At 36.5% G+C, this 62889-nt stretch overlaps 1 protein-coding gene across 1 annotated transcript; it reads left to right on the top strand.

The window, feature by feature from the left end:
* The first annotated feature begins 2950 nt into the window (after positions 1-2950).
* Positions 2951-49705, top strand: LOC126820954 (uncharacterized). The gene is made up of 3 exons (XM_050549177.2): positions 2951-3953; positions 47179-47361; positions 48537-49705. Exons 1-3 carry the CDS (start codon positions 3704-3706, stop codon positions 49103-49105), a joined length of 1002 nt encoding a protein of 333 aa, XP_050405134.1. The 5' UTR covers positions 2951-3703; the 3' UTR covers positions 49106-49705.
* The last annotated feature ends 13184 nt before the right edge of the window (positions 49706-62889 follow it).

Raw genomic sequence — 62889 nt, 5'->3', positions numbered from 1 at the left:
CGGTCATACACACAGTGTGCTATGAGAGAAATATTGTATTGATAGCAGCACTACGGCCATTTCTTATTTCGATTTCCAACTATCAAGGGATCTTTAACAATGGTATATACGAGTTTTTGGACCATCTGTAATTATACGTTTACCTTGTCATGCATTCACCACTGGCAAGGAGGAACCGAGCTGGAAAAAAACGAGTAAAGTTCTTGGTTAAGAAGAAGCCACTCATTTAAAGATCTTAGCTATTCAAACCGATCGATCTCTGTACATTTTTTCAGCATATTACGATCTTCGACCAATGTTCAGTTATTAGCCACCCTCCTGTTTATTTTAATAATGGGACAAGCGAACAAATGAAATGGGGATTAAGGTCCTATACTTTTCTGCTCCAGCCGGGATAATGAAGACGGGGCGAGCGCACAACACAGATACAAATTTGATTTTAGTTAATCAAATTGCCTACCAGGCCCGTAACTAGGGGGGCGCCCCCCCCCTGCAAAAAATCCCCCCCCCCTCGTAAAAACATTGTCGGCCATAAAAACAATAGATACAATGTCCGTCAATTTTACAGCACCCCTGAGAACACTTCCCGACCCCTTCTCTCAAATTTATTGGAGAGCCGCGGTGGCTCCTTGTGTAAGACGTTGGCTCGCTAATCTGGAGGTCCAATCTGATTAAAACACAGATCATATTTCGTTTCGTTTTTATAGTTCAAAATTTCGTTTAACTTGTCTTTACTACACTGGGATCTGGAAGAGTTGTTATCATTGACGTGTTCTGAATGGTGTGCGGGCTTAGCCAAAAGTCCCAAAATGGCGTCTTTTGTCGAGTGTATATAACTAAACGAGCAGCGATATTGTCTCAAGGCTGCTGGTTTGATATAATTCCCTGGTAATTCCCCAAACCCAATGCCAAACTTGACGTTTGTTGATATAATACACTCTCCACAGAAATCTCCATGGGCGCAGCCATTTTTCATCCGGGATCTTTAAAATAGTTCCAATATGGCGGAATTCGTCATACAGCCGAGATTAGATGCGTAGAATCTGTCGAGGGTAATCCACTAGTAACATCAATGCTGATTGGTTAATCAATTGCCTGACGTCGTTGGGTCAAAATCCGCTCGTATGACCTCTGACGCGACCTATCGCCACAGAGTAAAACATTGTTTACTCTGTGCTATCGCTACAACCGGTCAGATCTTCATGTAGTGTAGGCTATCGAAAGTATAAAAAAACGAAATGAAATATAGATCTGTATTTTAATCAGATTGCTGGAGGTCCCGTGTTCGACCCCGCTGTTGGCCTGGCAAGGCACGACGTATAGGTGTTAGGATGGGACGAAAACCCGAGGCAGTTGGAATTCGATATAAGAAGAGAAGGTTGCAGCGCCGATGTCGGGGCAAAATTACCCTCATATAGGACATTGTATAGCGTATGCCCGTCTTCATTAGCCCAGTCGAAGCTGAACAGTATAGAACGTTAAGTCTCAGTCCATTTTATTATTCTAAAATGTATAACGATCTTGGGTTAGTTAGTCTTCCTTTTTTAAAAAAACAATACAAAACTGAATGACTATATTATGGATCTTTCGTGATTCGATATTTTGCTTGTTTCTTTAAATTTTATCCGATTGTTAAGAATCGATCAATATTCTGAAGAAAAAACAACTCTTTTCAAAGTCTTCGTTCAACACAAACTTATCAGAAATCGACGGATTAGAGCTGTTTTGTATAACAATCAATAGGTATTTTAAACATTAAGCCCAGTAATATAAAGAATGAAATTCAGTTTCGTGTTTTTGATTATGTAAATCTATATAACAATATGAATATACATTATAAGTATATTAAATACAAGTTCAATATGGATACCTGATTTACGGGTCACGGGTAAGGACCAGCAGGGCAAAAAAGGAAAAGATATAAGGTTTAACGTCTCTTCAACAAAATACTTGGGTGATTATGAGATTAAAATGTGGCAATTTATATTTATATTGTTACGTTCAGCATAGTAAGTGGGGGGGGGGCAAGTTAGTGGTTTTCCGCCTACTCTCCTTGGAATTCCAACTGCCAAAGGATCTTTTATGTGCACTATAATTTGTACACGTGATCTTGGGTTTTAGTACCACCCGAACGACCAGAGACACTTGATAGGACTCACGAGGAAATCAATTCTAGTTCTATGCTTAGGGGCGCGGTTGTCAGACCTTTGGGATTTTTGAAGTCCAGCGTTTAAGGCTGACAAGGAAAATATGTCTTGATTCTTGGATGGAATGAAACACTGGCATGTACATAAAAGAAGAGTTTGTCGAAATTATCTTTGTCTCGAAATAAATTTTTTCGACAAATTCCATTCTTTTCAATTATTTGTAGAGGCAGGCCCCTGTGGTCATGACGTTAGTGAATTTGAATCTAGTCTAGTCCGAAATGAAATGAAATGGGGCTTGACGTCCTACCGTGGCTTCGTCTCCCTGACGAAATTAACAAGAAAGAGTATCGCCATCGACAGGTCACCCCCCCCCCCCCTCCCTCAGAGCACACTGCATGAGGCACCTCTTCTCTTTTAATCCCCTTAAATTGGTGCAGAAATTAAGACATTAAACCCCAGATTACGTACTGACTGTGTGTATACATTTAGACTGAAATGAAAGACTGAGAAATGAAATGAAATTGGGGAACGTCCTGAACGACAGATAGAAAATCGTTTAGTATATGGTGCTAAATTCGTCTTTTAAGATAGTCTGTCACAATATCGGTGTACAATCTAATTAGGGTATTATTTTACTTGTCGTTAGTATTATTAGTTTGTCAGTTTAAGTAACTACAATAATTGACTAACGGTAGATTTCGCGAGGTACTTTCGCGAATACCAAAACAGCTGTTACCTCTATATATCCGCACGTTCCCGCTCGTGTCTTGCACGCGCTATTTAGAAATGAAGCCAGTGTAGCGCAAAGCCACTGATAGATCGATGGAACTATACAGACGGTCGTTGCACAATGCGGCCTTATATACCAGTTTTAAATAATTTTATTTTATTGTCTAATCATTATATAGATCTATATGGATAGATGAAAATATGACAAGATATATTAGAGGTAGACCATACATATTTTATTGAAGCTTATAGATAATTATTAGAATAGGTAAAGCGAACACATGCAGACTACCTGTGATGCCGTTACAAAGCCATGTTGTGTGTTCTGGTGCCGTTAACTATGAAACTAGTGACAGACTTCAGCTTGCTTTAAAGCAAATAGCAGCACTTATGTGTCATCAGTGAAGATTAAGTTAATAGAGAGCGTCATATTTAACGTTAATCTTTGAGGAGACAGTCTATTATTATATGTCTGTGGTTCGAGTATATTCACTGAATAAATACCACTTGCTTTATTTAAAATATACAGAAACCAATATACATAGGATTTTACACACTGTCTGCGAATTAAAGTAAAAGACTTTGAAATCGACCAGATTGTCTTGAAGAAAATGTCTACTGAGATTCGTGCAAATATGCGTATAATGATTCAACAGCTTGTGACATAAGATCGGGAAATTAATGATATTTTATTTTTGGAAACAGATAACAGACGTTCTGCCATATTTTTAATAATAGACGTTTATAGATTTCATAATTAACCAAGAACAGAGTTTTTTGTTTCGATATCGGGAATAGGAATCATTGTCATTCACATTTAATTGAAGATGCAGGTCGTCTACAGTGGTGGATCGACAACCCCCTCTCCCTCCCCACGCCTTCAGAGGAAAACATTCCAAGGATATGGAAGACCAGTATTACCAGGGTACCTGACGTCTCCCTATCCAAATTCATCTCATAACAGATCGAAAGAGAAAGTGAATGAAGGAGATAAAAGTTTACGTGATTCTATACCAGCGATGAGTAAACCTGTTGCTGTCATGTGTCTTGTTTGCAACATTATTTTACCTGGTCTAGGTAAGTCTTTTGATTACTTACACAAGTTCTTATCCTTCCAGGTACTTATTGAATTGTGGTTTTGGTAAAGAGAAAGAATGCTTCAACACTGAACTCTATTTTTACCAACTTTGACATTTTATTGACACCTTGATTGACACCTTTTAGGTGTGTGTGTGTGTGTTTGATGAGGGGGGGGGGGGTAAAAAAATAAAATAGGTACTTATTAAATATCACTGTCTCATATTTTTGAAAAAGAGAAAAAGGGTTTGAAAACTAGAATTCAACAAATTTTACCAATTGAGACATTAGAGTGACGCCTTAGGTTTGTCTAAATATATACTTTTTTTCTATTTTTTTTAAAGGTTCAGGGTTTTTAATACTACCAAAAACAAAAATAAATAAAATAACAAAATGTATAAAACTACAATTTAATTCAATTCCAAAAGTAGTCTTTTCAAAAAAAGAGCTTATATAGCAATATACTTGATAATCTTTTATTTAATACATTTCGGTGTGGTTTCTTTTTGGCAATAATGACAACATTTTAGAAATTACTGTGAACAAAGGAGGGGGGGGGGTGATTTTGTTTTTTGGAGTAGCAAGTTAAAGTATATAAAGCATTGTACAAATTAATGTATGATTACTTTTTTTTCACTAACACGCTGCAGACAAACACAGTTGGCAATCATATAAATTAGGTGGTGTTGGAAGACTGTTGTTAATAGTTTTTACATTCAAGTTAAATAGTGATGAACTAATCACCTTGTATTGAGTTACCATATAATACACTAAATAGATGGGCTGAACACTTCTTATTACTAATACTTGATAATTATAACAATATGTTACATCATCTCATCCTTTCTGGTATTATTATATCTACCTGAATTCTATTAAATGAAATGAAATGAAATGGGTTTAACGTCCTACTGTTCTGCTCCTATACTGGGCTAATGAAGACGGGCATACGCCATACAGTGTGCTATGAGAGAAATTTTGCCCGGGCAGCGGCACTATCGCCTACTCTTACATCGAATTCCAACTGCCAGGGGATCTTTTACGTGCATTCCAATATATACACGGGACCTCGGTTTTTCGTCTCATCCGAAAGACTAGACAGCTGTCCTTGTCAGGCCCTCCGTCCCCGACCTCCAGGTTAGCGAGCCAGCGTCTTACCCACTTAGCCACGTGATCCCCCGAATTCTATTAAAGATTACATGAACATTGCTTAATCAGCATGGAGTGAATACAGTTTGTTCAGTGCTAAAGTACACCCACAAGAATATAGAGATGTGTGTGAAGCTTATTCATGGGAATACAAATGTCATAGTTTTTTTCTCTAATGTTGAATATTGTATGAAATGCTTTGGTTGAACTGAAAAGTCGATTTAGATAACAAATAAAAGTTCAATATTGCACTTTTTTTAATCTTTTACCCCCATGGTAAAGTCAATCCAATCCAATCTAATCTAATCTCACCCAACCCTTTAACAGTGTCCTAGTGTAACACTAATAATTGTTTGCAAGTGTTCTAATCTGTTATTAATTTGGCATTGATTGTCAATGGATGATACTACTGGTCTTAGATTTAAATATTGTTATTATTGCAGAGATTTCAGGAATTCACTAAGTTTTCAATAATATTTTAAGTAAACCAAACAGACCTTCTACTTTTGAAGTAAAATATTTTAAGCACATACATTTAGTTCTAAAATCAGAAACATGTACAGATTGTCAAAACAATGCTGGTTTAATGCTAAAAATGTGTACAGTAGCATTACCATTAAAACAGTAATTGTACATTAGTAGTTGTAGAACATTGAAGGTTTCATTAAAAGGTGATTCATTGTTTCCAGTTGTAGCAAATTATTGAAATAAAATTGTAACATATGTTAGTCCACAAAATTACCTAGTTTGTTTTGTGAGGATGTTAAACCCAGTTTTTCTCAGAATTTCACGTTACCTCTTCTGGGATTTCAGATCAGTGATAGGATTAGGGGATTTTAGATTCCATTCTTCTCCTCTGAAACACTAGCTAGAACATTTTCAAGAGATTAGTATCACGACAATGAAAAAAAAAAAAAATAGGCAGACCTGAATTGCGCTATGATTCCTTCTTATAACAAATGGAGCCATCCCAGCAAGTTAAAAAACTGTAATTGCAAAATGTTTACAGGAACCACAAACTTAAGAATTTTAAAAACTGTTGTTACAGATTTAGTCTTACTTCTGTTTGAAATCAATAGCATATATTGTTATTTTTCAAGTGTATTAAGAATTTATCTCCTCTGACATGTCATGTAATTGGCCCATTCCCACCATGGTAATTTGAAATCTGTCTAGTTAACCAACAAAAAGTTATTATGGTTTTTCTCTTCAAGTTTGTTAACAACTCCCTTGGGACAGACATTAACTAGAAATGATTTACTTAATGCATCGTTAATCGTAGTGCATTCCTGATTGGTTAATCTTTCAGGTTATGTACATTTATTACTTCATCAATCCGACCAATGACTACTCCCTATTCAACTAACTTAAAAAAAAAAAAAATATAATGTATGTACTTTTGATTGGAAGATAGCCATATTCCATCTCCCTGAAGCAATTTTCCCCTTTTCTGACTGAGGCTAAGATGCAATTATTTCTGTTTAACCAAGACTTACTCCAAATCGTTTATTTTTCTAGGAAGTTTTGAAAAGATCTTGGTGCCCCCCCCCCCCCCCTGAACCCCCCATTACAAAAATTGGACCAAAAGTCAGACATTGAGTGACGTCATCATTACATGTATAACAAGTAGCATGGTATTATTTTGATTAATCTGACATTTTGTACACATGCTCTTTCCCAATTATAAATAATTGAATAAATAATATGGCAAGCAATGACAGAAAACAGCAGGGTGTACATCTTGCGTAGGCAGGTCTTCGTATTACAAGGTAAACAGGTTTCTAGTAGAATCATTTCTTAAGCAATCAAATTACATCAACATATAGAAGATTTTGTTATTGTTTAACTGAAATCTAATCAGTTAGGAAAGAAATTGAATTCAACTGTTTATAACAACTAAGTGGATGATCTGTAACAGGAATATACATGTATGTTTAGTTAATCTGCTGTAATTCTACCAGACACGTCCATAAATACCGATTTCTTTAGTTTTAAATTGACACAACTTGAAATTGTGGATTTTGGCTCATGTAACTTAAAGCGTACATTGAACTTTTCCATATTGGACTCACTTTTCTATCTTATTTATCTTATTGTGCTATTGTTCAATATAATCATATCTGACCACCAAGTGATTTAAAATGCATCATATTTTCACCATCATGCCATAAAGCATCATAATTCACCAAGTGATTCAAATAAAGCATCATATTTCACCACCAAGTGGTTCAAATAAAGCATCATATTTCACCACTAAATGATTCAAATAAAGCATCATATTTCACCACCAAGTGGTCCAAATAAAGCCATCATATTTCACCACCAAGTGGTCCAAATAAAGCTATCATATTTCACCACCATGTGGTCCAATAAAGCATCAAGTGATTCAAATACCACCTAGTGATTCAAATAAAGCATCATATTTCACCACCAGATTGATCATCATCATATCTAATCATTCTCCTGATCATCAGTCTCTTGTACCATATTATTATATTTACTATCATCATATACATTGTAATACAATGATTGTATCATCACTCTCTTGTACACATTCATTATATTTTATCATATCTCATCATTCTCTTGTACACCATTATATATACCATCAATCTCACCATCTTTATGTCTCACCATTATATCTAATTATTCTCTTGTACACCATCTAACTATTCTCTTGTACACCATCATTATATTTACCATCAATCTCACCATCTTTATATCTCACCATAATATCTAACCATTCTCTTGTACACCATCATTATATTTACCATCAATCTCACCATCTTTATGTCTCACCATCATTTCTAACCATTCTCTTGTACACCATCATTATATCTCACCACCATTATATCTCACCATCTTCATATCTCACCATCATTATATTTACCATCATTATGTCTCTTGATCCTTTTGTTTACCATCATCACTTTTTCGTACACCATCATATTTTGGTCACCATCCTCATATCATATTTCACCACCATGTTGTTTATCATCATTTCACACCACCTTGCTATTTACCGTCATCAAATTGCAACACCATGATATATAACCGTATTTATCATCATCCTATATCACAGACACCACCATCTTATGTCACAAACATCACCATCTTGTCTCACAGGCCTGTTTAATTTTCAACATTGAGATAAATTTAATTATTAATGAAACAATTTTACTAATTGACTATGAAGAGAGGATATGAACTTCTGATGATATAAACTCCAATCTCCAATTACTTCAGCATGTTTCAGCATTTAAAGATTTATCAGAGTAGATATTTTGTTGTAATTCTGGGCATTGCATGACTAAATTAAATAAGCCCAGGATATTGACAACAGTCTGGTTCTAAATATTTGATTATCTTGCCGTTGGCCTACACCCTTTATTATCAATTATACATGTATTCAATCCACACAAACTTAATTTATATTTTAAGTTCTTCACATATCTCACTTGCCTGGATATGTGGGATGATTCACATCTTTTAATACCAGGAAGTCTGTAAATGCACCAAGTTGCCTTACATCTTAGACATTATACACAGCAGTGATATGTACTTGTAAAACACATAAACATGATTTGTTTTTTTTGTCAGTTCTAGAACTTGGTTGTTTTTCTCCAGTCATATTTATACTTGAATAATGAGACAAAAATGCAAGTCTTTATTTAGGCTTCAGATGTTATAGAAATTATTAATTAGACTTTTATTTACACGACAAGCTCACAATCAACTCTGTAGACCCACGGATGGCTTGGACACAGTTTGGATTTAAACAGTCATCCATTTAAAATTAAATAATAAATGGCGGACCAAGCTAACGTTGACCATTAGTCGCTGATGTCCCTACCGGAAACTGGTGATGAAAGACCTGCCAAGCGAGGCTACCATAGCCACTGAGCATGTTACTTGATAATCGAGAATATGTGTGTGGAGTTATCGTCTGTCAATCAAACATTTTCTTTTTCATCATCTATTTTTGAATTATTATAGCAAGAATGGCCAACTCTTTATAAAACTCTTAACTAATGTTTAATTAATGGACTAAAAGTGTTGTCATTGTATAGGTAACAATAAATAAAAACTGCAAGTTCTTTATTTAATACAGGAACTACTAAAGTTCTTTAATTAATGAACTAAAAGTACTGTGTGATTGTATAAGTAACAATAAATTACATGGTGAAAAAAAACAAGAAACAGGGATTAGTAATTCCCCAGGCTTATTAACTGATGGAAACGTCTCACACTTTCAATTCCTTCTAGACATCTTGTTTATCTTCATTTAAGATGAAAGTAGTTGTTGGAAAATTGAGAAATGGTAAAGTTGAAAGCCTAAAACCAAACTAAAGGCTGTTTCGAACAATGCAAATAACTACACTCTTCTTACGTAGTTTCAGATGTCGTCTGTACCTGATCAACAGATCACATTCAAGTGCATATTCTCCTGTATTTATATTTCAGCCTTCACTACCAATGATTTTTTTTTTACATTAGTCAGAATACCAAGACTTGCGCTTACAAATTTAGTTATCCAGACATTGTTATGATGGATAAACAGTTACAAAATTCAAATCTGAAAAAGCACTATTTCTTGCTTTTGCTGCCCCCCCCCCCTCGCCACCCCCAAAGAAAAACACCTCCCATTAATGATTTTTAAAAGTACTTTAATTTTTATAAAAAATATATTTTGGTCAAAAAAATGATTCAAATCAATCAGTTCTGTCAACCTTCTCCATCTTAGACAAATAAAGTAATAATAATTGTACTACCTTTGGATACATGCCATTTTATTCCTTTTGTAGGTCTTTTTTGCTGTCTATTTGATTTCTAACTGTCAAGGGTTCTATTACATGTACGCTGATGTCTTTTCCAAATGACTTGGCACATTTTCAATGTGAGCCTGCTGGCATCACCCAGGAAGTCCTAACATCAAATATCCTGAAGATTCTTCTCAGCCAACACGGGGATTCAAATGCAGGTCATTCTAGACAACTGAATAAAATCATACATATACAAATTTAAATAAGATAACTGGTCCCAAGTTCACAAAGCATACTCAGACTTAAGTTAAGAATTTACTCAACTTTCAATCAATGTTTATGAGAAATATCTTTGCTCCAGAAACACAAAACTTTAATTTCTTATTGATGTATTTGCAGGGCCGTATCTAGCGGGGGTGCAGGGGGTACATTGCACCCCCAGAAAAAAAAGGCGCCCCGAGAAATGGCGCACCCTCAAAAAAATTGACAACCTTTCAATTATAAAATAGTACGCATGATTATGATCAAACAGTGATGCTCTTAAGGCACTGATCAATCGGTCGGTTTAAAGGTGCCCACATGCCAATGGGTATCTGATCCAAACACTGTTATATCACCTATGTGGAGGCTATGGGGCGCCACCACAGGCACGGGTCTAAGGGGTTGGGGCACTAGGAGCATCTGCCTCTCCTAAAAAAATCTGCTGACGCTGAAAAAAATCGACTCTTAGATATCACCAGAGTGGCCAAAAAACGTGTTTCCAGCAGCGTTATTTTTTCAAAATTTTCTTAGGGCAGACCCCAATAGGCGAAATGCCACCCCTATCACCCCTTTCTGGGTCAGCGCCTGCCCCACCACATGACATTAGAGGGTTCGTTTTGGTCGCCCTTTCCACATTTGATAGGGCCTTATCGGTCTTTGGGGGCGCCGCCACCAAATGACATTATTAGAGATTCTTGTTCTGGTCGCCCTATCCACATGGCCTTATTGGTGTTTCGGACTAGTTCTAGATTAGAGGACAAGAAGTTTCTTATTTTGATGTGTTTAAATGAGACATAGCGTCACCGAAATTGACACACAGGATTTGATTGCATCTCCAAGTGCGTGGAAAATGCGTTTGCGGCAGTCTAATTTTCAAAATTTTCGGGGGAAGGGTCTGTCAGACCCTGGCTTCGCTGCTCCGTGCTTAGTAACTCGGGCATTATATTGGCACCCCCCCACCACTCTGCTGCACCCCCACTTTTAAAATCCTACATATGGCCCTGTGTATTTGATAAATTAAAACGACAAAAGTTTTATAAAGGGCTATATTTTAGTTAAAATAAGGCAAACAATTTTTAGCAAATTCTTAACTGAAGTCTGAGAATGCTTTGTGAACTGGGACCAATTGTGACTGTTCAAGTGGAACACATGTGTAAAATTGAAACACAACTATGCATCAATTTAAATTCTTTATATTGATGTGACTTGTTCAATACTTGGGGGATCCAGACTGGGATGCCTTTTCAAATATCCTGAATGAGATATGCAGCTTTGAAGTTGTGATTGAAACTTTCTGAAACAAAGCAAATTCCCATAGCAACCAAAAACAGCAAATAAAGGGCATGCGACAAGTGTCTCATTTAGCCAGAGCTGGTCATGGATTGTTACCTGAAAGCTTTTGAATGTTATGTTTTAAATGATAACAACCAATTAAAGGCTACAGATGATGTGTAGATACAGGATGTTAGAACAGACGCGATAATGTAAATTTTATGTCAATAATGCTGTTACAGTCATATAATTAACACAGAGAGAAAACACCTTGTGCTTATATCTTCTATCAAAGTGGAGGATAATTTTGTGAAAATTGGAAAACAATACATAAACATGGTCTCTATGTGTGGTTTTAATGGCTGCCGGGGGGCAAGTTTGAGTGATGATTACCATGTTGTATTAATCTCTTTAATTATTATTGATTGTTTTACGTCTAATATATGAGCTGGAGAATGTCAATGAGATGAATAGTTTTTCCCTACAACAGAATCGAAGTATCGCTGACACTGACTCCCCGATTATAAATATTGTATCATTTATCGCCCAGATTGATCAATCAGTAAATCAGATTGATGATTCCCCCAGTTCTTGGCGTCTGAGTATGGATCGGCTTATTATTTGCCCGCATTGTTCACAACATGTCTTGAGTTATTGAAATGAAATGAAAGGAGTTTCACTGTCTGGTCAACAATTATCATGTCATTTTGACATTTGCTTTCACTGAATATTATGTAATGTATAAAAAGGAGAATTTATCCACGGCACCAACATACTTACCCATCTTTTCAGCTAGTCTAATGTAGAATCTCTTGCTGCTATAAATATACAACCATAATACAAAGTTGAAATAACGAAGTATGTGTTGATAATGAATGAATACCACATTCAGCTAGATATGCCACGTTATTGGCACATATAAAGGCTTTTTTAAAATGGATTTACAAATGTTCATGGTACCCGGTACTTTATTTTCATCAATTTTGTTTTTTTTGGACAACTTATCACTTAATAATCCTAAATTTAGTGATTATGTAGAATTCATATATCCTGATGAGCTCGAAATTAAAAACACCACTGACAGTGACAATTACGCTTCCTACTTGGATCTTTCTTCTCGATTTTGACAATTGCCATAAACTGAGTGTTAAATTGTACGATAAACGTGATGACTTTGACTTTCCGATTGTTAACTTTCCATTTATTAGTAGTAACATTCCAATATTATCAGCTTATGGAGTGTTTGTGTCTCAGCTAATTCGTTACGCGAGAGCTTGTTCCTTTTATTCTGATTTTTTAAGTAGATCGAGGCATTTGTCATCCAAGCTTCAACTACAAGGATACTTGCGCACTAAACTTAAAACCTTTAAAAAGTTTTATGGCCGTCATATTGATTTGATTGGTAAATATAACGTGTCTCTCTCGGCTATTATTCTAGATATATTTAATTGACATGTATACTATTACTATCTCCCTGATAATATCTACTACATCGTTAACACAGTTCATCGCGTGCATTTTGCATACCGATAGTTCATTGGCCAATCACGCTATTTTACCGACATTTCGCCTAATAGTTTGGATGCAGCTATGGCGGGTGTGGCGCCAGGCAGGGTAAGCTTATTCTTCCGGACACCTGTTACCACTGTTTGTCGTGTAATTTGTACACGAGGAGCAGTCCATTTGCTGATTACACTATTTTGCTTGAATACACTATTTTGCCTAGAACGTTTTTTAGGACTTCGAATTCTGTCTTATGGTTTGGATTGTTCGTACTTGTTTTATTTTATTTTACCTCAAACCTTGGTTCTATTAAGGGCTATCCGTATGATAAAGGACAGGGATTCAGTACAACAACTACCTTATCCAGTGCCGGACTGCTGGGCCGAAGGCCCACCTGTCAGGTCATTGACCAAAGCCCACACAAGTACGCGCGAGCGTCCGAGGGGGATCAGGGAGGTTTCTCCCCCAGGAAAATTTTGAAAATTGACAACCGCAAACCCATTTTCCAAGCATTTCACACCAAAACAGAAGAAGGGGCAAATTTTTGATTTCCTGATACAATTAGATAACAGAATGACCTGAGAGCACTATCATTAGATGAATTTGAGAATTCTAGTACACTTCTTTTTTTGTGTTGTTTGTCAGTCATTTTTTTCCTATCTTTTCTTTCTCCTGTCCTGTGTCCTGTCCTGTCCTGTCCTTCCTTCTTTCTTTTCTTTCCTCCCACTCCCCTTCCTTTCTCTTTTCTTTTTTCTTTATCTTTTTTCTTTATAGGCTTAGGCCCACTTTTTTTTAAATGAGCTTAGGCCCACCTTTCACGGACAGGTGGACAGGTGGGCCAAGTCCGGCACTGATCTTATCCATCGTCATGCATTATATTTATATGAATATGTATATAGTCTGAGGGCTTGAGGATTTACATTACCCTACACGACCCTGCAGTTGATGACACATACTTTAAAAAGACATTGTGTTGTGATATTTCATGGTCTTATATACGCTGCTACTATATATACACACAGTATGGTATGCACGTGCAGTATTTCCTACTTTCCAGTTTGGTACAGCTCATTTGACAGCCATGAGAATTATGCTATGTAAACTCTATATACTCATATCCTTTTGGCACCCAATGGATGAGATTGGTATTGTATGTTTCAGTATTTTGAACTTCAAATACTTCAAATCAAATTTATGTATGTATACATTTGTTTTTTCCAGTGCATAAAATACTTAATGGGTGGTGTTGGGGTGGGGGGGGGGGGGTGTTGCGTCCACAAAATTTTAAATGAAACCAAAAATAAGTACATGGTTATTTATAATAAACAGAAAATCTGTCAGTGTTCGAACCTAATATCTATACTCTATGCCAAGACTAAAAATAAAGTGCCAATTGGAACGGAAATCACATAAATTATTTAATTGATTTCTTTATCAGCCTCAATAGTTGGCAATGACAACGAAATCATTCCCATACATGAGATAATGATTTACCTTAATTTGCAAACTGACTTTTGACGGTAGTTTTGCAGCATGCATGTGAGAGGAGGTGGGGGGGGGGGATATCCAATGCATAGAATACTTAATTGGCAGGGGGTGGGGTGGGGTGATAGGGAAGGACTATATGCGCACAAAATTTCAAAAGAAAAGAAAATAAAGTACATGGTTATTAATAATAACAGAAAATCTCTCAATGTTCGAACACAATAGAGGCATGAAGTTTAGCTATTCCAGGGTTTCCAAGACACCGAATAAAAAGTAACACAGATTTTGCATCAGAATAAAGCACAATAGGAATCCCTTGCAAACTACAATATTGTGAAAGACGAATCTCCAATTTGAGACTGTGAGAAGATATCTGACAATTCAAAGAAGTAATTGAATGTCACTAGATAGGAGAAAATGAGAAAAATAGAAATAGTCTGTACATTCCTTTGTTTTTATTCATTCTATACTGAATAAAAACATAGTAATGCACTGACTTTTTCTATTTTTTTTTTCATTTTCAGATATCCCCCTACAGTCTCATATAACAACTTTTGGTCTTCGAAGGATTTATTAGTGAGCAGAAATACGCCTGTGTATCTGTTATCACTCATCACTTCCTTGAAATCTCCATTACTTATCTATCGTAGCAATAATCTCTGTGTTAAAATTATATTTGGAATGTGTTTAACCAGTTCTATTGCATATGTGATAACGACTGACACCAATATTTTCCTTTAAACATACATTATGCAAGAGGTAAATCTGCCTATTGCAGGTCTTTCATTAGGCCTGAAATGTTATATAAACTATTAATTAGACATTTTTTTACAAAACAATACCATAATCAAGTCTCGGTGGCATCACGCCATTTAAAAAATTAATTATAAAAATAGGAAATCAAGGCTAAGTTTTGAATATACCAGGGTCCTGGTTACCATGATGCACACATCTTGCCAAAACTACAAAGAGTGGTAACTTGGCTCAGAATCAAATTTTAATTTTTCATTATCTATTTTTGAGCTATTACAGCAAGAATGGCCAGCTCTTTATCTTAATCTTACATAATGTATCGTTAAATGTTAAATAATCGATCTGAGTACATATAAGCATGGATTAAGCAACGAGAAATTTTATATTTGAGTGAAAAATGCAAATGACACATCGTTACTTTAAAGTTGTATTCATGACCTACCACTACTTTCTTCATATGAATCCAGTAGGACTTAAAGATCACAGAACAAGTCATTATTAATTATTCCTGCTGTAAAACTTCAATAGACAAAACGATCTTTTCACTTTTCAGCACTTTGTCTGTAGAAGTCTCTATCCTTAGACATCAAAACTCTAGATATCTTCAAGTCATGTTTAAAGACACATCTTTGATGAGAATATAAGGAGTAAAAGATTTCACGTAAACTCAAAAATGCATATCTGAAGTATTGTCTGCACACTACAAATTCTGTATTGATGGATTTTAAACTTAATTGATTTGCCGAGTCATTGCAGAACAGTAGGACATTTCGTTAAAACCCATTTCATTTTATTCAAAAACATCAATTGCCAGTATCTTTTATAAAGGACAATAGTACGGTTGGTCTAACTTCCATACCACAAATGTATGTATCCATATATCTATCTTTTAAAATCTTGTAAAACTTTTGAGAAAATCCTTGGATTTATAAACCATTTTTTTTTTGAGTCTGTGGTTAATACTAATTTCTAACAAAGGTGTGGTGATCATGGTTAAAGAGACAAAATGGTCAAGACCTGGCGCCGTATTTAAAGGAAATCTTAAGTCTAATTTAGTCACTTAACTACTAGAATTCACTTAAATATACGTAACTTCTTGCAAGTTCAGGGTAAGTGGTTTTCAAAGGCAAAGTTAAGTATCAAATTTTACCTTAAAGTTTAGTTGCCTTAATCAGCTTAGAGTGTTTAGTCTTTTACTAGTGGTATTCAAAGGCCAGTTTAAGTGAGAAAATCCACATAACTTTAATAAAGTGACCTAGTACCTTAAAGTTATAGAGATTAAAATGCTTTTTTGAACCGGAGTACATAATGTAGCGGCAGGCCGTAAAAGGGATTGAGATTGAAACTAAAGAGAGAGAGAGAAATGGGGTTTAACGTCCACTCAACACAAACTAGGTCATTTCGGGACTTACATATGGTTTAATTTTATTTCAATAATTCACTTGCGCGTAGGGGTCTTCAGCAGTGGGAGGAAACCGGCGGACTCGGAGAAAACCCACGAGGTCGGACGAAATAGGATTTGTGTTTTAATCAGATGTGACACAAAGAGAGAAATGGTGTTTAACGGCCACTCAACACAAACTAGGTCATTTTGGGGCTGACATGGTTTATTTTTATTTCAATAATTCGCTTGTGCGTAGGGGTCTTCAGCAGTAGGAGGAAACCGGCAGACTCGGAGAAAACCCACAAGGTTGGACGAAATAGGATTTGTGTTTTAATCAGATGTGACACAAAGAGAGAAATGGTGTTTAACGGCCACTCAACACAAACTAGGTTATTTTGGGGCTGACATATGGTTTATTTTTATTTCAATAATTTGCTTGCGCGTAGGGGTCTTCAGCAGTGGGAGGAAACCGGCAGACTCGGAGAAAACTCACAAGGTTGGACGAAATAGGATTTGTGTTTTAATCAGATGTGACACAAAGAGAGAAATGGTGTTTAACGGCCACTCAACACAAACTAGGTTATTTTGGGGCTGACATATGGTTTATTTTTATTTCAATAATTTGCTTGCGCGTAGGGGTCTTCAGCAGTGGGAGGAAACCGGCGGACTCGGACAAAACCCACGAGGTTGGACAGGCGACCCTACTCCTTGTCACGTACAACCAGGGAATCGAAACCACGTCAGTTGACTCAATGACAGGCCTTATGATACAGCGCGCAAATGCTATCCATTCGGCCATCCAACCCCCTTGAAACTAAAGACAATGCTAAAGATAATGCCGCCGAGCGTAGCTGGTTTCATTTTGTTTTTTTATCATTAGCTTTGATGTTGTAAGTCCTTGTTCTGTAATAATAATATTATTTTAGCTTACTACAATTGAGGTGGTCAAATACATATTTTTCCTGATCATTTATCATGTTCGTATTGCTTAATCATGTTTCCGCGACTGTCAGATAATAAACATTGAAACATTAAATTCATTTAAAAATTTGACATTGTGATGGCATTTCATTGTTAGATTTCAGCAAAAATTAACGCCAGGCTTTTGGGACTCTTAAAGTGTAGGAACTGACAGAATTTCTATGAATTTCGCAAATAATAGAATGATAAACAACACTGAATGATTTGTTCAGTCTAACTGAAAAACCAACAGGTCTTGTGTATTGGTAAGAAGAAGATATTTTTTTCTATTTGTTACACATTGTTAAAATATCCGAAATTATACTACCACTATTTGATAACTGCCATTGAAATCTATTGAAACAACAGTTCCTGCAAACGATGCATACTATCATTTATACTTTATAGTCATCATATTTTCATGTGTTACAATATGATATTTCAACTAAGTAGTGGTAGGGGACATAATAACTTGCCTTCAAAATTAGAAATTATTCAAGATTTTTAGCAGTGGAAGGTATTCCATAGGTTAGAAATTCCTGCTTCTTTGCATTTCTATAGGTTAAGAGTGCAGTTAAGTTTTTCTCATAGTCCAATTTAAGGATATGTAAAATACAGCCTTTGAATACTGATATAAGGTAAGACACTTGGTTAAGTGGAAAAATTAAGTATTTTGTCTTAACTTTAAGAAAACTTTTGAATATAGACCATGGTGTGTATATAGTTTGCGATTTGTGTTTGGAAGTTAGACCAACCGACATTAGTGGCGGATATTCAACTAGATTTTGAAATTTTACCCTTTATAGACAGTGGCCTAGCAAGGTGAAGAACAAAAAAGTAACTGCTAGTTCCCCCAAGTACACTTTTCAAAAGTGGCACCTTTTGTTCAATTGTTTGATACAAGTAGAATGTCATTTTTTATTGGAAGAACATTATTTGACAAACCCCCTAGATTTTAAAAACAAAATAAAAATATATAATGAATTTAGAATTGATTGGTATGTATCAGGACACCTTGTTTTCTGTGTCAACTTCCCCTATATCGTTAGAACCTGGCTATATGCTCATACCATTAGAACTATTCTTTGGATGATTTTTCTTGTCGATATTGTCAAAGTAAGATTGCTGCCTGTTTAATGTCATATTCTTCACATTCTGGTCACAACCGGTTCTGTATGGATAAAATAATCACGCTTTCTCTACAGTATCATTAGATTTCTCTCATTATGTAAATTTCAGACAAAGTAAATGTTTATGATATTAAAAGGTCAAAGTTGATGAGGAGATATACCAATCTCAATGTAAATGTCAATCATAGAGGTAGTGTAAATAAGAGAGCCTATACACTTTGTTAGTTTCAATTATTGCCTATATCAGTAAAGGAAAGAAATCAATATGGCTGACACCAGCTGGTCATGGGCAATATTTATCTAATTAATAACAGCATTCTTCCTCTCTCTACTCTCTTACAAATAGTTACTGAAATAACCTGGCTACTTTTAAAGTCATTGTCATCAATTCATGGTCAACAGGAGTAAGCCCATTATAAATGCCATTAATAATCATTATTGGTGATGTTAAAAGTCCACAGTTGATAATGAATAGTCCATGAGTATCTCTCCCAAGTGCACATCATTAGCTGTGTAGTTTGAGCATGCATGCAGGAATGTTGTAACCTTTCCAATAATTGAACAACAGGGAAGAAAACGTCAACACTACCTTAAAAGACCCTTTTATCAAATGGTAATGTTAAAAGTCCACAGCTGATTATGAATAGTCAAGGACTCCTGAGTGCACATCATTGACATTACATTATCCGTTTAGTTTGGACATGCATGCTGTGCAGGAATGTGGTAACTGGTAACCTTTCCAATAATTGAGCAATTACCTAAATTCCTGAATATTTGCTTTGTAAAAGAATAAATATGATTTAGATGAATAAATGTATGCAGAACACTTGCTCCCAGGCAGCTAGCTTTTGAATTTAAATATTTATAAAACTATTCAAAGAATGAATATTATTGTGAGCAGTGAAAGGCTGTATGGATAGATTGAAATGAAACGAAATGAAATGAAATGGGGTTTAACTTCCGACTGTTCTGCTCTGGACAGCGGCACTACGGCCTACTTTATATCGAATTTCAACTGTCAATGGATTTTTTACGTGCACGCCAATGTGTATACGGGACCTCGGTTTTTCGTCCCATCCGAACGACTAGACAGCCCTCCGTCCTATATCACTGACAAGAGGGAACCACGTCGGAAAATCTTATAGATGGATAGATGGAAACAAAATAGTTTAAGTCACAAGAAAATTAATATTCTAATCAGTGAAATATAATTGCTTTACCAATATTATCTTGTCAATATTTCACCTTGTCACTGATGCAGAAAGGAGGCTAGTCATTCAGATGGGACAAAAAATATGAATTCCTCTGTACATGGGGCCTTGCACATTAATGAACCCTTGGCAGTTGGAATTCGACAAAGAGCAGACTAAAATGCAGCTGTTAGGGTGTAATGTCCCTCATAGCACATGATAATGCGTATGCCCATCTTCATACGCCGCAGTCCACGCAGAAAAATAAGACATTAAACCCCATTTCAGTGTCATAAGTTGTTCAAAATAAAGATCCCTTGACAGTTGGAATAATGTTGAAGTGTAGGCAGAAACACTACTATCCAAGAATGCATTGATAGAAATAAACATGACCTAGCATTGTATTGACAAGATGTTAATCCCATTCCTGTCCCAAATAGATTCAATTATTATAGCCAGATATGTTATTTTAAACCAGAATTTCTGTAATTCATTGTTGAAGAGACCTGTATCAATTAATAATACAAGTTATAATTTCCATGTGAAAGGCTACTAGCAATTAACTGTAAAATAATTTTATTCTGAAAAAAGAAATGAGGCAAATCTTTCCTGTGGGCTGTTGATCCTGACAATTTTCAAGGCAACATATATATAAACATGTTAAATAAGGATAGACTTCCTAACATTTGAGCTCCACCTTTTGTGCTGAAAGTGGACATTTGTTTTATTTCTGGATGTTGTTATGATGTTCTAAATATGGAGAAACGGAGTGTAAAGAGATCTAAATCGGAAAATCTTTCATCTTAATACAGCTGTTGATGCTAGAAAATCAATGAGCACCAAATTATCCGTTTGATCCGACCTTGAAGCGCTTCCACACAATGAAAGAAAATTAGCCGATTGCCTTTTTATTGATATCCACACTTCTTGAGCCTTCTTTATCCATTGATTTTTGCGTCTTTTCCGGCCGGCATCTTTAAATCTGTGTCAGATCTTGACGCAGATCTTTATGATGGGTTGTCCCTTCAGGATATATGTATGTGCTTCAAGTTGTAAAGCCACAAATGTCAACCTAGTTTTGACATAATCAGTGACGTTAATTACAGCTGACAAGAGGGATATAAATATCCAATTATGGTGTTTATTATTTCCATAATTATGCTCATTGTTCTATTTTGTGTTTCTTTTGTGATGAAAACCATAATTGTTACTGGTTAAATTGTAAAATGCTCCATGGCATCAGTGGCACAGAATGTCTGAATGATGAACCAGAAGCTTAAATTATTATGGGGTTAGAACTTGATGAAGAGTGCACTGTATAGCATATGCCCATATTCATTAGCCAGTATGCTGCAGAACGTTAAAGGGCCAATCTCGATTATATTTTGGAGAATAAAACTGCTTAATTTTGTGTTAAAAGCCCCTAAAATCCTCTACCTTAGGGCCGATCAACTAATCAATATACGTGATGCGTTTTCAAACAACATAAACCTGTCATTCTTCATCTGGAAATGGAGACTGGTGTCCCAAGCTGATTTATACAGTGTCTGGATAAAACCAGATTTTTATTTTAAAAATGTATAGGTGAATTTACCTTTCGTTACCAATTACAGCATGTGGGTCATGCACTGTATAGACCTCTAAAGGAACGGCAATAGATTATCAGGTCACCCAACAAACAAATTGTCTAAACGACTCAATATTTTGAGACAAGGTAAATACACGTCCTCTATATTTTGACGCTTAAATGTCATACGTACACAGACTTTTATTTTTGAGACTCTGTTCAAATCGTGATGGTCGGGAGGGGGGTTAGTCCATGGTGGAGACAGAGGCGGCGCCGGGGGGGGGGGGGGGGAGAAAGCAAGGGGGGACAGATGCCCTCTGTTTGCCCCCCCAATAATTATAGAAAAATAAAAAAAAATATTTGTGATACGTTTCGGTAATCAATACCTTCTACGGTGAATAAATCCCACATCCACACTCAGTCATAAACTTTCATGCTGTAGAGCATTTCCGACAGTCTATTTTTCAAAATTCTCTTGGCGAGGCCCCCAATGGACTCGCTACTTTGGCGCTCACAAGGGGAATTCGTTGAGGTTCGCAAGTCCGTTCGTTTGACATTTTGTTCTCTAGACGGATAAACTAGTTATCATGCGACGGACGGTATCTGGTCAGATCTATTTATCTCGAGGATCGGTGCCTGACAGAATACTGTAAGACAGCATTTCCACGGCAGTTTATTTATCAAATTTTTCTGGGGAGGACTCCCTACTTTGAGGCTCGTGAGTGGGCTTCGTCGTGATTCGCAAGTCCGTTCGTTTGACACTTTACCTCGCCGTTCAGTGCCTGAAATACTGCCAGGCTGCATTCCGGCAACCTGTTTTCCAAAATTTTCTGGGGGAGGCCCCCTACCTCTAGTTGAAGCTCGTGCCTTTGCCCCCTTAACCTTGGACTTTGCCCCAGCTTTGCCCCTCAATTCACCGACGGCTGGCGCCGCCACTGGGTGGAGACAGCATCAAGTTTGGTGTGAGGTCTTCTTGGGGATTACATGTAAATTTGATAAAATCAGAAGCTATGAGAAAATATTTCTACTTCTTTAGGAGCATACATGTACAGGATTAGAGTGGATCAAGGGCAAATGGGGAAAAGGCTTTGCAAGTTAGTTTTTGTAGACGTTATTTCTATGATGTAAGAGAGGGTCAGGAAGCTCTGGACATGTCCTACTAAAGTGACTTTTTTAGGGTTACATATTGTTGGCTAGAGCATAATATAGTTATGGTCTAATAGGACATCAGCCTGTGTTAAATGCAGTCTTTTGTTACAAATCCCGATGGTTTATGTACAGTATATTTGGTATTGTCTGAAATATGCTGCATGCTATTTTGGTGACTCATAAACGTAGTAAATACCACTAGTAGATAAAGTAATTGTTTATTGTAAATATTGTTAACATCTTCAGACATATTTCTACAGATGACTTTAACAGATATGTTATTCTCGTGGGTATAGATCCAACATGTAGGAACATTATATATACCATATACAATCAACAATGATGTTTCTAAGGTATTCATGTTTTTTTTGTACTCGGCAAAGAATTTTTAATGACTGACGCACATAGGTAAATATGACGTGTTTTGAAGAACTATATTGTAATGAATGGTAAGGAGCATATGTCTCCTAAAATAGTAGCTGATACTGTTGAGCAACTACACATTTGAACAAATGTAAATACTTGTAGCACCAGCATTGTAGTTATATGTACCAAATTTGATTTAAATCAATCAATTAAGTGGTTTAAAATCAGATGACAATATCTGGATTTGCTATTTTGCCACTTCAAGATCGCTCTACTTGATTATACGTTTCATTTAGCATAGGAGCTTGATGCTGCCGTTAGTCAGAAAAGTGTACATGGGCTTGTGCATATTTTGCAGAAGTATGGTCACTTCTGTAACTTGCCTAGCTCTGCCCAAATTTACATGAGTGTTTTCAAATGAATATCATTTTTTTTTTGGTTCAGTATTTGTACCGGTAATTTGTCAATTCAAGTAGGCTACCAAGTGTGTAAAAAAAACAAAAAAACAATCAAGTTATTCGCATTTGGTTGAAGTAAGACTGAAGCTGTCTATCAGGTGAATGTGATTTAGCCTCCTTCTGACAATACAAAAATAGTTGTTATTTCTCTGATTGTTAACATCAGCTGTGTCTGTAAATAATACTAGTGGTATTTATCTTATATTAACAGGTATTGTTTAAATAATAACAACATATATACATTTACTTCTTTACGATAATCATGTTTGACATGAAACTGTGGGAGGTTCTTTCAATGAGGGCTGGGATATTCCGGGGAAACTCTTTCAATGAAGCCTGGGATATTGTAGGAAATGAAATGAAATGGGGTTTAACGTCCTACTGTTCTGCTCCGAACTGGGCTAATGAAGATGGGCATATGCCATACAGTGTGCTATGAGGGAAATTTTGCCCGGACAGTGGCACTAAGGGCTACTCTTACATCAAATTCTAACTAACAAGGGATCTTTTACGTGCACACCAATGTGTACAATGTGTCTTTGTTAGGCCCTCCGTCCTGCATCACTGGATGAACTTTCTCGGCCTGGGATATTGTGGGAAGCTCTTTATGGGTATTTAGGGATAGTACTAGTGGTCATTGCCCCCCTCCCAAGCTATCAAATTACTTTCTTTACCGGACACAGTCAATAAATTGACTGACTAAAGTAATGGTGTTTTGGAAGTATTTTAGCTATAAGAATGTCGTTAAAAATGTTGAGATAAATCTGAATTGTTTGTTTTTAGCTGTAGTTGGAGAATTTTAGTTTCATCTTGCAAACTGACTTTTTATTGTGTGTAACATCTCAAAAATAAAGTAATTTTGTGCCCCCCACATATTTCACTGATCACATTGTAAGAATATTTGTTTTATTTAATGCAGCTAAATGCGATTTTGATGCGATATAATTTTCAACACAGCAGAATTGATTTATATGCTACTTGAATTACAAATTTAAACACAGTAAATCAATAAATGTAGTTATTGCTTGTTGGCCTTATATTTGTATCCTGCAGAAATTGCATGTAGCTACTTATATTAATTGCTTGTTTAAGATTCTGTATGAATGATTTACGGTAGCATTTTAAAGGAGATGATCCTCCTGCTGATAAATAAATTAATTGTTCAAACTTAGGTAATTAGAGATTTTTGTTATGTGTTTAAATAATAAGCCACTTCATAAATATTTGGAGCTAAAGTGTTTTGATAAGAGCAATTATGTACTTTTTAGATTATTTTTTTCTCAAAGATAAAAGTAATAAAATTTTAATAAGTCTTCCCAAATAACAAGAATTCAAATTGGTGTGTTCTAAACAAAAAAGGTATGACTCTTTCTAGAACAGCCCTGTGGTCTACAGTGACATAAAACCCTTCAAAATACATGATAATGAAAGAGACAAAAGCCTGATTATTCACAATTATATATCTATCATTTAAAACTGAATAGACTATATAAAAAGGTTGAAAACTTTCATCATTAGGGCATGGGTATACATTTATATCCCAGAAAAGGGCAGGGTACCATTTGTATACCCTGGTACCCGGGTTCCGCCGCCCCTGACCATAGGGTAAAACCAATGATAGATATATCAAATTATTTAACATTTCTGCTAGATACAGGTGAAAGTAGGTTGTAATTGTTATTGCCAAGTACATAGAATAATAACCAAACCATATCAATAATGTTCTCTCCCACCAAAATACCTGTAGCCATAGAAATAATAACAAGTTACTCTATACCTTATTGTTTATCAGAAACATGTGTGCCCTACTATACACTTATACTTATATCAGTAGATATGTATGTATAGGGGGTGGATAACACTTACCATATATATAAAACAATAAAATACTGGGTCAAAATATCAGTGCTACCATTTCAATAGCAGCCTTGGAGCAGAACGTGCTTGACATCTGACTGTTTATAAGACCTGTTCCTTAGGATATTAACCTTTCTTTCATTCTTGTTCTACTTCACCACTAAATTGGAGGGTCTAGATCACAAGTGATCTAACAACCAACTAAAATGGTTGGTAGTTAGATCACTTGTGCTCTAGACCCTCCAATTATAAATTGCACATTTTTGGCACCAGGATTTTCTAGTTGGGGGTTTTGCAATGTGCACTTTTGTTAAGAATAAGATTCCAAAAATCCCAGGTGAAATGTGCTATTTAGAATATATGTCTTGGATAGGAAGTACAATCACCAGCAATGATTAAAAACAGCACGATTTTTTGAGTTTCATTGTATTCAATTAATCATATTAATAAGACATTTCGTTACATTTAAATCACAATATTCAGAGTTGTATTCCCTTGAAAACTGGTTTATATTGCGTTTTTGTGAGCTTAGGCTGTCCTTAAAGTAGCTAAGTCTCTAACTCATTATCATCCAAAGTCTTCGACATTAAAAACACAAATTATTTGCCAATTTAAATCAACATTGATTTTGTGATCTTACGGGGAAACGATGAGCTTCTGATATCCAATATTTAAGACAAAATAAGCATTTTACCATTGGTACACTCAGCGCCATTTGTAACAAGCGACTCAAAAGAACGAGGCTAGAATGCATATTGCACAAGTTATGTCAAACGGTGACGCTATATTCTTATCTGGAGAGTATGCGCAATAAATACTATTGGTGTAGACTGGAATAACCAGGTGCTAGAGATTGCCATTCGATTGAGACTTCTGCCATATTTCACTGAAAATAACTGATGAGAAATTACAGTAAAACCAGAAACGATTGAATGTAAATTAGTTTATATACATTCATAAAACATATTGTGTCAATTTCTAGGTCCAGAATATTTGCGAATTAGCTCCTTTAATCAGTCAGAGAATTAATGAAACTTCAAACATACCAATTTTTCAGTCAATGTCCAAATAAATATCATGCAGAATCTTAAAATTCCATCAGTTCTGGTACTGATTGTGTATAGATATGTCTGTAAGGCCTGTCAAGGGATAGTGTGAATCTAGTCATTCGGATGACTGATGTCCCGTGTACAAGTTGGCATGCAGAATGCAGAACCTTTGACAGTTGGAATTCAAAATAACTAACAGTATGCTGCAGTGCCGCTGTCCGGGCAAATTTTCGTAACATAGCACCGTGCATGGCATATGCCCATCTTCATTAGCCAAGTTTGTGCAAAAAAGTAGAACTTTAAACCCCATTTCATTTCATAGATTTGTCAGGTAATATTAGATTGTAACAACAAACAGTGGTATATATTCAGATTGTACAGGTGTTATAATTTAACTCCACAACTTGATGTTTAAATATAAATTAGAATCAGACAGATTTCAAGAAAACAGGTAAAATAAACATTGACAGCGTACTACAAATGGTATTTGATAGAGTGAGAAAAAAACCAAACAACCCTACACAGAATATTGGTAATTGCTTCAAATAGTATTAAGAATATTTAGGATCAAGAAATCAATATTGGCACAATTAAATAGGGTTACAAAAAGTTTCAATTCCTGAATATTTTTTTAAAAGACAATATATTATTATGGATAATTTATTAGGATATCTGAATGGTATTGAGGAACAGGCTCCTGAATATTAAATATTTTGAATTAAACAGACTAAAAAATCTATATAATGATTAAATCTAACTATTGAGTCAGTTATATATACAGGAAACACAACATTGTCTGGGCAAAATTTTCCTATACTGCATGTCCATTGGCCAGTCTGATTGGCGCAAAAATAAAATAGGACATTAAACTCATATATTTCGTTTCATTTGTACAGAAAAAATAGGTTGAAGAATTTTACTGTATGGATGAGCTCGTATCATATCCTTTTTGAACAATACAAAAAAAAAAAAAAAAAATTGTTTTGATCAACGTGTTAAAAATTAAGGTAGCCAAGCTGTGTTATCAATTATTGTGTTCAATAACACATAGACTATTAATAACAATCATAAAATTTACACATGGTGGCTATAAAGTGGAAATGTTTATGAGTGATATTTGTCATTAATTGTATAATTGATTTAATGAGGTGAATGTAAAAGCAATATGTTACCATAATTAATGTCTAATTAATAATTTAGAAAAATTTCAGGCCTAAAGGAAGACCTGCAATAGGCAGATTTAGTTCTTGCATAATGTATGTTTAAGTATTGAGTGTAAGACCATACACAATCACAGTACTTTTATTTTAAAAAAATACAAAAGTATTAATCAAATCAACCAGTTCCAACTTAATGGCTATTTTGAATTTACATTAATTTCTATTGAATTCACACAGCCATCTTAGACTGTCTTAGATAGTATATACTGAATACCCTATTGCAGGTCTTTCTTTAGGCCTGAAATGTTATATAAACTATTAATAAGACATTTATTATCTAATCTTCCATGGGGGGTTGGATGGCCAAATGGTTAGCACGCGCGCGCTGTATCATACAGTCTGTCATTGAGTCAACTGGCGTGGTTTCGAATCCCCGGTTGTACGTGACAAGGAGTAGGGTCGCCTGTCCAACCTCGTGGGTTTTCTCCGGGTCCTCCGGTTTCCTCCCAGTGCTAAAGACCCCTATGCGCAAGCGAATAATTGAACCATATGTTAGTCCCAAAATGACCTAGTTTGTGTCGAGTGGACATTAAACTCTCTCTCTCTCTCTAATCTTCTATAATGTATCTTTAAGTTTTATTTTAAGAGTATACATGGTCAAACGAGGAGTGACATTTTAACGACAAGAATGTCACATTCTAGAACATTTGGTAAAACTCTCTTTAAGAATAATTTGCTTAATAAAAAAAACCTGATGTATACATTATACTTTACTGATCTAATTTTTCGCTCGTTTAAAGATACTTTCCCAAAAAAATATTTATCGGGTGGTTATTTTCAATAAAAGTATGGCAATTTTGGTAGGACCTATACATGGAAAGTAGAAACATCCAATTTACTAGAAAAATACTGGATTCACTGAAAAACACTCATGGGACGCACACAGGACAAAAATATAAGGGTTTCCCTAACCGGCAAACCAACGATTTGGGATGTCTGCTCAAGATTTCTGATCTCTTCGCAATAGGGAGTGCTTGATGTTTATGTTGATAAACTCGATAGTGAATGGAATAGGAAAAAGTGAGAGACTTAAACATACCGACAGTTTCTGAGATAAAAACCACAGGAAAAGACATGGGCAGTGGATATTCTGAAATATTAATTAGGCTTTGATTTTTTTGATAAATGGACAGCAATTAAAGACAACATCATCTTGTATATGCAATGAATTCTCCACGTGACACAAACATGACTCAGTTAATAGATTTTTTGTAGCTTGGAGTATTTATTTTCGAATACAATGTTTTGAGAATGATTTGAAGCAAAATTTTGATAAATTAATTAGTTTGAATATGTTTTTAGTGCAAATATATCATCAAATCACCCAGTTTGTACATTGGAAGGTATCTTTAATGCCATTTAACTCAGCTATAATAATGATTCATGTGTGTTAATTGGAAAATTAGTTAACTGACTCCCAAGTCTGAACACTTTGGTGCAGTATAAATATATTGTAATAATAATAATTGTACTGTCTTCAGTATTCCTGTATTGTTTGTGTTTTGTTGTGTAGTTATCCTGCATTGTCTTTTAGTTTTAGCCTGTCTTCCAAATATAGCGATTTAGTTCACCATTAATCAAATATATTGATTCTTTTGATGAGTTATTTTGATATAATTCATCTAGAAAACATAATATAATGTCCCTTTTTCTGAACATTACCCAGGGGTGATATTTTTTGAAAAATTGAATGTTTGATACCTTTTATTGATTTTTGTTTTCAATAGATATTCTTTTATATTTTCATCATGTATAACGATATAAGTTCCTGTATTTGCCTCAATGACTATAGCCTATTGATTATTTTTACAGAATTACATCCTGTACTTTAGTTAGCTAAGTAGCATCATGGCATTGAAAATCTATTCTGAAACTTCAAAGGAATCCATGGTCATAAGAGGGTCAGCAATCTCAAGCCTTTTGTTTTAATGTTTCTACAGACTACAGACTAATTTGGGGTGATGATTTCCCTGATATACCGTAATGAAAAAAAAAAAAAAAACAACCTTGAAATGATGCCTTGCAATGGATATCTGATTTTAAAACATAATTTTACAGAATAGGCTATATGATGTCAAAATGAAAGTTATTTCATGTGGGGAGAGTTAAGTGTATGTTGTCACCCTGGCCACAATTTGTTCGTTTGTGCAGAAAAGTAAGACATTAAATCCCATTTCATTTCAATTTTTTTCAAAAGTCATACTTTATTAGGATTTTTGTTCAAACTTGCCTTTGTTGTTTGACTAGTCCTATGTAAAGCGGTGGACACATTAGCTGAATCATTCGGCCGAATTAATCGGCGCCAAATTTTATACGGCCGAATAGGTGGATACAGGTTAATGCTTCGCCCTATTCACCAGTCAATTGCATGATTGCATCACCTTTCATGTCACATGATTAAACATGGTGGCGACCATGTCTTCAAACAATCACGTGGATGATGAGTGGTGATTGGCTAATGAATTCTACATCCGGCCGAATGCTGAAGCGGATACAGTAGGTCAATATAATTCGGCCAAATATAAATTCCGCCGAATAACAGTTGGTCACACTAGGTGAATTTCGATGCGATTGATTCGTCCGAATCATTCAGCTAGCGTGTTAGTATAGGGTAAAACTTGAAGCCAAATAAATTCAGATGATTTCTAATAATTACTTAATGGGTTGTTACTTGTAATCAGATTTTAGTTTGTTGTAAATGTTTTCATTTCTGACAAAAGAAAAAAAATATTCAACAACCCTTGTTGACTCCCCAAACAACTTAGCTACTGTGGGCATATTTTTCATTGCCTGGCATTCCATTGACACACCGAACATTCCCAGTGAGTCTGATAGAAAATCTCTCAAAAAAACTTTGACCTGTGAGCCTTAACAAGAATTGTGAACAGAAAGAGGTCACAATATATATTTCAACATAAAATGTGGGTGTATTAAAAAATGATTAAAATAGATTATATGAATTGCATAATATTTAGAAGATCAGGTGGAGGATTATTTTGTTCACAAGAATAAAACACTTCCTTATTAGCTGTTGTGAAGATCAAATGGTTGCATAATTATGACAGTTAGTCAAGATTAACAAGAATCCTAAAAACATGTGAGGACTGAAATTTTTCTGTATATTGTCATTTTCTCCACTGGTATGGAATTCATTACATTTTATGGAAAATATATATGATGTATCTATCATCTCTTGAATTTCTAAACCTTTTTGAAGTGTTATCACACAAAATCACTTAATAGAAATGTAGGTTTATGATAATAAGTTGGATGAAGTGCAGAACATTTTGTACAGAAAAATTATGATTGATTTGATTAAAGATCATTTTACAAAATAGAGGGTCTCTGCTTAAAAGACAAATTTTGTGTGACAATTCCTTATAATTACCATGAAGTAAGGACGACTCTATATGTGTATGGTTTTGGATCATTAAACAAAAGATCCCAGTCCCTCAGATTTTCCAGTCTGGTTATCCCTTGTCATTGGCGCAGGACAAATAGCTTGGCAAGGAAATGGGAAGGGTCCTTCGGTTGAGACAAAAAAAAAAGAAATGAGGTCCACCCATGTAACAGAAGTAATTTGGCTGTCCAGGTTAAAATTTCCATCATAACATGTATGCTCATCTTCATTAGCTCGGTTACCATTAAAGTGAGATTACTGGGTGATCCATTTCTAATTACCATTAAAGTGAGATTACTTTGTAACTTTATTTCTAGTTACTATTAAAGTGAAATTACTTTGTAACTTTATTTCTAATTTACCATCAAAGTGACATTCCTGTACAACTTCCTTTACAACTCAATGACAAACCCTTTGATGCAATGCGCAGGCATTAACCATTCGGCCACCCAAAGTGAGATTACCAATGACGTAGATATATCTACGTCATTGGAGATTACTGTGTAACTTTATCCTAAATACCATGAAACTGAGATTACTGTGTAACATTATTTGGTACTGTGGGGGTTTCGTATTTTATAGATCATTACAATAGCTAGAACTTACCATTTATTATTTGTTCCTTGCATAGTTATCTTTTTATATATTGCTTCATATTACGTCAAAATCGTAATGGGGTTTGTTTATAAATGAAAATTGCGTAAATAGCCACCATTTTGTGAATAGGCTGTCACTTTGCAGTTTGGAACTTTCTATTGGTCAATATGTGATAAAATCAACCAATGTGAGAGCGGGATCTAAATTGCAACTCACTCAGAGTGCATTATAGGCTATGCACGAGCATTTCCCAGTTGCATAGCGTATAAAGGGGTATATAAGGCTGGTCAGATTAAGTCTTGGTCGAACAGTCGAGGGTTGTGGAGCTCAACGGGAATACAAGTTATTTTGCTTTGAGGTGAGCATATCAAGGGGTCACACAGAAGTTATCATTTATTCCGCTTGGGACAAGCTGGGGTTCCGGAGTAGATTTTCGTCTTTGGTGGCTTATGAGTCCTACAGGAGTAATTAAATTATTCCGCTTAGGATGAGCACGGGCTAAAGCGGGTGTTTCAAATTTAGGAAGAATGTTTGAGTTGGATTAAGTTCTAATTACTTTGCGAGTTCCATTCGGGTATTATAAGATTTGGTGCTTGTACGCACTTCGCATCCCTTTGCACAAATGTTGTTTGTTCTGGCTGAGGCAGGCGTAAATTATTGTGTTTTATTGTAAATTTATGAGTTTCTAATTAATTTGCGGGTTCCGTTAGGTTGTTATAAAATTTGGTGCTTGTACGCACTTCACTTCCCTTTGCACGAATGTTGTTTGTTCTGGCTGAGGCAGGCGTAAATTATTGTGTTATGTTTTAGTGTAAAGTTATGAGTTTCTAATTGATTTGAGGGTTTCGTACAGGTGTAAGATTTGGTGTAAGCGGGCACTCCGTTCCCTGATTCCATTAAGTGGGCATAGTTGGCATAGAGATAGTCGATGCAAACTTGGTGCAAGTCCTTTAATTTCATCTGGTCTACTACTGGTAAGAAAAAGACGAACCAACTCGGATACCCGTCTCGGACATTTTCTTTTATAAATGAACGAAATAAAGAATCTAAAACTTTATAAAGGTGTTCTCTTCTAATTTAATCCATGCGAGAAGCCGGACATCATGTATATGAACCTGGCCTTCTGGTTGAATAAGAGCCGGTCACCGCCGACGCTCAAATGCAAATCGGGAACAACGCGTCCCGTTACAGTACTTTTCATATTTTGTTCCTTGATTTCCAACATTTGTCCTGTGAATGAAGAATATCAAATCTGGGTGATTGACATATCTGCACTCAATGTTTTAGGTTTAAATTACGATTGGATTATAGACAACACCGTAAATCAATACCAATAAATCACTTGTCATTTTATTTCATTTCGTCTACTTTCTATGATGTTGTAGTATAGAATAACAGAGATTATTGATTAAAAACCCTACTTTTTATCACATGAAAAATAGATATATCGCTATCTAATATCTTTTTATCTAGACCTAGATGTTAATTCATCTGAAAGACACCTTATATATAACCTTGCAGGTTATAGTAGTTATTTGTTATAATTTAAATCTTTTACTTTTAAACACTTTAAGTGGCCAATCCAGATCTTGCTTTTTTTTAAACAATATCTAATTCTTCAAAGCTTAATCCATGTTAAAAATGAAATCAAATTGATTAGTTAACATTTAATCAAGAAATCAAAATATCAACAGTAGATAATCTTCCCGCCTGGATTGAACCAAATTAAAAAAGAGCTATCAGAAAATATCATGTAAAATATCTTACCCTAAATACTAGAGTCTTAATAATGATTAATATCCCAAAGAAAATGTGAGGGCAGTGGAGTTTGTTGCTCGATGTTATGTTTATTGCAAAAACAAATTATATTTGGGGTCATAATAGGGTGGGGGCAAAATTACCTGCAAGATGAAAAGTGTCATGCAAGATATGCTTATTTCTTCTAGTTGATGAAGGAAATGAAATAGGGTTTAACATCCTACTTTTCTAAACCAACTCGGGTAATGAAGACAACAGCAGTGATGGGATTTCCCCTGTATATTCCGGAATGTCCAACGTTATTTTCCAAACGTCCTAAATTGTCCAATCAGGAATATGTCCAAGACATGGTGAATAATATTCAAAATTCCAAAATTAATATAGTGTACCGTATAACTAACGGTAATAGGCTGGATTGATTAGGTAATTAAGTGATCAACATATTTATCATGTTATACCGTCTATACACCTACCTTCATTAACTACTTAATCTGCCTTGATTTACTGAATCCTTTCTCGGACAATTCATCAATCTAATTTTAAACAGAAGTCATTGCTTCCCCTTTGTCAGACTATTCATCAATCCAATAAGGGTGATTATAATCTTAATCTATGTGTTTACCGCATGGTTTCTGCATTGTCGGACATTTTAATCGCATTGATGTGAGCCGACAATATGTATAAATTAGTCATAGATGTCACATATTGTAAGAATATATACTATTCAAAAAAAGTAAGGGATATTTGATTTTTAAGTGTTATTAAAGTCACCTAATGAAACTGACGAAGAAACAAATGACAAAATGAAATGAAGTTCACATTCATCGATTTATTCTAAATGATCGTTAGACTAAGTAAGGCACAGACTGACCATTATAAGGGTAAAATGATACCCGGGGTCAAACAGCAAAGTTACCACAGCATCACAACCAAGTCAGTAACGGGTAAATCCTCCTCTGTTTGCCAAACAAGCATTGATCCGACGTGGCATACTCCTAATGAGACGTCTAAGGTCATTTTGGTCCAGATTGTCCCATTCCTGTTGCAACGCAGCAGCAAGTTCTTGGACATTGGCAGGACGTTGTTGACGTTGACGTAACCTCTGTCCAAGCATGTCCCAGACATGCTCGATGGGGGAGAGGTCGGGACTCAGTGCTGGCCAAGGTAATGTGGTGATGTTCTGTTGTTGGAGGTAACCTGTAACGATCCTGGCCCTGTGACATCTTGCGTTGTCATCCTGGAAGATGAAACGGCGGCCATGACGTCGTGCGAACGGCATAACATGGACTGCCAAGATGTTGTCCCGGTAGTACTGGCCTGTAACACGCCCTGCAACAACATGTAAAGCCGTTCTTCCAGCAACAGTGATGCCTCCCCACACCATAACAGAACCACCCCCAAATCGATCATGTCTGATGACGTTAACGTCTTGTAAGCGCTCGTTTCGACGACGCCACACCCTCCTACGTCTGTCCAAAAAATCAACAGTGAACCTTGACTCATCTGAAAACATCACATTGCTCCAGCGTCGATTATCCCAGTGTTGATGATCCCTACACCAACGACGTCTTGCCTGAATGTGATGATCTCTCAAACAAGGGATCACGCGAGGACGTCGGGCGCGAAGGTGACCCCTATGCAGTCGATTCCGAATCGTCTGGCCACTCACTCTCACACCAGTGTCTGTTTGAAGACGAGCGCTGATCTGATTTGCTGTGATGACACGATTTCTCAAGGCCAAGGTACGGATAAATCGATCCTGGGCTTGAGTTGTCGCCCTTGGTCGACCTGAGCGTGGTCTGTCCTGTACAGATTGTGTATCACGGTATCTGGACCATAGCCTGCTTATGACAGACTGAGAAACATTCATCGTCCGCCCCACAACCGCCTGTGTTGTGCCGATCTGTAGCATGCCAAGGGCACGTAACCTTTCATTTTGGGTAAGCCGACGCATATCAAAATTTGTTTTCTGGTCACTAAAACAATTAAACTGATGTTTCCACCCTGGAATTCAATGCCACAATGACTGTAACATTCAAAGTCAGAGTCGTGCAAATCTTGGGTTGGACCCCCATGATAATCCCAAGCATCACCTGCATTCCATGCGGTAGCTATTGGTGCGTTTGGGCGTCACATGTAACTGGAAATGTTTCTTCTGTTAGGTTCTATAGTGACTTTTTTCGTAGTCATTTGCATATTTTAGTATTATGCCCCCAAAATCAAATATCCCCTACTTTTTTTGAATAGTATATAACACCCCAAATCAATATATCCATTAACTTGTAAATCGATATATCCGTTAATTTGTCTGCGATATCACTTCGGTGGGAGCGGATGTTAAATAAAGCTATTTCACACACACACACGTGGTTATAATACAATAATCAAAAACTAAAGTAAGGCATCCAGAAAAAAAGGCGTATTAGTGTTGTGCATTGTCAATATACTAGTTCTTAGTGAGGGAGCGAATTAAGTGTTGTGCATTGTCAATATACTAGTTCTTAGTGAGGGAGCGAATTAAGTGTTGTGCATTGTCAATATACTAGTTCTTAGTGAGGGAGCGAATTAAGTGTTGTCATAGTTATATTCAATGACGTCAGTTAGTGTAACCTTTTCCCTACCTGCAATTTTCCAAATAGTATGCCATTTGCTAATACTATACCTCAAAAGACAAAGAACGGCAACATTTAAGACTTTTCGGTTTCATACAAAGTAAGCATGACGTTATTCTTATAAAATGATAATGATTACTTTATAATGCCAAAAACATACCACTTTACAAAGAAGAATTCAAAATGCGATTTCATTGGCTGATAAGTCGGGCAGCAGTTATTTCCCAGTTGTCATCACTGAATCCATGACAAAATGAAATCCTAAATTAAGAAAATAATTTGAATATTTGTTAACAGGTTTTTGCACATTGGACTTCGTTTCGGCAACTTGGGTACTTAAAATATTTTTAGGGACCGCACCGATGGTTGGAACAAAAAGTCATAAAAATCTGGCCCAGCTTCCAGCTTTTAACTAAACTAGAACAAACTTCAATGTTCACTTCAACAAATACAATCAAATTTTTAATGTATCATGCGTAGGGGTGTCTCCAACACTCAGATAGATCGTGTAAAACGCTGGATGATGCCATCAGTGCACAGCAGAGTAACTCGAAATCTGTTACGAAAATCGTGGACAGAAATATGCATCCCATATCCGATTGATCAGTGTTACTTTACTTTTGTAGTCAAAGGTTGAACACTTCTTTCATAGTTAGTAACTTACAGTCCTCAATATGCAGCTGTTTTGAAGTGCTGAAAAAATATCGTCATTTCCTACCGTATGGGCTGTCACTGAAAAGTAGTGTCCAGAATTTGAAATGGGTGGCTGCATGACAATTGCTACTCACCATGTGGGGCCAGGCGTCAAGGATTGGATCGGATCGGAGGCTATACAGCACAAATACTGGCCAAAAACCATGCCAACGTAAAAAGCAAATTTATGGATTCCTTCCCTGGTGCTTCATTGGCCCCAGAGTGATATACCAGCTGCATGCCCCTCCCCTTAGGACCTTCTAATAAAAACTTCATGTATACTCTAACAAGTACCGTAATAATTTTGTCATGCACTGTGTCTTATTTACATTGTAATCAACACTATGTAACATATGGCAATAAATTAAAATGAATTTCAATGCAACTGGATGCTACTTTATTAATGTACACTGAATATAATTTATTCCCTTTATGACATTGTCAAGAAATATAAAACGGCATAAAATCAATAGTTTTTAAACATATGATACAAATACAAAGGCAGAAAGTATTACAGATTTGGAACACTGAACATTTTTATCATTAATTAATGATTTTATTTTTTTGCATTGTTTCTTAATATAGATATTTTCAAAACATTTTTAGATGAATTGGTATTACTGGTACTATTTTCCACTTACACTAGTTACAGAGTTTATTTTGTTGAAGAGGAAGTATTATCAATTCATTCCAGACAAAAAGAAGCTGTTTGAATAATTCATTTCACTAGAATTTCTTCTATTATCTCATATCAGTATGGTAACTTAGTGCCATTTCTGGAGCTGCGGTTGCTCAGTTAGTAAGACGTCGGCTCATTATTTTGTAGGTCCCGTGTTTGATCCTGCTGTTGGCAAAGAAAGTCTATCTGGATTATCCAGAATGGTTCCCTCTTTTCATTGCCAAATATCATTGGTGCAGGATGGACGGCCTGCCAAGGGACACTGTGTAGTTGTTCAGATGTTACGAAAAACCAGATCTGGGGTACACATTGGCATACAAGTAAAAGAACCCTTGACAGTTGGAATTCAAAATAAGAGTAGGCCGCAGTGCCAATGTCTGTGCAAAATTACCCTCGAAGCACACTGCATGGAGTATGTTCGACTTCAGTTTGAATAGAAAAGTAGGACATTAAACCCCATTTCATTCATACTAAGTAACTGGGAATATGATACTTTTTAGTGCACATGAATAAAAAGTGAATCTTTTAAGCCTCGAGTGCTTGATAACTGAGGTTATATATCCTCCCAACTCCAGTCAATATCAATTACATTAAAATATTTTGTGGGTCCCATCGTGAATAATATGTAGCATTTACCTAACCTATTTTGATACCATAAGCTATTTGTCATGACTTATATGATGGACTAACTTTCCTCCAGATGCATTTAGAATTTGACAATCTTAAGAGATATTTTACTGAAGATTTCAGGCCATACAGTTCAATGAAAATAATATGTAAATCTCGTTTCTCTGGAAATTTAGTTTTAAAATACAACCTTCTAAAAACAATTATTCACAATTGATTTGATTAGTATAAACTTGCAGACTAATGACACCAGTGAGGTTTCAAAATAAATATTGTCTGGATAATCGGCAATTATTTATATTAGTTACCTTGATTAACCAGATTCAGGGACTGATCCTCATCAACAAATGGCTCTTGGGGAATGGATTTTGATTGGAGTATATAGATGGAAATTGTGGAAATTCTACAAATACCATGTTCAACATTAACACACGCCCGTAACTAAGCGGGGGGGGAGACGCAGGGGGGGCTAAGCCCCCCCTGCAAAAACATATTGTTAAAATAGATGGGGGGGGGGTATGGGTTTCTGGGTGGTCTACCCCCCCCCCCAAAAAAAAAATTTGGAAAAATAAAACATTGTAGATACCATTTCCGACTATTTCGGTCCAGGGACCCCCTAAATTGGTCCACCCCTATTTGCCCGTAATATTCCATTAAGAACAAAATACTTTAATCCCTCACTGGATTCTAAAGAACTATTTGTTTCTATTTCTCATAAAGTATCTCCGCCTTCATCAATACAAACAATATCTATTTTATTAGAAAGCAGATTCACTTTATTGAAGCCTGCTTCCACAATAAAGGGTTATTTAGTGATGGTGTTATTTACATATGCTTGACTGATTGAAGAGTATAAACGGTTGGTAATAAGGTTTGGCAGCAGTAATAGGTCTATTGATCTGTCGTGGGAAACCACTTCTATAATCCCTTAAGATTAACCTCATTGATAGACATCTCAAAAACCTCATATTTCTAAGTCGAACTATAAAAACTGTCAGTCTTAGTTGAGAAATCCAACACCGACCCTTGGCCAAGTGATTTGAATACTTGCTTTTTTTTTTGTAGTTTAATATTACTAGAATACCAAAATATTTTAAATATTTTATTCTGGTATTTGCTGAAATAAACATTGATATTTTACTTGTTGTGATCTTACTTATGATTGAAATGTTGTTTTTTTTTTGTTTTTTTTTTTATGTATGATGTATACCGTACATGTATAGGACCTTGTATTTTTTCATCCCATCCAAACACCTATACATTGTCCCTTACCAGGCCCTCAGTCCTGCACCACTGACTTTGGAACAAAATAACTCTCCTTCTAATTGAGCTAGAATGTTCAAACTTGGTGTATAGTTTCATTACATTGATACCTTGACTAAGTTCGATAATGAACATTTTTTGCACGGGGTAAGCAGAGCGATAAGCAATTTGATTGGCCGAGACTTTGGAACAAAATAACTCTCCTTCTAATTGAGCTAGAATGTTCAAACTTGGTGTAGGTGTTTAGTTCAATGCCTTGATGGATTTCGAAGATGAGCATTTTCTGCTTAGGGTAAGCAGAGATAAGCAATTTGATTGGTTGATGGTTTGGGACATGATAACTTTAGTTCTAATTAAGTGAGATTGATGAAACTTGGTGTATAGTTTCATTACATCAATACCTTGACTAAGTTCAATCATGAGCATTTTCTACTTAGGCTAAGCAGAGCGATAAGCAATTTGATTGGTCGAGACATTGGAACACAATAATTCACATTCTAATTGATGTAGAATGTTCAAACTTGGTGTAGGCTTTCATTAGGTGAATGCCTTGATGGAGTTCAATGATGAACATTGTATGCTTACGGTAAGCAGAGATAAGCAATCTGATTGGTTGATGCTTTGGGGCATGATAACTTTGAGAGAGATGAAACTCCGAATATAGATTCATTATATCATTACCTTGACTAAGTTCGATGGTGAAAATTTTCTGCTAAGGCTAAGGAGCAATAAGCAATTTGATTGGTCAAGACTTTGGAACATAATAACTCTGCTTTTAATTGAGGTAGAATGTTTAAACTTGATGTAGATGTTCATTAGGTGAATGTCTTCACTAAGTTCAATGATTAACATTTCGAGCTGAAGCCAAGCAGAGCTTATCAGTTTCATAATCTTGATTCTATTTGATAGAGAGTGATGAAACTTAGTCTATAGTTTAACTGTTCGATACTTTTGAAAAAAATAAATGTTCTATTAATTAATACGTGTCATCTAATTATTTTGGTATTTCGGCGGGGGACATCAGCCTCACTGTTGGCTTGTTTCTATTGATAATGAATTCTCACACAAATGCTCAGAAGATTCTTTGTTTAGATGAGCTGAGAAAAATACCACAACGAAAGAACCCATTACTATTTTCTTTCAAAAGCATTTTATCATCTGGCAAATTTAATTATTCTATGTTTTTGCTGACAAATAAAATAAACAGCTGTTATCAATGACTGTTTCTATCAACAACTATATGAATGTTCGTAATATTTTTCATTATATATATCTATGATTGGCATAAATAATATTGTATTCAACCCAACAGGTGAATGATACATTTGGTTTTAATTATCAATAACCTGTTTTTGTCACACCAGTTGTAAAACTCCATTTCTCATTTCATGATAGCCAATAAACAAGAGTAGTTAACACTTCGGCATAAGGTTCCAGCTATATAGCTGAATACGAATATTGCGGTGGGTTCAATTTACCCAATATATATTTTATTTTGTTCCAGTACATCAGGAAGCACATTTCTTATTTTTAATGAAGCCTTCAATCTTGATCAATTGGAACTATTTTTGACAATTGGGTAAAATGGACCCACCTTGATTCTCAAAACAATACTGCTAAAAGACAGAAAGTAGAGAATGGGTCCACCCAAGGGAGGGAGGGAGGGAGGGAGAGAGAGGGGTGGGGTTTAACATCCACTCGACACAAACTAGGCCATTTTGGGACTAACATATGGTTCAATTGGATTTCAATAATTCGCTTGCATGTAGGGGTCTTTAGCAATGGAAGGAAACTGAAGGACCCGGAGAAACCCACAAGGTTGAACAAGCGACCCTAGTCCTTGTCACTTACAACCGGGGAATCGTAACCAGTACGCCTTTTGACTCAATGACAGACCTTGATGCAATGCACACGCGCTAACCATTCGACTGTGCAGGACGGTGACTGACAGTTTGTACACATGATATCAGTTACGTACCCACACTGATCGGCATTGAATATTCGCTAGGCCACCACAATCTCTGATAAGGATGACATCAATGCGGTTTAATGAGCCCCAAATATTAACTTTTTTCCTCCGACAAATCAAATTCTAAAACATTTTTTTTAAGTATTAGAACCAGCGGCTGCCAGGCAGGATACGCCCACATTTTGCAAGAGATGGATAGAGAACAAGCTAAACAAAAAGCGATTTTTCGTACAATCAGGGGCCATAATTCAGGAAGTTACGGTCCGATATGTGCGAATATTGAAAGGAACAGAGATTATAAACTTACATTTCAAGTTTCATCAAAATCAGAAGAAAATTGTGACCTCTAGTGAGTCCACAACCTTGATATATCATATTTTTACGCTATTTGAGTACGAGGTGCGGCCATTTTGTCCGTCCGTTTCGGTCTGATTTTTACGAAATTCGAACTCAACCATCCTTAGGGTGTAACGATGAATATATTGTAATGTTTTTTTAAATCGGATAAAAATTGTGACCTCTACAGGGTCTACAAGCTAAAAAACGTGACTTTTCGTACAATCAGGGGCCATAATTCAGGAAGTTATGGTCCGATATGCGCGAATATCAAAAGGAACCGAGATCTTAGGGTTATAAACATACATGTCAAGTGTGAACCAAATCGGATAAAAATTGTGATCTCTACAGTGTTCACAAGCTAAAAACGTGATTTTTCGTAAATTCGGGGGCCATAATCCATGAAGTTACAGTCCGATACATACCAATATCGAAAGGAACCAAGATCTTAGGGTCATAAACCTATATTTCAAGTTTCATTGAAATCGGATAAAAACTGTTCACAAACAATTGTGGACGGACGGACAGGGGCGACGACAATATATGTCCACATGAAAATGTGGGCGTATAAGAATAAAGACATATAAAATGTAGGTGAAAAAAAAAATATGTAGTGTAAATGGGTATGTTAAATGAGTAAAAGGCACCATTCTGCCCAGATGAGTGGCGTCTTATGTAAACAATACATGCGACATTGAGCCAATGATTGACACCCCCATGATGTGATGTCACATGTTAAAAGCAGTTATAAAATAACTTTTCACAATACCTCTATGAAACAGATTGTTACATACTGTTAAAAAATTAATATGCTATTCCCATGTGCCAGTCTACATTCTCTCAGAAATCACTCAGAATTGAAATCTGGAATTTCTTAAATGAGTTCAACCATACTGTTAAGCAGATCTAGCGATCACTATTTGAGTTAAAAACTCTTTTGGCTCATTCTTTATATTTTTGCTCTTTTGGCCCTTTCTTCAGATAATTTCTTCATATTTTGGCCCTTTCTCCATATTATACCTCTTTCGGCTCTTTTTTCATATCACTTCATCATATTTTGACTCTTTCTTTATATTTAAGTATTTAATTTGTATACATCAAAACTGTCTGTTAAATCTGGGACTGGCCTTTTAATGGGACTAAACATCTTTGATTTTATGTTCTTTCAATAGGTTGAATTTAGCTTGTTTACTGATTTTAGTTTCATTTTTTGGCTTACTGTGTGGTTAGTAGCACACAAAGTCATTTATATCTCAACCTAGATGTGACCACGATCCATTGCCATCCCATAAAACAAAACATGTAAATTATATTTTTGACCCAAATTAAGGAGGTCTAGTCTGATTAGTATAGGGAGAGATTCTATCAAGATTGGTAATCTAATTTCCATAGACTTCTTAAATAAGGGCAATATTCATTAAATTCAAAATATTAAGCAGGACATGATTTTAACAGTATTTTTGAAACATGGGCAATAACTTTGTCAAAATAATCACCAAAATTCTTGAATACTGGATGGATGAATCTTATCGATCCACTCTTGCTTGTATTGTATTTTACAGTGTATTAAGCCAAGAGTTGTCTTTTGTTTGAAAATCTTTATATTAAACCAACAGTTCTGTAAGTCTATAAAATAAGCTTTTACTTGACAACAAATAATAATCAATAATCATCACTCTTACATCTCAATAGGTTTTTCAGATTAGATTCTACACTTACAAGATTTTTCTTGTAGCTCAATTCTACTTTTGTATTTTTTACAGTTTCAAAACATGTAGAAAACAATGATTGTTTTTTCAGTCGATAATCATGACCTAAGTCAGTGGTTCCTAACCTTTTTCCACCTAGGTTTCTCCTAACCCTTACTCGGTTCTGTCAAACTTCCCATAATCGGGGGCGTTAGGACTTGGAGCGTGTGCTACCTCTTTCACATATATCTTTGATAAACCCTATAAACATGTGCAATCTGAAAAGCTGTTCTGATCAAAATCATGGTACATCAGATCAACCACAAAATGTTTCACTCTCCGAAGACCAACAATTTCATACTGAATTGGTTATCTTTCATAAACCCAATTATCTCCAATGGATGACTAGGTTTGGGAAACACTGACCTATGCAGATTTAATACAAGTATGTTTCAAGAGGCATCATTTGGGTTTCTCTGGGGGGTTTTCTACCTTAAAGCCCCAACATTCCAGAATACAGATTATAGAGTTCAAGACCATACACAAGTACTTTCATTAAAAATATTTGGTCAAAAAATGAATTGAATTGGTCATGTCTAACTAAAGTTATGTCCATTTATTAAGCATTACATTATATAGTTTTTATTGATTTCAAACCAGTCTTTAATTCTCTTATATTGTCTTTTTTTGTACAATCTGTTTCATTCTGCATGAAGGTTTTATTTTATGCTCTGATGAGCTTAATTGCATGAATTGCATAATTAATTTAAATTGAAATTGCATGTACTTTTGAGGACCTAAATTGCTAATATTTGGGACCTAGAAATTTACACAAATGGGTCGCAACGCATATGATAATGTAATGTATATAAACTGATTTACATTCAATCATTTCCGTTTTTTACTCTAATTTCAAATCAGTTATGTTCGGTGAAATATGCCAGAAGTCTCAATCGAATGGCAATCTCTAGCATCTGGTTATTCCAGTCTACATAGTATTTATTGTGCATGCTGTACAGATAAGAGAGTATGTCGTCACCGTTTGACATGACTTGTAGAATCTACAAATGGGACTGAAACGCATTATGGTACACAATTCGTGTACCAATGGTAAAATGTTTATTTTGGATGATATTGAGTTAGAGACTTAGCTACTTTAAGATACATGTGACTGATCTCTGAATGAAAATTTAAGGTCCACCTGTGTTTGCATGCATCTGAAAGAATATGACAGTTGGAATTTGGGGAAGAGTTGGTGGAAATAGCACTGTCTAGGCAAAATTAACCAAGTGCACATGGGTCATGGGGCCATAGAAAAAACTGTTTGTCATTCTCAAAATGATCAGAGTACTGTGCAGACAGGGCTTTAAACTCCGTTCCATTCAGCTCCACTTCTGGTTGATGAATTTTGCGTCTAGTAGATCTCATTTATAATTTAGTATGTCTTAGCGTGACTTACCACAACCAATGATGATGTTGATTTGTAGCATGCCTAATAAAAAAAAAATTACACGTCCTAATTAAAAAAAAATATCTTCCCATAGCAACCAAGAAGAGTCTCTAAACATTTAATTTAAACAAATGAATAGAAAGTTTTATATTGTCCCTTAATTAGGTTTCATTTGCCAGACATGCCATAAATCAAAGTTGTTCTGTATATAATAGACCCCCATTAGAAATAAGTACTGTTGCCGGTATACAGAATGATTGAATAAAATGGGGTTTAACATGTTGCTTGTCTGCACCATTCAGGGATAATGGAGGTTTAAGGTGTTACTTTTCTGCACCAACCAAGGTAAATGGATATGACATACGACATGCAGTGTGCTATTTTGCCTACAGTCTAATCTTATTTCTATTTCCAACTGCCATTGGATGTTTAACATGCTGCCAATGGTATGCAGAGGATTTTGTTTTTCATCACATTTGAACCACTAGATCTCTTTCCTTGCCAAACCCGCCATCCTGGAACTTCTTGGAAAACGCAATCTGAACAATCTGATGTGAGCCAGCACCAAACTCATACATTACAATTCAACAGAAAGCCTCAACAATACAAGTACTGTACATGATGAATCACAATGCATAATCCAATTCAAATAAACCAAAAACAAATCAACACAAAAGGTTTGGTAAATTTAGTAGAACCATATAAAAAGGCCCAAACAAGCCAGCAGTAATATATAAGAAGGATGCCTTTTCCCTAATCCCAAAATAAGTACATTTTGATGACATTCATAAATTACTTTTTCATTTACCTTTTTATAAATCATTGAGCCACTGAAACTATTTAAACCTTGAGAGAATACATGCCCAAATAATTGAATAAATAATTGTTCTGTCACATAAAGTATGTGTTTTAGTTTATTGAATTTTGATGCATTGCAATAGCTTCATATTATATTACACAGTTCATTCTACTTGTGCATTCAACTATATGTTTATCTCAAGTCATGTTAACCTGAACATACAAATATAGCATCATTGAGATCAAAATGATCTATCTATTAGGATTACTGAATGAATGAAAGATTCCTACTAGACAAAATACCATCTCTGCCAAAGATATGTTGATAACCAGGTGTCCGAGGACCTGGCTAACCATCTTCATATCATGCAGAGGGTAAAAAACATTGCTACTCAGATGATGTTGCAGATAAAATATAACATTCATTCATTAAGTGGTAACATGGTAAGGTTGAACCTGGTTTACATGATCTGGGGTCACATTACAAGTTGCTTCTGACGTCAAGTCTGTTGTTTCTGTATTGTACAGATTTTCTAATGCTCTACAACTTTCTTTATGGACTATAAAAATAAGTTTACAGTTGTACCTAAATATAAGATCCATTTTATAATAGACACAAAACTTGGTGATGCTTCATGTTTATTTTAAAATAGCATTAACAAACTATTGTTCTGGGGAGGAAATGGTAGATATCTTGAAACTTATACAGAACTATAATTAAGTGTTATTGTTAATGTACTTTAAGCTCCAGCATTATCTCGACATAGAATTGTAATTAAAGATCCAGCCTACATTTCTATTTTGTTGAAAAGTAATTAAAACATAATGACATTTTACTTTTGTTATTAACCCTTTAGCATGAGGACTGGCCAAAACTACTGCTCCCTCCAACTCATGTGAATAGCTATAATAACTGATTAGACAGCAGTTAGAGAGCATTAGTTTAAGGCAGGTTCAATAAGGAGCTACATAAAAAACAATTAAAAAAATATTACTTTTTCTTCTAAATTTTTCAGGGAACTTGGCTGGTCAATATTTACATATACCAGGTGCTAAAGGGTTAAGGAAAAAAAGGGGGACCCTCAAGTAGGCTATGAATTTTGCACAGAAGGAAATGAGCTATTGTGTGTTTCATATATTATAACCAAATAATCAATCTTTGGGCATTAGGAGAAAAATGACAATGTCAAGCATTCTGTTCAAAGTCATAAAGGATAGAAATAAAAAAAATGTCAACACATAATTTGGTTAAACCAATATTGTACTAAACATTAATTCAAGTACTGATTTATAGTTCAAATCAGTTATAATATGACGGTGCTCATAATCACCGACAAGAACATTTCCTATGTCAATAGTACCAAAAGTATTGCACAAAATAGCTGACAAGGAAATATATGTTACAGATAATGGCATATACTACACATATTCCAAATTTAAATGTTTTCATAAAAAATTAAAAAGATTATGGACAATTGAAATTTGGACAAAAACGATCTTACAGAGTTTTTTTTTGTCTAATTCACTTATCCATAATCTCTCAATTTTTTACGAAGTCATTTAAATTTGGGATATGATGTGTAGAATATGCATATCTATAACATTTCTTTCCTTGACCATCACTTTTTACAAATTTTGGCTGATATTGACGAACAAACATTCTTGTCAATCCTTGTTGGTGATTATGGTAGAAGGACTCCAATAGTATACTAAATTCTCTATGTAAAAAAGGGCACATGGAAAAATTATATACATCAATTATGTTTCAAAATGTTTTCCTATACAGTATATAATATAGCACATAATTTGCTAAATGTGATTTTTTTTTTTTCTTTTTAGGAACATTTGTAGCTGGTCTTTCTGTTCTATGCTGTTCCCGTGTCAGACCAAAAGGCAGTTCAAAGTCAAGTGTGCTTTGGGTTAACTCGTATGTGGCCTTTCTACAGTTTATAACTACTTTCTTATTCTTACTTGGATGGATCTGGAGCATCATGTGGGGAGTAGCCTTTCTCTCTATTTCAGGTAAAATCATTGTCTTTGTTAGTCATTTTAATTGTAAAAGTAGCCACGGTGGCTCAAGTGGCAAGACATTTGCTCGCTAACCTTCAGGTCCCGTGTTCCATCCTGTGTTGACCTTGAAATGTTCATCAGGATTTTTCAGCGTGGTTCCTCCTTGTCAGTGGTGTAGGACCAAGGGCCTGGCAAAGGACAACATATAGTCGTTTGGATGGGACAAAAAACCAAGGTCCTTGGCAGATGGAATTCGATGTAAGACTAAACCGTAGCACCGCTGTCAGGACTAAATTTCTCTCATAGCACACTGTATGGTGTATGATCGTCTTCATTAGCCCAGTCAGAGCAGAACAGTAGGACGTTAAAAACCCTGTTTCATTTTAATTATAATTATAAAGGGTCATCATGGTAAGCAAGTGGTCAGAGGCAAATAAAAGGCCATCATGGTAAGCAAGTGGTCAGAGGCAAATACAAACAAGTTTTTAAAAGAATTTATTTAGGGAGATAATTCTGTGATAACGACTGAAGGCTGTGGAATTTTAATGATATCTTCTCTATTCCCCCAATTTATGATCCAAAATTCTGACTTTAATTAGGATTCTCCATTCAATGATACTTTAAGCACTCCCTGGAAATCTCTTAAAATCTGACCTGTGGATCGCAGGATATTTTGTAAAGAAGGAATCCATGTGATGACAGTATGTGTAAATGTGGGCATATATTAAACAATAAATATCTAAACTTATTCCAAAATCAACAATTGGCTACAGAGACTTCTTCTAGTAATACATTCAGACCACGTGAAGATTGCTAGCAAGTTTTGTATTCATCAATGTTTATCCATCAATTCACATTTTCTAGTGAACCCTAGGTAGGTTAGTAACTTTTTCCTAGGAGCAGTATAGTCTGAACTGTCGCAGTTGTAGAGAAGCAGAATGTACAAAGCTTCGGCAACATGGGATTTCAAATCTAACCCAAACCAGTTTGCTATTAGAACCAGTTAGCACCTATTTAACCTTTGAAAGAAACATTTCGTGACAGAAATTGTAGTCTATGTATGGTATAGCCTGGCAGGCCAGCTCACTGCTGACATACTGTTTTACAATTTAAATTTTTTTTATTAGATACTTGAGATATTAAATTATAAAATTACCGATAAATAATCCTTCTTTTTCTTTTTTCAGCCGAATATTACAGAAAGCATGATTCCAGTCATGAAGGAAAAGATCACCATCATCACCACCATCATCATCATCACCATCATCATAACCAACAACATCATCATCATCATCGAGATAATGATCATGAACACCACCTCACCAAAATACCTTCTATTCCAGAAGACAGTCCATCAGATCCAGATAGTTCAGTTAATGTTTTACCACATGCTAATGGGACATCACATGTTTATAACACAACACATGAACTGTATGTGGCACCTGCTCCCCCTAGTAAGCAAACCCAGCCAATGATTGTGCTTCAAGAACCGCCAATAAACCATTCCACTGTGTCCAATAAAACTGGGCCAATCCTCAATGCCCGTACAAGACACCAGAAAATCATTCAAAGACAAATGTCAGATAACCAATTGTCTCCCTTTAATCTTACCCATCAACACCTTGAAGCTATTGTTATCCATGATGCGCCATTTCAGGCACCACGTCCAAGATTACAGAGAACTGAAACTGTTGATAGTACCAACTCAGCAGCAGCAGCAGCAGCAGAAACTAATGGCGTGACTGTGACTTCATGATATTGTGATACCAATGACTGATTGAAAATATTTTTATAATTTTTAAACCTACTGTCCAACTGTTTGTAACGAAAATCCTCCTGTGTTCAAGGCGCCGTCTGCTATGCTTTTTGTTAAATTTTTTGAATGGCATTTGCCTTCCTAGAACCGCTGCTGTATGAAATATATGCTGCTGGATTTGTGATTATTGTTGTTATTTTATGGATGTGAAGCACTCAGATGGCATTGAGGTTAAAACCATATTAATCATTGATTTTAAGATGAAAATCCTAATGTAAATCTTGCTTAACTGTTTTCAGCATTAAACTGAGTAATTATATTATTTTTATTCTGTTTACAGGAGAGTAACATTTTACATTACTAACTTGGATGTGGTTACTCTTTCTGGAATTACACAGAATGGGTTATTTAAATATTCTCTTACTGCTTGTTATGTTATATTTTATGTTTCAGTATACATTATTCAAGCTATATATCTTTACGACATACATTATTTAAGCTATATCTTTATGACATAAATTCAAAGTAATCCTCAGAAAGCACCAGTTATATTTACAGATTATTTTAATAAAACACCCACCCATTGGGAATAAACCAGTGTACATTGTGAAATTTTTGCTAGCTTACATGGGTTATCCTTAAGAAGCTGATCATTCATGTTTAGTCATGATTAGTAAAAGAACTAACTTTTCGACCAAATGTCTGTAAATGCTTTGAGGAAATAATAATTATAGTTTTCTACTTGCGAGAGGGGATATATTTTTCCCCAGTCGATAGTACAAGAACAAGAACTTGCTGCCAAGGCACACAAGAAATGGAGACTAACATGTGGTTTAATAATGGTTCACTTTAGCAGTGGAAGGAAATCCAAGAGGATAGACAGGCTGAGAATCAAAACCATGTTACTTGACTCAGTGACAGACCCCACACCATTTAGCAACCAAACCACCTTGCTGCCAAGGCAAGGCTATGAAAGATTTTTGTCTGTCCTGTTTGTCGAGAATAAAATTATAGTATCTAAAGGCACAATCATGGAATTCTCAAGAACTGGTTAAAGCAAACCTTTCATCTTTATGTGCCCACGTTTTCATGATGTCCAATTTTGATGAAACTTAAAATGTATGTTTATATCCCAAAGATTTCAGTTCTTTTCGATATTTGCACAGTTTAGGCCATAACTTTCTGGATTATGGCCCCTTATTGTACGAAAAATCGCAATTTTTTTTTAGCTTGTTCTCTATCCATCTCTTGCAAAATATGGGTGTATCTCTTGCATGGCAACCTCTGGTTAATTGTACATCTCATATCTTGTAAATGAAATTTTCATATATATTATAATCATTGTGGAGGATACAGTATTACCAAACAATTATGTTCGTAATGAAAGAGGAAATCTTTTTAATGAAAATCTTTTCAGTGCAGGCACTGAAAACTTGAATGCCTTAGAGATTTTTATCCAAATGAAAAATGTATTACCAGTATCCACTGTTGTAGTGCTTAAAAAGAGGTGAGGGAACACATTTAGAGAAAGTATTACTCAGATGGGGCAGAACGTGGGCACAGAAAGCTAATTTGGCTCATCTGCCCTTTTGCTGAGGATCCGCCATTGTATATGAGAGCCAACAACTAGTTTATATGATTTAATGTATGTCAGAATGAAGTAAAGTGGAGAATATATCCAAAAAAATTAGCACAACCGCATAGCTGCACTAATTTGTTTCAAGGTATGCCGACACAAACTGATTTCAACACTGGTTTAATAACATTTTTTTAAAGTACTTTTCGTCCTCTTGGGGCTATTCGTAAATAATGTTATTGTATAGAGTATATTTATACCTATTTACATAGTAACACTGGTTTTAATTGGCTATAGTTACCTGTGTCTATGGTTACATAGTATATCTGTAACTCACAGAAAATATGTACACACGTGTGTTATGGATACAATTTACGAACAATGAGTGGAAGATAATCCTGGGAAAATCGGACTAAAACTGCCGGGCAAAATTGGCCGCCCCTCTTACGCCAATAGTGTATAAATATGGAATATGTATTATCAAGGTTGTGGAACCTCTAGAGGCCACAATTTTTATCCGAACTTGGTTCCTTTTGATAATAGCGCATATCTGAACGTACGAGGGGTGATTGATAAGTAGTGAGCCTCGATTGGAAAACCGTGCAACACAATGATACCACGTTTTGCACGTGCACTATTATGTTCCTCGGGCTCTGTCACAAACTTTCATCACATTCGGTTAAACTGTTTGGTTGTGACAGGTCATAACAATCAAGTAGGGTCTGTTGTTATCAGAAAATGGACCATATCGAGGCGAAAGCTGGGAATAAGTATCTGCATAAAAAGGGTCTAACACCGAAAGCCATACATGATGATATGGTTGAGACATTAGGAGATGATGCCCTCATATGCCACAATTTAAAGGTGATCAGCTGAATTCAAGCGTGACCGAGACAGCATTGAAGACGAACCACGCCCTCAGGCGCGGATCCAAGGGGGTGCGCACCCGGCGCACGCCCCCCCCCCCCCTAATTCCGGCAAGGTGTAAAAAAAAAATGTGTAAAAAATAATTGTACAATTTTTTTTTAAACTAAAAACGAACGGCTTTAGCGCGAAAATATGTACACGCCATGATCCCACAAAGGATCTTACCTACGGCAATCGGATATCTGTCACGTGTGCAATGGTCAGCTGACGTCACGTCACCAACGCGCCGCAGATGCGCTACAGACAGGTAGCCTAATCATGTCGGAAAAACAAAAGTTGCTGTCATCTCCCGTCGATATATTCGCGAAGAGTAGAAAAAAGGGTTAATATAAATCCGAATTTGTAGTGTCTAGCCATAGAGGTGTATATATTGACTAGAGTGTATTGTGGCCAGGTAACTCCCGTTGACGTAACGTTAACGTTGTGTGCCGTCACTGGAGAACGGCCGCCATGTAAGGCATGTTTCAACCGTGAAAGAATTACGGAAGTGCCCGGATGAACGCTATGTAAACAAAGGGAAATGGACTGACGGAGGACAACAAACCCATTAAAAAAATAATTTCCAGTTCATCAATGACAAATAAAAAAAAATGATGACTGAAAGTAGTGAAAGGTCTTGCCTTACTGTCCTAAAAAATCATTTTGGTCAACTTGTGTTTGTGTCTAGTGGATAGTGTTTAAATGAGTAAGAGAGGGGTCAAATGGTAATTTGGCTGACCCCCAGTAGGCCCAGTTTTTTTTTGCAAATGTTTATGTTCTGTTTACAATTTATCGGCGACGATATTTGCAACAAAACCAAATCTACAGGCCTACAAAGTCAAGAACAAATCTACCCCTACTCTATACCCTAATATGCTAACTCCTTCAAATCATTTGCGCTAGGGTTTGAACTTGTACAGATTAGGTTTTAAGAGATGGTGGGGGTTGTCCATGGCGTCAGTCACTAGTGCAGACAATGAACCATCAAATTGTGGTTTTAATTTTTTTTTCTTACAGCAAAGTCCCCTGAAGAAGGCGGTGCTCCCGCTGATGGGTGAGTTGCTTACGCAGTGCCTGAAGTAAGTCTGGACGTGTCAAATGAGGAATGCACAGAATCAGCTAAGGACGATGGTGATGGGTGAGTTGCTTACGCAGTGCCTGAAGTAAGTCTGGACGTGTCAAATGAGGAATGCACAGAATCAGCTAAGGACGATGGTGGTGCTGCATAGAAAATCAACGAGCAGCAGTTGATGCTTGACATTTATGACGGGGTAGAAGCTATAGGTGGTAACAAAACGATCAGTGATGACCAGAAAGCATATTTCATCAAAAACCGAGCTCCAGAGAAAAATTTTAACTTTCCAGGCAAAACCTACGTGGACAAACGAAGGAAATCTGGAACAATGGCACGTCATTGCTGCAATGATTGGTTTAATGTGTTTCATACTCCGTGGCTAAGGATGGCTTATTTTGTCTGGCCTGTGTTCTCTATCTAATGCCGGCACATCAAGGAAAACGCGCAAAAAATTGTATCACTGCACCCCACAGAAATTGGAAGGACGTGATGCAAGACCCAAAAGACCATTCGAAACCGTTGTTTCCTCGAGTCGACAATCAGATGTATTGAGCTGTGTGGTAGGCAAGGTATCTCACTCAGAGGACATCGAGAGGATGGCAATCCTCTGGAAAGTGATGATGAGTTGACAAACATGGGCAACTTCAAGGCATTGGTGAAGCTTGTTAGTCGTAACCTCGGAGATCACCTAGAGACATGTAGGAAGACGGCAACCTATATATCAAAAACAACACAAAATGACCTACTAGACTGCATAAGGGAGTATATTCAAGAAAAGATTGTGAATGCTGTGAAGACACAGCCTTCTGGTCCATATTATGGGATTGTAGCGGATGAAGTGACGGACTCCAGCAACTGGGAGCAGCTTGGGATAATTCTCAGATACATTCAAAACAATGAGCCAGTTGAAAGATTAATTGAATATGTTAAATGCTCGAGCATAAAAGGATATAGCTGATCAAATTATAAATAGCTTGACAAACCTCGGCCTAGATCCTGGAACATGTCGTTGTCAAACATACGATGGCGCCGGCAATATGGCCGGAAAGCATAAAGGTGCTTTCAGACAATTTCAAACGAAAACTGACAACGAGAAAGCAATTTATTTTCTCTGCGGTTCTCATGAGCTGAATTTGGCGCTCTCCAGGTCGTGTAAAGTACCTGAAGTCCAGAATATGATGTGTCTTATGCAATCTGTTGGCATCTTCTTTAAATATTCACCAAAAAGGCAACGGACATTTGAAGTCTCCATCAATAATATATGCCAAAAACAAGGAAAAAATGCAAACATCATGAAACAGAAGATGACGCCACTTTGCGAGACAAGATGGGTTAAGCGACATGCAGCTTTCGATGACCGCAAAACATTGTTCGAACCCTTGTTGGACTGCTTGGACTTCATTGCACTAAATGAAAATAAACGCTTTGACCCCAAAACGGTGACAGAGGCAAGTGGTTTGATAACCCAGCTTAGCAGTTCTAAGTTCCTGGTCAGTTTTACCATGTGTCACTACATATTTGGCTTCACGAAGGGCATGTCACGACAGTTGCAGGGAACATCCATGGACATTATCAGAGCCTATGATCTTGTCATCAACGTCACAACAGAACTGTCAAATATTAGGGGAAATTCAACTGACGAATTTTCAAAGCTGTTCAAAGAATCTTGCGCGTTGTCGGAAGTGACACAGACACCAATAACAAAGCCACGTCTCGCCGGGCTTCAAACACTGAGAACCAATGTCCCTGCTGAAAGTGTGGAAGAGTATTACAGGAGGGGAATTGTTGTCCCATTTATTGACTCTAAAGACCAAACTTGAAGACAGGTTCAGTGGCAGGTTTCATGACGCAGTAAAGGCCATGTTGCTGATCCCATCGAACCTAGCCAATATGACAGAGGATAACGTGAACACCATCAAAGACCATTATGGCGAAGATCTTCCTTGCCATTCAGACTTCAACCAAGACTGTGGGAGAGTTTCTGGGAATCTGACCGCGACAAAGATCTGCCAGACAGATTGGCAAAAACTCTAACCAGCGTTGTTTCATCCCAACATTCTAGGGGCTCACTTACCAAGAGACAGGTAAAGTTCTGTGAGCAGCATGATTTCTGCATCAGCATGACCAGATCCTAAAAAAAACACGCTGATCTTCGAAAAAGAATTTTCAACCTTCTTTCATAAATCACTACCTCCTTCAAAAGACGTGCCTTTCCTTCAGTCGGACTTTTTTTCAGAAATTTTTCAGGCAGTAGGCTACCGATCTGTTCCTGATGATTTTGCAGACAAAAAACACTGAAAATAGGATGGGGGTTGTGTTTAATATTTGAAGATCAGATGCCAGGAAATCGCATATATGGAGTCCTATCTTAAAAAAATTTCGGGGGGGGGGGGCACCGAACCCCCCGCAGTTGCTTAGCACCAGCGCCGCTAATAATTCGGACTTCCCCCTCTCGAAATATCCTGGATCCGCCCCTGGCCATGACCTGGTCGACCAAAATAATGAATGACCGGGGTAGTTGGTATTAGCCAGGAGAGAGTTTATTCTATTATCACTGAAACTTTGGAAATGACAAAGGTTTCAGCACGATGGGTGCCAAAGCTTTTGACGCCTGATCAAAAGCGTTCAAAACACATCATGTCCGAAGAGAATCTAGCCTTATTTGAAACCGATCCTGACCGCTTCCTAAAACAAATTGTTACTATGGATGAAACTTGGGTCCACCACTTTCAGCCAGAAACAAAAGAGCAGTCAAAACAGTGGAAACATATGACGTCGCCGACCCCAAAGAAGGCAAAGACTGTTTCATCAGCAGGAAAGGTGATGGCCTCAGTATTCTGGGATTCTGAGGGTTTTCTCATGGTGGATTACCTCCAAAAGGGTCAAACAATTAACGGTAGATACTATGCAGCACTTATAAGGCAGTTGAGTCAAGAAACTAAGACCAAAAGACGAGGAAAGCTGACCAAAGGTGTGATTTGCCACCACTACAATGCGCCAGTGCACAAATCAGCTGTTGCCATGTCAGCAATCCAGGACTGTGGTTTTCAACTAATTCAGCATCCACCCTACTCTCCTGATTTAGCTCCCTCAGGCTTCTATCTATTTCCTGCTCTGAGGAAATGTTTTTTCGGTAGGTCTTACCCGTCTGACGATGACGTCATTGCCACTGTGGATGATTTTCTACACACCCAAGACAAGACCCCAAAGACCATTCGAAACCGTTGTTTCCTCTAGTCGACAATCAGATGTATTGAGCTGTGTGGTAGGCAAGGTATCTCACTCAGAGGACATCGAGATGATGGCAATCCTCTGGAAAGTGATGATGAGTTGACAGACATGGGCAACTTCAAGGCATTGGTGAAGCTTGTTAGTCGTAACCTCAGAGATCACCTAGAGACATGTAGGAAGACGGCAACCTATATATCAAAAACAACACAAAATGACCTACTAGACTGCATAAGGGAGTATATTCAAGAAAAGATTGTGAATGCGGTGAAGACACAGCCTTCTGGTCCATATTATGGGATTGTAGCGGATGAAGTGACGGACTCCAGCAACTGGGAGCAGCTTGGGATAATTCTCAGATACATTCAAAACAATGAGCCAGTTGAAAGATTAATTGAATATGTTAAATGCTCGAGCATAAAAGGATATAGCTGATCAAATTATAAATAGCTTGACAAACCTCGGCCTAGATCCTGGAACATGTCGTTGTCAAACATACGATGGCGCCGGCAATATGGCCGGAAAGCATAAAGGTGCTTTCAGACAATTTCAAACGAAAACTGACAACGAGAAAGCAATTTATTTTCTCTGCGGTTCTCATGAGCTGAATTTGGCGCTCTCCAGGTCGTGTAAATATGATGTGTCTTATGCAATCTGTTGGCATCTTCTTTAAATATTCACCAAAAAGGCAACGGACATTTGAAGTCTCCATCAATAATATATGCCAAAAACAAGGAAAAAATGCAAACATCATGAAACAGAAGATGAAGCCACTTGGCGAGACAAGATGGGTTGAGCGACATGCAGCTTTCGATGACCGCAAAACATTGTTCGAACCCTTGTTGGACTGCTTGGACTTCATTGCACTAAATGAAAATAAACGCTTTGACCCAAAAACGGTGACAGAGGCAAGTGGTTTGATAACCCAGCTTAGCAGTTCTAAGTTCCTGGTCAGTTTTACCATGTGTCACTACATATTTGGCTTCACGAAGGGCATGTCACGACAGTTGCAGGGAACATCCATGGACATTGTCAGAGCCTATGATCTTGTCATCAACGTCACAACAGAACTGTCAAATATTAGGGGAAATTCAACTGACGAATTTTCAAAGCTGTTCAAAGAATCTTGCGCGTTGTCGGAAGTGACACAGACACCAATAACAAAGCCACGTCTCGCCGGGCTTCAAACACTGAGAACCAATGTTCCTGCTGAAAGTGTGGAAGAGTATTACAGGAGGGGAATTTTTGTCCCATTTATTGACTCTAAAGACCAAACTTGAAGACAGGTTCAGTGTCAGGTTTCATGACGCAGTAAAGGCCATGTTGCTGATCCCATCGAACCTAGCCAATATGACAGAGGATAACGTGAACACCATCAAAGACCATTATGGCGAAGATCTTCCTTGCCATTCAGACTTCAACCAAGACTGTGGGAGAGTTTCTGGGAATCTGACCGCGACAAAGATCTGCCAGACAGATTGGCAAAAACTCTAACCAGCGTTGTTTCATCCCAACATTCTAGGGGCTCACTTACCAAGAGACAGGTAAAGTTCTGTGAGCAGCATGATTTCTGCATCAGCATGACCAGATCCTAAAAAAAACACGCTGATCTTCGAAAAAGAATTTTCAACCTTCTTTCATAAATCACTACCCCCTTCAAACCACGTGCCTTTCCTTCAGTCGGACTTTTTTTCAGAAATTTTTCAGGCAGTAGGCTACCGATCTGTTCCTGATGATTTTGCAGACAAAAAACACTGAAAATAGGATGGGGGTTGTGTTTAATATTTGAAGATCAGATGCTAGGAAATCGCATATATGGAGTCCTATCTTAAAAAAATTTCGGGGGGGGGGGGGCACCGAACCCCCCGCAGTTGCTTAGCACCAGCGGCGCTAATAATTCGGACTTCCCCCTCTCGAAATATCCTGAATCCGCCCCTGGCCCTGACCTGGTCGACCAAAATAATGAATGACCGGGGTAGTTGGTATTGGCCAGGAGAGAGTTTATTCTATTATCACTGAAACTTTGGAAATGACAAAGGTTTCAGCACGATGGGTGCCAAAGCTTTTGACGCCTGATCAAAAGCGTTCAAAACACATCATGTCCGAAGAGAATCTAGCCTTATTTGAAACCGATCCTGACAGCTTCCTAAAACAAATTGTTACTATGGATGAAACTTGGGTCCACCACTTTCAGCCAGAAACAAAAGAGCAGTCAAAACAGTGGAAACATATGACGTCGCCGACCCCAAAGAAGGCAAAGACTGTTTCATCGGCAGGAAAGGTGATGGCCTCAGTATTCTGGGATTCTGAGGGTTTTCTCATGGTGGATTACCTCCAAAAGGGTCAAACAATTAACGGTGGATACTATGCAGCACTTATAAGGCAGTTGAGTCAAGAAACTAAGACCAAAAGACGAGGAAAGCTGACCAAAGGTGTGATTTGCCACCACTACAATGCGCCAGTGCACAAATCAGCTGTTGCCATGTCAGCAATCCAGGACTGTGGTTTTCAACTAATTCAGCATCCACCCTACTCTCCTGATTTAGCTCCCTCAGGCTTCTATCTATTTCCTGCTCTGAGGAAATGTTTTTTCGGTAGGCCTTTCCCGTCTGACGATGACGTCATTGCCACTGTGGATGATTTTCTACACACCCAAGACAAAGACTTCTACAGAACTAGAATAAAGGCTCTGCAACACCGATGGCAGAAGTGTATTAAATTGAGAGAGAGAGAGAGAGAGAGAGAGAGAGAGAGAGAGAGATGGGGTTTAACGTCCACTCAACACAAACTAGGTCATTTCGGGACTAACACATGGTTCAATTTTATTTCAATAATTCGCTTGCGCGTACTGGTCTTTAGCAGTGGGAGGAAACCGGAGGACCCGGAGAAAACCCACCAGGTTGGACAGGCGACCCTACTCCTTGTCACGTACAACCGGGGCTTCGAAACCACGCCAGTTGACTCAATGACAGACTTTATGATACAGCACACACGTGCTAATCTAATCATTCGGCCATGCCCCCCCCCCCCCGTATTAAATTGAAGGGGGACTATGTTGAAAAAAAAAAAGCATTTGATTTGAATTTCTTGTTTCTTTCTGTGTTAAGACTTATTACTTATCAATCACCCCTCGTAACTTCCTAGATTATGGTCCCTATGAGTGTTCGAAAAATCTCATTTTAGCTTGTGGATTCTCTAGAGGTCACATTGTTTTTTCGATTTTAAAAACCGTTTAAATATATAAATATATTCCACCATAATGAAGGTTGGATGCGAATTTCGGGAAAATCGAAATAAAACTGACCGCGCTTTTCTACGCCAATTGTGTAAAAATATGTAATACGAAGGTTGTGGACCCTCTAGAGGTCACAATTTTTATCCGATTTTAGTATAGATTTGGTAAAGGGGAATGGCCATTTTGTCAGACAGTCTCAGACCATTTTACACGAAATTCAAACTCATCTGTCATTAGTGATATATTTTAAGGATTTTGAAATCAAATAAAAATTGTGACCTCAAGAGGGTCCACAAGCAAAAAACTTGATTATTTTTTTTGTACATTCAAGGGCCATAATTCAGGAAGTTAGGGTCCAATATGTGCCAATATCGAAAGGAACCGAGATCGTTGAGTTATAAACATTATCAACTTGTAAGCTGTAGAGTGTTCATAAACTAAATGTGAAAATGTAAACAGACAGACGGACAGGGGCGACAACAATATACGTCCACGTGAAAATGTGAGCGTATAAAAAACTGTCCAATTTTGAATTTTCTAATAAACATACTAATATGAACTTTCAGCACATGTTAACCACAATCTTCTGAGTTATAGTCTTTTCTGAAAACTGTTTCACACTTCCTTTTGAAATCCCGGACTGGCCTTAATCAGTCAAGAGGATTGATGAGACACATCCAACTAGGTTTTTTTTTAGCTACAAACCTGTCAGTTGTTCGGTGACAGTGCAAATCAATATTGCACAGAATTCTTTAAGACTGCCTCATGTTTGGTGTAATAATATTCAGTCAATAAAATATATGTTCAGCTGGCATGCAAAAGAACAATTTATATTGATTTCTACTGTAAAATGGTCAATTAATAATCATGCACAAATACATGATACATGTATATCATTTTATTTTTGTAAAAAATGTACAACTAAATTAAATTATTTAGTTGTCTCTAGCTTTGATCTAAACAAATTTGTAGAAAATTCTTCTTATGGCCTGGGGCCTAAACAAATATTTTCTACTCATGCAAAACATCATTTTATTTTATTTGTGTAAGGCTGACATTTTAACCATACAAAATCGTCCCCAACCTTTTTATTAATTAGGACTAAACAAATAGGTTCTACTCATGCAAAACATTATTTTATTTTATTAGGGTAAGGCCGACATTTTTACGATCCAAAATCATCTCCCACCTTTTTGAAACTGAAACAAAGTAAATCACTTTCGATATATGAACCGGGGGTTTACCCAGTGTTCTTAATCCATTTTTTGATTTTACCCCAAAAGTTGGTAAAATAATGCTTTATTATTGTCTAGTCTAACAAAATTTTATGTACAGCATGCAATATATTATTATTTCATTTGTATAAAGCTAGCATCAGTATTTTAATTTATTTTATTTTTAATATATATTTCTGGAATAAAAATAAATGTATATTTTGACCCGTTTATTTTTGGCTCCTCCATGAATGATTTAGCCCTTTGTTGTTTTGTTTCCATCTAACAGCTAATTGTATGCTATGTTATATATTTATATGGTTTGTTTTGTTGTTAATAATGAATATAAATACTATTTCACCAAAACACCATAGTTTTTGCGTTATTTTTTGACACAAACAGATTGGCAGCGGCATATTATAAGACACACCAATACGTCAACATATGAGAAGGGAGAGAACTATTTAAATTATGTATTTGTGGATGCAGACAACCAAAGAATTTCTCATCAACTATTAAATCATACTTGGCCTCTCTTTACCCGACTACAACGATTTCCTAAATTTTCGTTCGACGGGACGCTTTCCCTAAATTTATCAACAAATGCAAACCCAGCAGCATGCATAAATAAATAGAGCAGATATAGGCCACCAGGTTTAAATTCTGCAACATTAAAGGAATAATTGCCATGAACAGTAAAATGATAAGATATAAATTCACGCAACAACAAATATCGACGGGCTAGCCTGAACCTATACGTTTATCAGGTGTAATCTTAACCATAAATAAATACAATCAAATGACAAACAACAAACCACTTGTGTTACACTACACCTGGTGGTATAAACTAACAAAAAATACAAATAAAACCCAATGAGTCAGAAACCGGGCAGGTCTGGACTCACCAACAAAACAAACTTAACAGGTAAAAGAACAAGCTGTTGCCATTCAAGATAAGCCCAAATTGTACAATCTCAAGAGATGGACATAGAACAATCTAAAAAAAAAACACGATTTTTTGTACAATCAGGGAGCGGTCATTTTGTCTGGCAGTTTCGGTCGATTTTCACGAAATTCGAACTCAACCGTCATTATGGTATAACGGTGTCATATTTGAACGGTAATTGTGACCTCTAGAGGGCCCACAAGCTAAAACAAAACGTGATTTTTCGTACAATGATGGGTCATAATCCAGGAAGTTACTGCCAAATATGTTCCAATTGTCCAATATGGACAGGAACCGAGCACTTTGGGTTATAAACATATACATTTTAAGTTTCATCGAAATCGGATAAAACTAGCTGCTGCCAGGCAGGCTACGCCCACATTTTGCAAGAGATGAATAGAGAACAAGTTAAAAACAAACGCGAATTTTTTGTACAATCAGGGGCAATGATCCAGAAAGTTATGGCCTGAAATGTGCAAATTTCAAAAGGGACTGAAATCGTTGGGATATAAAGATATATTTTAAGTTTCATCAAAATCGGATAAAAATTGTGACTTCTAGAGGGTCCACAACCTTCGTATTACACACTTCGACACAATTTGCGTACAAAGAGCGATCATTTTGTCGGGCAGTTTTATTTCGATTTTCCCGAAATTCGAATTCAACCTTCATTATGGTGGAATAGTAATGTATTTAAACGGTTTTTAAAATCGGAAAACAATTGTGACCTCTAGAGAATCCGCAAGCTAAAAATGCGATTTTTCGAACAATCAGGGGCCACAATCCAGGAACTTAAGTTCGGGTATCCGCGATTATCAAAAGGAACCAAAATCTTAGTGTGTAATGGTGATATATTCACACGTTTTTTTTTAAATCGGATAAAAATTGTGATCTCCACAGGGACCACAAGCTAAAAACGTGATTTTTTGTTCAATCAAGGGCCATAATTCAAGAAGTTACGATTCGATATGCGCGAATATCGAAAGGAACCAAAATCTTTGAGTTCTAAACATGTATTTCAAGTTTCATCGAAATCGGATCAAAATTGTGACCAGATGTTTACAGTATTTGCGTACGAGGGGCGGCCATTTTCTCCGCAGTTTTGGCCCGATTTTCACGAAATTCTAACTTGGACAAAATTACGGTGTAACGGTGATATATTCGAACGTTTTTTGAAATCGGATAATAATTGTGACCTCTAGAGGGACCACAAGCTAAAAACGTGATTGTCTGTACAATCATGGGCCATTATAATTCAGGAAGATGCCAATATCGAAAGGCACCGATATCTTAGGGTGATAAACCCTATATTATTTCAAGTTTCATTGAAATCGGATAAAAATTGTGTCCTGTAGAGTGTTCACAAACATTTGTGAACAGACGGACTGACGGACGGGCGGACGGACAGGGGCGACGACAATGTACGTCCACATAAAAATGTGAGCGTATAAAAAACAAGAGCATCGCTAATGCTGCAATATACGTCCACATTCCACCTTTGATTGATATGGTACTTTTTAAAATGAAGAGAATGAAATATGAAATGGCTGTATTATGTTCAGAGGCAAAGAAGACTAGGCATCAAGTTTGTTTTGCCAAATTTA

The sequence above is a fragment of the Patella vulgata genome, chromosome 5 (assembly GCF_932274485.2).
Source record: "Patella vulgata chromosome 5, xgPatVulg1.2, whole genome shotgun sequence".
Taxonomy (NCBI): domain Eukaryota; kingdom Metazoa; phylum Mollusca; class Gastropoda; family Patellidae; genus Patella; species Patella vulgata.
This window is presented reverse-complemented; position numbering and strand designations above follow the sequence as displayed.

Bases quoted from the DNA above. Each gene is read 5' to 3' on its own strand.
- LOC126820954 (XM_050549177.2), top strand. From the start codon at position 3,704: ATGCAGGTCGTCTACAGTGGTGGATCGACAACCCCCTCTCCCTCCCCA. The intron at 3,954-47,178 runs GTAAGTCTTTTG...TTTTCTTTTTAG, and splicing joins CATTATTTTACCTGGTCTAG to GAACATTTGTAGCTGGTCTT. The intron at 47,362-48,536 runs GTAAAATCATTG...TTCTTTTTTCAG, and splicing joins AGCCTTTCTCTCTATTTCAG to CCGAATATTACAGAAAGCAT.